The sequence below is a fragment of the Cenococcum geophilum genome (genome assembly GCF_001692895.1).
Source record: "Cenococcum geophilum 1.58 unplaced genomic scaffold K441scaffold_2, whole genome shotgun sequence".
NCBI lineage: Eukaryota > Fungi > Ascomycota > Dothideomycetes > Gloniales > Gloniaceae > Cenococcum > Cenococcum geophilum.
In genome coordinates this window covers 479,748-551,836 of record NW_027137560.1, presented here as the reverse complement: position 1 = coordinate 551,836, position 72,089 = coordinate 479,748, and the positions used below count along the sequence as shown (strand labels likewise).

The 72,089-nt window shown below is 35.5% G+C and overlaps 3 protein-coding genes across 3 annotated transcripts; all 3 read right to left on the bottom strand.

The window, feature by feature from the left end:
- Positions 1–1,804: 1,804 nt before the first annotated feature.
- K441DRAFT_533489 (uncharacterized protein) lies at positions 1,805–2,101 on the bottom strand (the record flags this gene model as incomplete). The annotated part of the gene is made up of 1 exon (XM_067642290.1): positions 1,805–2,101. A coding segment is annotated over one exon (297 nt), but the record flags the coding sequence as incomplete, so codon positions are not given.
- Positions 2,102–16,002: 13,901 nt separating this feature from the next.
- Positions 16,003–16,197, bottom strand: K441DRAFT_534062 (uncharacterized protein; the record flags this gene model as incomplete). The annotated part of the gene is made up of 1 exon (XM_067642314.1): positions 16,003–16,197. A coding segment is annotated over one exon (195 nt), but the record flags the coding sequence as incomplete, so codon positions are not given.
- A 23,194-nt stretch (positions 16,198–39,391) lies between these two features.
- K441DRAFT_692060 (uncharacterized protein) lies at positions 39,392–43,167 on the bottom strand. Its single transcript, XM_067652530.1, has 3 exons — positions 42,854–43,167; positions 41,878–42,807; positions 39,392–41,817 (listed from the first exon to the last, which is right to left on the bottom strand). The coding sequence occupies exons 1-3, from the start codon at positions 43,020–43,022 to the stop codon at positions 39,710–39,712; spliced, it is 3,207 nt and encodes a 1,068-aa protein (XP_067509636.1). The 5' UTR covers positions 43,023–43,167; the 3' UTR covers positions 39,392–39,709.
- Positions 43,168–72,089: the final 28,922 nt, after the last annotated feature.

Here is a 72,089-nt window from a genome sequence, read left to right as displayed (position 1 = left end):
TAAATCCCCTACGCCGATAAATCCCCTGCGCTAATAAATCCCCTACTTTAACAAATCCCCTACCCTAATAAATCCCTTACTCTAATAAATCCCCTCTAGGCGCTAACGCCTATATATTCTACCGCCCTATAGGAACTAATCCCCTACGGCTTATATTCCTATATAGCTTTTACTCCCTTATAGAAACTATTAGCCACCTCTTCTACCCCCCTACAGAAATAAATCCCCTATTAATTCCGTTCCTATATATAGTAACTATATCTTCTACTACCCTATAAGAACCGTACCCTATAGCTTCTATTCCCGTATAGCTTTTACTCCTCTATAGGAATTAGTAGCAATAACTTCCACTTCCTTACAAAAACTAATCTCTTATAGCTTTTAGTTCTCTACGGGAATTAATACCGGCATCCTCCATCCCTTTATAGCTTTTAGTTCCTTACGGGAACCAATACCTATGTCTTTTACTCCTCTACGGGAACCAATACCCTATGGCTCCCGTTCTCCCGTTCCTAAATTCGCCTACATTATAGCCTACCGTATAGGCCTTATTATTATAGGAGTAAGAAAGTATATAGGCTTATGTCCCGTATAGGAATAGGAGCCATTTACGCACTAGCTACCCGCAATTAAGGTTTTAGGAGGGCAGTAGGTACTTTAAGTTATTTAGTTATATTTATTAGAACCTAGGCCCATAACTAGGGATTTAATATATAACTACTCGACTATATCTATATCTAAAATCGCAGCCGCCTAAAAGTCTTAAAAAGTAGGAAATACTTAGTAGTAAGCGTCTAAATTGCTAACTTAGCCTAGACCCTTATAGTTATAGTTAAACTTATTACCTAGTTACAGAACTGTTTCTAGATACTAATAGGACAACAATTTTTTTTCTTTGTGCGCTAAGGTAAGGGCTGCTCCTATAGCATTTTTAATCTATAAAATATAAATAATTTAGCACAAAAATTCTCTGCTAGGACTTTAGTATTCCTACCTATTAGCCGTTAAGCTCCCGTCGTGCTAATTCCTTAAGCTCTTTATAACTAAATCTTGCCCCATTAGTAACTGCCTTTATTAGGAAACTAGCCTAAAGGCCCCGTCTTATATCAGCGCCTAAGGGAGGGTATTTTATAGCTATATATATTTTACTTTATATTACGTTATCAAAGTCTTTTATATAATTAGTAGTAAGGATTATAATTCCTTTATAGTATTTAAGTTTCCGCAGAAAAATTAAAGTTAGGTTATTACCCATATAATCCAATAATCGTTACTTTATAAATACGTCAGCTTTATCTAATAAAAGTATAGTATTCTAATAGCTAGCCAGCCGGAAAGCGCAAGAAAGCTAAATTTTAACCTCCTTTACGTTAGTGGCTAAGTCCCTACTAGATAACTAGAAGAGTTAGGCAAATAGTAATAGTTTAAATAAGTAGGGCATACCGTATAAAGCGGCTTTTATAGCTCTTCTAAAAGTCCTTTTATAATTAAGGTCTTTCCAACTCCAGGAAAACTACTAATACTCTACGTTAGTTTTCTCTAAGTATAAAGCAAAACGGAGCTTGTACTATAGTAGTATAATTAAACCACGTCCTTTGCCTAGCATAAAATTATTAAACTAAGCCCTATTTGCGTAAGAAGCTATAAGAGCCTAAATAAGCTTCTTCCGGTTCTCTAAAATAGCAAGGTTCTAAAAGGAGAGGGCATTCCACTTAATATTACTAATATTGTCAATAGCAAACTCCACTATGGGATAGTAAATTAGCTTTATAGTCTTCTTAGCTTATAAATCTAGGAACTTATACTAGAGCTTATTATTAAGACTAAACCCTAATATAGTCGGGCTGTAAATAAACAAGTCCTTATATTTTAACTCGGTAGGCTCCTTACCATTACTCTTAACTTTATTAAGTTTTTTCTTAGCCGGTTCGTTAAAACAAATCGTCCAAATATCATTAGTTCGGTATTTTCGCTGCTTATTAATACTAGGTTTAGTGTAGTTTAGATTATTCTCTCGGAAAAGTACCGGGTTAACTATAATCCAACTATTAATGGATAATCTGGAGGGCTTTCCTTTCTCTATATAAAAGGCTTTACCTTTATACTATTAGTGGTGCGTCCCTATTAATAAAATAAATTTATAACCACTATTAGCAAGTTCTTGCTTCTCCTCCTCTACGTTAGGGTAATATTTAAGGGGAAAATATACAAGGCTATATATCGGCTTTAATCCCTAAAACTTCTAAATAGTAGCTACAGTTATAGCCTTACTAAATTTTTTACTATTAAAATCTAGATACCGACCTTAAATACGGAAATATTTATCTCCTTTATTGTCCTCTTTTACCTCGCCTAAGTTAAATCTCGTGCATCTATGCTTCTTGGTGCTATAGCATTTCCTATATACCAATTTATTTAATTTAAAAAGAGTCTAGAGCAGATTAAATGTAATTTCTTCGCTATCTTATAGCGATTTAAGGCGCTATTTTGTTAAGGCATATATATCCCTAATATAGTTCACTAAGAGGTTAAGGTAGGTACTATTCTCCGGGGCTCCCTTATAAGCTTCTAGCTTAGGAAAAAAGTGGTATAATATATTTCGCTCTACCTGGTCTTAAGTTAGCAGCCAATTTGGGGCCTAATAGATAGGGTTTTATACCGTAGGTTTATCTTCCTTAAGGAAAATTCTATTTATACCTTATAGAACGGACCTAAGTATATCCCGTAGGCCTTTAGACTTAACATTAATAAGGTATATTATGTATTTAGTCTTCTTATCTGTTGTTTTACCGTTAGTAATATAAATCCGGTAGCTATTTTCGTGCTTACTAATGTGTATACGAATAACAAATATATATTCGTTATATGCGTCCACCTTAAAAGGTACTATAAAGGATTTAACTATTTTATACTTTAAGGTTATATTATCCTAGCTATATACGGCAAATTAGCTAGGGTTATACTTTTAGTTTAGCAGGGATATATATTTTATTAACTGTTTTATACTCTACCTTTAAAGCTTGGGCTCTCGGTTCTTAAGGTTAGGAACTATTTATAGCTTAAGGCTTAGTAGCCTTAGGAGAGTCTATAGCGCTAGGTATTGCTTTTACTACCTTCAATACGTCCTTAAGCAGCTCTATAAGGTAAAGGATAGTAACTAGATTTAAGGGCGGTATAACTAGGCTAGAAAGAGGCGTTTGCGGACTTTTATAGCTAGAAGGGGTATCTAGAAACACCTTATATGGCTTTATAGTCTTAAGCTGGTTTAATATTATTACTTTATAAAGCTTTAATAACGTAGTGCTAAATTAAAGTATAAAATTAGTAATAAGCTAAGTATATAGAGTGAGGAGCTAAGTGTAGAGAAAATTAATAGTATTAATTCTTAAATGAGATCCGCCCTCTTTATATTTAGCAATATAATATACCACGTAAATACTTTCCCTTATTTATCCTAGGAGACGCCATATTATATATATTAATATTAGTGCTAATATAGTAGAGGACCGAGTAAATATTATATAATCTTACCTTAACTATAGAAATAGAGCTAAGCCCTATATTCGAGAGCTTAGCGGAGCTTACGCCGTAGTTATATTCTTACCATCGCTGCGGAGATATCGCGAGGGCTTATATACGGGATTCTTATTCCGACCATTAGAGTCGCGCTAAAACTAATATAACTGCATTGGTTTATATATAGTAGTAAAAGTAGATATTATAGATTAAAGGGAAAGAGATACGTGTATAGTATTAGGTACGCCTTTTAAATAAAAGAAGATTTAAATAAGCCCTTATTAAATATAAGCGACATTACTAAGCCCTATATTGCTCCGCACTTTAAGCTACTAAGTTAGGTTAAGAATTTTAGAGAGATATACGTATAGAATAGAGCAGGTACGCTATTAAGCGATGGGAATTATTACATTGGGATATAGCCGTAATTGGTCTAAACTTGGGTTCCTGCTATACGGTCTAGTCTAGTCCGGTCTAATCCGGTCTAGTTATATTTTTATCTTACCTTAGTATTATTCTTTCCTTATCTTATTCGCTCTACTCCTATTAGCTCCTGTCCCATTTTAGCTTTATCCATTTATTTTTAATTCTATTATATTTTTAAAGTCTATTAAATTAAATAACTAGTTAATCAAACAACTCGAGAAAGAGAGAGTGATATTTAATAATAATATATACCCATTACTCTTATACCAAATTAATGCGTTTAGATCGTATTACGATTTACTATAAAAGGATATAGTATCTCTAGCGAAGCGGTTAAAATAAAGTCGCAGTAAGAGGCTACGAGCACGCACTTTTTTGATAGATATTTTCCTAGGCATAGGACCTAAAGTATTCCTATTATGCATCTTAGCAGCACCTATCTTAAAGTTATATAAAATAATGCTAAAGGGCCTCCTTCTAAAACTTTAAAGTTAGTGGAAGTCTGCCTTGCGCCTATAAGGACTAATAGCGGCTATAACGGAACTTTATAAGGCTAATTTAGTTAACACCTTAATTTCCTTATCTCGGAAACGTTAGTTTTTAGAGATTACTCTTGCCACTAGTAGATAAACTCTTTTATCCTAAATAACTTTATTACTAATTCTTAATAGAGTAAGGCCCATCGCAAAGCACGTATATTCCTTTATTAGAGAGTTATTTACTAGGCCTTAATACGGATTTAGACCTAGGGAGTACTCTACCTACTTAGACTCCGTAAACTATGTATGCCTAGGTTATATACTAAATACTAGGTATATATAACTCTTCTACTCTTAATAACTAGTTACTTATTTATAGTAGAGCAAGACTTAGCATAAAAAGAAAGCGCTCTTATATTAGATACGCGAAAGATAAATAGTTTAGAAACCTTATCCCTAAACTTCAATAATAGCTTATTTAAAGATAGATGCCTTATTAGATTTTCGTTTTAACGCTATATTAGTTTTAAACCTTAAATTTATAGATCTCCTTAGCTTCCTATAGTAATACAAGGCTAGCTACCCAAACTTACAAATAATATATCTGTATATTGGTGTGCTGTTACTATTTATTAATATTAACTTAGAACCAACTCTTAGATTAAGCGTAAAAGTAGAATTCTCTCTTTAATTAAGCGAGGCGTTACTTTAATACATGCTTACTTTAAGAACTATAGCGGCAAAAGTACCGGATAGAAGGACTACTAAATAGCCTATAAGTTTTACCAGGCCCTATAATAACGATAACGAAACTAACACCCTTATTCGGATCTATAACTATATTCCTTATTAGGTTACTAAAGACTCTAACAGCCCTACTAGCGCTATATTTCTTAATAAGGATTATATAAACTAACGAGTCTACTATTTTAAAGTCTGTACTAATTGTCTTGGGGTCTATAACAAGATCTACTCTAGATTAGATAGTATTTAGCAAAAATATATTCCTATAAGCCCTATAATTATCTTACCAATTATATAGCCTTCTCCTTAAGCTTATAATTATCTTACGCGATATTATTAACTAGCGTTATCTAACTCGTCTTAGCTATAATCGGGGCCCTTATATGGTCTAGCATAAGGTAGGACAATATATATTTAGAAAACGGTGCCTTATTATACGAAGGCCGTCTAAGATCGGATTAAGGTCTTCGTTAATAGCGTATAAGATTTAATAAGGGGGTAGGTCTCTTGGCGCGCTTAGTAAAATCCTATAGTAACGTCTTAAGGTAATAATTATAGGGCCTAGTTAAGGGGAAGAAGTGTTTATATATAAGAATGCGTCTTCTACTAAGGGGAGGGCTTAGTTAAGGATATTCTCTAGGAAGGAGAAGGCGAGAACGTATATGTGCTTACTAAAAGTACTGCCTATAGGATAAGTAACTGTATAATTGCTATAAGGATAGAAAGTTGCTTATATATAACTCACCTTAAAGTTTTAGAGGTATTATTAGGCTAATAAGATTTTAGAAAAGAGGGGCTATTTACGTAAAGCTAAAAAAGTTAAGTTAATTAAAATAAAGATGACCTATATGCTATATGGCAAACTATAAAGTGTATACAATATTTAAAAGAATATATAAGTAGAAGTGTATAGCGCGAGAAGGCGAAATAGGCCTTATTTAAAGTAATGCTAGCTATAAACGTTAATACCCAACTTATATAATGGCTACCCCTTTAGCTTTTAGTGAGGCGGATATTATATACCTAATGGCTAAGGGTTAAGCGCCGGACTATTAGATGCGGCTCGCCCTAGCCTATAGCATTAGTGTTAGTTAATATAAGTGGCTTTTGCTTACTGTCTGTAAATAATAGCTTTTACTTAGCCTTCTAACCTTTTTATGGATGTTTATAGCTAATCCTTATTTAATAAGGCGAACTAGTAGGTAATAAGTGCCTATATACGGCTAGTTTAGGACTATCCTAATTACAATTTAGGTATTAAATACACTAAAGATTAGGTTTAAGATTGTCACCACAGACTTAATCCCTAAAGGGAGTCTAGTTAAAGAGAATGGAAACCCAAAAAAATTGATTATAGCTTCGACCCTAAAGACAGATAACTCCCTCAGATAGCTATACTTTAGTTATCTCTTACGCTAAATCTATCCTTACTAGACCCTCTGCGCCTAATCGCCTTAATACTTCTCCTTATCTGTGGTACTTCTAGGCTTATATAAAAACCCTTACACCGATTATAACATAGGCTATAATACACTATCCCTGCTTAGATTAGTGGGATATCTTAAAAAGCTAAAAGAGTTACTTACCAAAAGAAATAAGTATATACTATCCACTAATAGGAGAATTATGCTTACTACCGCTGCGATAATTTTAATAATTGTAGTGTATAAGGCTCCCCATAAGTTTATCCTTTTAAGAAATTGTATTACTTTAATACGGAAGGGCTCTTCCAGCTCTTATAGGCACAGTACCTTATAAATTAGAAAGATTGGAACCGAAATAAAAAGTATATATATTAGGAAACCTCTTAGTGCTATTAAGGCATATCCTAACTAGCGGTGCGATTTTAGCTGGAATAGTAAGGTGCCGCTAGCTTAGGATAGAATAATAATTACACTAGCCGAGGCGGGTATAAGGTAAAAGATCGGCTGGCTAGCCTCTGTAAGCCGTCTATATAGCCACTATAGGGCCGAAATCTAATTCTTCTTAGTGGTTTTCTTTAGTAGGGTGGCAGCACGAACCTAAAAACTTAGTGTAGTTTATAGCGAAAATGCTAATAACTAACCTATCAGCCGGAAGGGGATCTAGGGCAGTTAAAGCTCCTAGTCCGCTAGATAGAACTAAATAAAAATATTAATAGTAACTTGGAACGGAATAAAGCGGAGAAGTATTTAAATAACAAGGTACTTCCAATGGGGGGAACAGTAGTAGTGCTATCTAAGTAGAGAAATATCTATAGAACGTAAGTGAAAAACATTGTAATACTAATAAAGTAGTATATTAAGAAGTATAAGGCAATAAATAAGTTCTATATAGAAGTAGGTAGCGTAAGCGGGTAACTAATTAGGCATCTTTAAGAGAGTAAAGGTAGAAGGTAAAAGCCTTAGCCTTATCTAGTGCACTATTTATTAAATATCTCTAATATTAGGTATATTGGAAATAGGCTTAAATTAAAGGATCTCTTTTAGCTAAAAGGGGGTTAGGCCGGAATAGGCTATATCCTACCCTATTCCTATCTATCCTAGTCTAGTCTAGTCCAGTCCCCTTATTTTACTTCTAAATATCAGTTAAAGCAAGTTTGTAATAAGATTTTTACCTTCTATCCCTACGCGAAGACACGCTTCCTAGACGAATACTATAAATATAATAGCCCGCGTACTATCTCCTTATATCTATTAAGACACGGTTAACTAAAGATAAGTTATACTAGCTCCTACGCATAACTAGGACTGGCACTAGGCCCTAGCATATAGCCCTGTACTTTAAACCTATTACTTAGCTTAGAGTTAGGAGGATATCGGTATAATCTAGCACTCTAGTACTTGCCAGCTTAGCTATCCGAACGCCTCTATACCTATAATATCCCGCTAATAAATTTTTTTATAGGTAATTAGCATTCTATTCTCGTTTTTTAGGTTATTTAAAGCCTCCAATTTTAGACCTACGCATACTTTCGCATAAATCTCTTTGCTTTTCAACATTTTTAGTCTTTTAATTTATCTGAGTTAAGGTTAAGGATACGGTATACGGTTAATTAAAGACAGTTATACGCTTAGCTCTAAGAATACTCCCCTAGTATTTCTAATATTTACGAAATCATGTCCCCAGTAATATGTTCCGTGTATAATATATAGAACGATTGCCAGCCTTTATATATAAGTTTTTATAGCTTTATATATTTGCAGCTAATCTAGCTTCTAACGCTAAAATAGAGTGAAATTAGTAATGACTGGAAGAAGGAATTCGAGAAATAACGCAATATTATTTACTCTTATTTTAAAGATAATAGGTTAATAACGGATAATAAAGAAGATAAGGCTTTCTAAAACCTTATTAATTACTATAGCGCTTATAACGATCTAGAGAAAGTTTAATATTTAAAGGAAATGCTATTTAACCTTATTTAAGTAAGACCTAATAAGAGATATTTACCGAGAAAATATTATAGGAAGGATGGAGACATTAAGACATGGAATTTGGATATACTGCAGGCCTTAAGAAGCTCTTAGATGTGACTTAGTAATAACACAGCGGTGGTTAATAGATTATCTCCCCCCGTTATAGCTGAATGTGCAATATAACTTTTGTTTAATTTATTTAAAGGGGCATTATCACTAGGTATACCGTAATAATAGTAGAGACTTACAACTAATAGAGTAATTATATCCCGCCAGCTTTAAGAGCACTCCCCTAGTACTCTAAGCGTCTAAAAAAATTTATTACTAGTAGGACTGGCGTCTAGCTAAGCCTTGCAGAATTGGTTAATATAGGGTGGCTTTTAGTTTTGCCTTTTAGAGATTCCCGTAATCCTAGTACTTACTACAGCCCTAACAGCTATAGGAAGTTAGTAATGGCCTTATTAGTAGCGCACGGGTAATAAGCTAAGTGTATTTGTAGGAGAATGGTTAATAGGACTATAAAGTGCACTTAGAGCGGCCTGATTTAACGCACTAGCTTATTATACAATTGATAAAATCTAACTATACCCTCCTGCCCTTGTTCGAAAACGCGCTATTGACGTACGTTAACCAGCGGGGTTTTCTAGGTAGCTACTAATATATATAGTAATCGCATCTCTAAAATCTAGCGACCTGCGGACACTTAATGTATGCTATATCCTAGCTAACCAATACGGGCGCTCTGTGTTATTAGCGTTGAGAGCTAGCTAGGGGCATATTGTTATAGCTAATGCTCTTAGGTATAAGATAGCTAACTTAGCTTATCTAACGTCCGTCCCTAAGTATAGAGACGCACCTTAACTTAAGCAAAATGTGTACCTACGTTAACAACCCCTACTTATACTCTAATTATAAGCAGAATTATACCTTCCCTAAATAATTATACGATTACTACTGGGATGGCAGTGCGGCGATTGGCCCTTATAACAATCCTATACTGGCTAAAGGGGTAAACGGATAAATAATTACCTTTGGCAGTTCTAAGAAGCCTAGAAAATGCCCGCTCTATACTTATTATATAGCCCCGTCCTCCTAATTTATTATTACCTTGCTAATCTATAGGTAAGAAATATAAGTAAGCTAAGAACTAAAACTATAATAGTCGTTTTAAGGAGGGAAGGAGCGAAGGGATAGGTTCTACTATAAAAGTTAATAGCTGAACGGCGTTAGTATATGTAAGCTTTGCAGTGCGAAGAATTAAATAAACGACTTAATTGTGAATGTAGCTCTAAAGTCTCTATATATACACGAAGAAGGTAGAGGTAATAAGACATGATGGGGTAATAGGTAACTAAAATGGGAACAGTGATCTGCAAGCAATATTGATCTGCAATTAATATATAGGGTGGCGTTGACGCTGTTTTAGATCCTTCTAAGACGGTAATCTCGTGTCTTAGCATAGTGTTAGTAGTCGGTTACACACCCCCCCCAGATTTAACGATGTAGTTAAAGCTGTAGAACATAAAATGAGGGCAGAAGCTATCCCAAAATAGGAAATTTAGATACAATTTGAGAGTAGCAAAGGGTAGGGTAAGAATGGCATATTGCGAATATTACAAATATTGCGGATATTGCGGATATTGCGGATATTGCGAATGGAGTTAATTGATCTGATGTCGAATATCCACCAAATTCAATTGCTTTATCCATGCTTCGTGCTTTTGACAAGGTAGGATCTTGGTAAGGCCGTCAGCAGGCATCTTATCTGTAGGGACCTATTAGACGTCAATCTTTTTGTCTTAGACTTCCTGTCTTAGCCAGTGCTGATAGATGTCGATATATCGAAGCTTGGTGTCAAGCTTTGGTGTATCCTGTCTTAGGAGTCGTACGGTCTACATATTGTTGCAGAGCACGGTAAAATCGCGTTCTAAATTGAAGCCTATTGCCTTAAAGAATCGTTGCTACTAGATAATTTTAACGGCAGTAGTGGATAGGGAGAGAAGCTCCGCTTCGGTAGTTAAACAAGTAACCGATCGTTGTAAGGTAGCTTTCCAATTGATTGGTCCTCCGAATAGCATAAATAGGTACCCCTAAGAGCTCCGTCTAGTCTCCTTATCGTCCGCAAATGCTGCATCGGATACTCCGTAAAAGGTAACATCTTCTCCTTCTAGGTTTCTGTAATAGATGTATGCTTTAAAGGCTTTGCCAGAGTATTTAATAGCTATTAATTTTGTTCTAAGGCAGTAGGAAATAGCTTGGTTTGCTGCATCAAGGTGTTCTTAATTTGGATTAGTAAGGAATTCAGCCAGCTTAAAATGCGTCTTAGTAATATCAGGTCTTCTAAATACGGCTAGGTGTATAAGAGAACCAACCCGTTGCTAATAGGCTAGTGTTCTTTAAGGGTTCGTCTACTGGTTAGATGGAATCAGTTTAGCAGGTAGTGGAGATTTAGGAAATCTTCCTGGTTGAATATTGAATCGATTGGCTATCTTTTTGATGTAGGAATCTTGGCAGAGCCAGAGCTTTCGATTTGGTCGATCTCGTTCGATTCAAATTCCTAGGAACCACTGTAGGTCTCCTAGTGCACGGATCTTGTATCGGTACAGCAATTTTGCTTTAAATTCTTTAAGTCTTAAAAGGTCCTTCTTGGCAAATAGGACGGCAATATTATCTATATAGAAGAAGACAATAAGTCGTCCGTCGGTAAATAGGTAGTTAGTGCCTAGTACTGATTCTAATCCGAATTTAGCCAGTGTATTAGTAAGCTCTTTATACCAAAGTAGTGGTGAGATTTTCAATCTATATAGCGCCATAAGTAGCTTTAGGACATGTCCGTTTTGATTAAATCCTTCTAGGCAGTAGCAGTAGATTGGTTTACTGAGCTTAGCGTTTGTAAATGCGTTTACAGCGTTATACTGTCGAATTTCCAGCTTAAATGCGGCTGCTATAGCCATAAGAGCACGGAATATTCGAGCAGCTAGGGTTGCTGCATAGGTCTCTTCCTCTGTAATCTACAGGTCTCCGCGGACGCATAGTCTAGCTTTAAGCTTCTATAGGTAGCCGTCGCTATCAAGCTTATATTTAAAGACCCATTTTAGTAGAAGGATCTGCTCGTTGCCTGCTTCTGCTTTTGGTACAGTCTTAAATATCCCTCAGCGTTTTAGGTCATTGTATTCTTTTTCTATGGCCTTTTAAAAGCCAGTAGTCAAAGGGTGCTTTCTTAGATCTTTAAGATTCTTTAGTTTAGGAGGAAGGCTATCCTAATATAGAGATAAGGATCTAGTTCGGTCGATGTTCTTTACTAGTCCTATAGCAAATCCAGTGTAGTAACCAGATAGGGTATATAGATTGGCTAGTGCTACTACATACGCTTAACAACGAATTCGTTTTAATCCTTCTGGTAGGATAAGGTCGGTAGAAGGTTTAGCCGAGACCTCGTTAGCTCGTAGAGCTGTATTTAACGGTTCTGATAAACTGCTTAATTGGGTAGGACCTGTTTCAATTACCTCTAAGATATCGTCTTAAAGTCCTCCTGGTAAGGTGTTTGTTTCTAATAGATTTGGAGATACCGTTCTGCTAGGTGTCGGTAACTGCTTAGTATCCTTTGTACGAGGCTCTGCCGCATTATTCAATTTAGGTGTAGTCGTTTAATCTATATTTGAGGTAGGTCTATATAGGATAGATTTATCCTTAAATTTATCCTTAAGGAGAGGTTCTAGTAGACTAATTGTCTAAAGGGTGTCTTCTAATGCTTCCCTTAGCAGGTAGTCGATATCTTGACCCTTGGGGTCATAGAATGAGGTCTCGTTAAATGTGACGTCTCTGGTTTGAATAACCTTGCGGAGACTCAGAATCTAGATTTAATAGATATTAGTTAAATTATAGCCGACTAGGTGTCTAATTGATGCACGAGGAGCTAGTTTATCTCCCCTTTTTACCCTTTTGTCTAGCGTATAGGTCTTATAGCCATATATATGTATATGGGTAAGAGATGGTAGCTTGCCGTAGGCAACCTCGTAGGGAGTTCTCTACCCTAGTTGCTTATTTGGGGTTCAATTGAGTGTATATCTAGTAGTAAGGAAAGCTTCTGGTCCTAGAGACGGGGGTAAGGAAGCCTCTAGCTGTATAGCCCTTAATCGTTCTATAAGGGTTCGTCCAGATCATTCTGCTCTACTATTTTGTTCTTTAGTATACGGGGCTTAACACTCGAAGGTAATACCTTTGTCTGCGCACTAGATCTATAAGGTGTCTCCTATCTATCTAAAAGCTCGTTTGTTATCGCTCCAGAAAAAGACGACGTCCTAATGGAATTGTATTTTGATTAAACGGTGGGTCTTACGGATAGTAGGTAGGACGGTAGCTTTATCCTTATTCTTGGCGGTAAATACAAAATTAAATTTGGAATACGTGCAATAGAAGTGCATTATATATCTATCGCCGTTATACCCTAGTTCTCCAAGGGTAATGATATCGAATGCTACCCGCTTGAATGGTTAAGTGGCTGGAAATTCGTGTTCTTGTTTTTGAGAGATCTGCTATATATGCTTTAATATTAAGCAGACTTCGCATTTGATTTTAAGCGGTGCTCGTTTGTTGATTAGCTCTTCAAGCTCTGCGCTATTAACGTGCTTAGGAAGCTGTTTAATAGCGTTAGGTCCTGTATAGCTAAGTATTTTATGCCATTTTATAGCTGTGGCTCCGACTAGTTTACGGGCCATTCTGCTTAGTTAATGTCTTCTTGTTAAGAAGGTCGATTAAGTTATTAAATCTAGGGTAGGCTCTTTATATATTAGTGCCTAGTGGCCCCCTAGTCGTTTCGTATAGTATACTATTTCGCCAGTTGCTAGATAGTATAGCAAGTTTCATCCTAAGTCGAAATGGATATCGTTATTAGTAGCTCTTAATAGTGCTATAATATTTGTAAACATAGTAGGTACCAATGCTATATAGGATAGTTTCATTTTTAAGCTCCTAGTAGGTGTATTAATAGTAATCGTTACTGTTCTATAAGCTTGTATCTTTTTAAAATTTTTACTAGTAATTAGGTAGTCGTCTTCTGTAGCTAGGTAGGAGAAGGTAAAGTCTTCTTAGTTATTATAGACGTGGGTATCTGCACTAGGGTTAAGTATCTAGGTATTCTAGAGCTTAAATGGAAATTGACCAGTACTAAACGCGGTAGTATAGCTAGTAGGTGTCTTGAAAGGTGGGGCTTTGGAATTAAAATTAATTGTAGATTCTATATTCTTCTTTACTTCCTATTCTTTTTTTAAGATAAGGTTGACAATGCGTTTAATCCAAGGTGTAGATGAGATCTTTTCTTCTACTTCCTTTTGGACGTCTGGGTTTGGCTTCTATCCTTAAGGGCGCTTTCGCTTAATGACGTAGAAGCAGTTACCAAATCGATACTTGAGGCTGTATATGCATATCTTATTCCATTTAGAATTGGAATTGGAATTGCCATTAGAATTCGCGTCTAAACTAGTATTTGAGTTGCCTTATAGGGTTACAAAGGCAGAGCTATTAGCAGTGGTAGTAGAGGATGCTGCTTGCTACATGCGGTAGTGCTCCTTAAATTCCTTAATTAGGTTAATAATAGATGGGGCTTCTTTATTCTTGCGTTCCTTATAAATAAGGTCTACTTCTAGAGCTCCTACAAAGCTAGAAGAGATGGGCTGAATTGCTCGAACGAAGTTGTAGTGTGGCCTGTAGCCTTACACGTCTAGTAACGTATTCCACCACCGAGCTGCGCACCCTACCGAGCTGCGCACCCCAAAAACCACCAAAAATCGGAAAAACTGCACCTTAATATCTCGACAACGGCTTAATAATAAATTCCGAAATTTTATAATTAGCCTTTTATACCTATATTAAGACTCTTAATAAAATTCTAGCGTAATAAGCCTGGCCGTTATTAAGATATTAGGTTTTAGCCCCTAATTTTAAGCTAAATTGCGATATCTCTAGAGCTACTTAATAGATTACTTTTTAAATCTAATAAGAGGTTTAAAATAAGTATAAAAGGCTAATTATAAAATTTTAGAATTTATTATTAAGCCATTGTTAAGATATTAAGGTGCAGTTTTTCCGATTTTTGGTGGTTTTTGGGGTGCGCAGCTCGGTAGGGTGCGCAGCTCGGTGGTGGAACACGTTAGGTCTAATTGCTTAGTAAGCTTATAGACGTTCCGCCAGTTGTTTAACCATTTCTTAATACTCTGTTTTTTGTTGTAGGCTTTTAGAGCCGTATATTGTATTAGGACGTCGTGCTTTCGTCCTAAGGTAGTAGGGGTAAGCGCTTTCTTAAGTGTTTTGAGCCGTTCGTAGACCGAATCTAGGCCGTCAATAAGGGGAAGGTAGGCTACCGACGTTATTCGCACAATGTAGTTGCTGATATCATTAATAGCCTACTCTTGCTTCTGGTGTATTTAAAGATTATCTTTATACTTAGCGTAGAGCTAGTTATAGATAGCGAATTGGTCTTATTCTAGCTGGGTTATTAATATAGCTATAGGTCGTACGTCTGCTGGTGTGGGCCGTTTCGGTAGTTCTAGCGTTAGAAGCTTATCTTTCCTCTTAGACGGGTCAATATACTGCCATACCTTATTGGTTTTGGCTGTGTCTTGGATAATAAAGAACCACTATGTCCAATTAGATGGCTAGTTAAGGATAAGGTTAACTTTTAATTCGCTTGTGGTCGTCATTTTAGGATTTTAATAGGTCAGGTAGGGTCCAATTGGCGGCTTAGCGAAAACCTTATTTTGACGTTTCAAACTTTTGATTTAATTCGTTAGTTTATTCGTCGGTTAGGTACGTACGGTCGTCGACTGGGGTTAATCGTCCGTTCGTTTGATAGGTAAAGAAGCTCAAGACACTGCAAAGGTAATAGAAGTAGTGACTTCTTAAATGAGGTAGTAGGTTGATTGGTTAGTAGGTGGTGCAATCCGGGCTTATAACTGTAAGCTTTGCAGTGCAAAGAATTGAATGAACGACTTGATTGTGAATGTAGCTCTAAAGTCTCTATATATACACGAAGAAGGTAGAGGTAATAAGACATGATGGGGTAATAGGTAACTGAAATGGGAACAGTGATCTGCAAGCAATATTGATCTGCAATTAATATATAGGGTGGCGTTGACGCTGTCTTAGATCCTTCCAAGACGGTAATCTCATATCTCAGCACAGTGTTGGTAGTCGGTTACAGTATATAACAGTTAAGGGAGATTAATAAGTGGTATACCTTTAAGAATATTATCTGCACTTATAAACCTACCTTACTAGCACCCCGTAATAATATCGCCTATTAGTCCTAGACTTTTTATCTTAGAAAACTTAGATTGTTTAAATAAATTAGTAATTTCTATCTCTTTAAGCCCGAGCTTAAAGTATAGAGGTTTACCTATTTAGATTTTGTATAGGGTAGAGCTAAGGGCAAACAGGTCTACCTAAATTAATTTTAGGTTAGCTCTAGGATATTTATAGCTTGTAGTTACTATAATGGATAGCTTAGAGCTATCTAATAAGGAGCTACTAAAGTTAAGGAGCTTTGCGTGTAGGCTATTGTCTAAGGAAATATTACCGCACGTTAGATCTATATAAATGATATTTATTAAATAAATAAAGGCAAGCGCACTAGTAACTTATTAAGCCTATTAAAGGCGTTGCTTAGTATAAATCTTATAGGTTTAGATATATTAGCGGAGTTTATTCTTACTTATATATTCTAGCCGGATGCCAGATTTAAAGGTACTATAAAACTTTAGCAGACCTTTATGCCCGCTATATTACTAGAACCGCTTATAGATCTATTTTTTAACTTTAATAGCGGGCTCTTCTTCTACTTAGTAAGGATATTTAATAATAGTATTAGAGGAGGAGTCTAGGTATACTATACTCGTAAGTCCGGAGCTAAGGTAGTTTATTATATTAAACCCAGTTAGGAATCTAATAGCAGTTATCTTTTAGTTACGCGGTAGAGGAGTAGGGGTAGTCCTAAGTTAATATAACTTGTACAGCTTATATAAGTAGCTGTTTATTACTAGAGGTATAATTCTTCTATAAAAGGGTTAAGAGAGGGATATTATTACTAAAACCGTATTAGGGAATATAGTTATAGCGGTTAAGTGGCTTAAGGAAAGTAGTAAGGCATGTTAATCCGTGACAGGGAGGCGCGATTATAGAATAGGGTAGATAGTAGCGAGCTTAAAGACAGGACGGACGTGGTTAGGAGACGATGTGGTCTATTAAATACTATAAGCAGTTTGTCGCAGCCAATACAGTCTACTATAAGTTGTGCCTTAAGAAGTCGCAGATCGAACGCGTTATTAGAAATGCTTGGAGGTGGCAATAAAGGTGGCTCTAGGCTTCGGCTTTGTATCTATGCGGTTAAAGGATAGAAGGCTTTACTAAGGCTCTGTTAACGCTGCCTTAAAACTTAGGGTGGCATACTAAACAGCCTACAGCATTCTTTAAGCTTAATAGCGTTAGGCTAGGTATCCTTACCATTCTAAACCGCGTAGGGCTTAGCCTTAAGGTTATAAGAAATACTAGCTATATATACTATAAGCCACAGACGCAAGCTATAGGTTAACCTTAGCTTACTTATATATATTTAGTTACGGTATTAGCTTAGCCTAGGATCCCTAACAGGTCTAATTAAAAGTATTAACTAGGGTGGCAATCTTATATAAATTTGCGTGCGATAACAGATAGTTTTTTAAGCCTAGGCTTTTCTTTAATATTTCTAAAGTAAGAGGGGAACTTTTATTAAGCAGAGCTGGTGTCTAATTAGCATTAAGGCTATTATTTCCAATCTAAATACCTTTAATTGTTTTAACTCCCTATACTCCGTTCTAACTAGCCACGTATAAAAAGAATAGGATAAGTATATTAAGAAGATTATAGGCTAGATCTCTAAATTTTCTATAACGTTACAAAACTTCGCCGCTCTAGATAAAATTAGATAATAAAGAAAAGGAGAGATTTTAGAGACTAACTTCTTTAGGGAAATTAGAATTATTTCTTAATATTGGTATAGTGTATATAATTCTACAGATAAAATAGTAAGGAAATCCAGCAGTAAATAGGATAGAGTACTATAGTTGCAATAAACCTTACTCCGTAAGAACGGTTTAGGAGATCCTAAGAATATCGCAGCGGCCTTAACAAATTACTTCCCTTATAATATATGCTAGTACGCCTATACTACACCTAGCGTCTAATCTAGGAAGCGACCAAATATATCGTCCTACTTTATACCCATCTTATTCTTATATGCGAGTAAGCGCCAATCGTCTAACTCTAGCTACGGCCGACGTGTTCGGACTTATACGCGCCTATACTCTCTATAGAGCTGCCTATCATTGGCGGCGGCGCTAGTATTAGAATTACTACCGCCTAAGCTTTCGCTGCTTAAGCTTTAGCTACTATTCCTAAAATTGTTATCTCTGTTATTGTCGTCCTCGTTATTATCTAGACCAACAGCATTATTATTAGCACCTTTACCGTGCGGACTACGCGTACCAGTTTTGCTAGCGGTATAGTTACTGCTTTACTACGTTAAGCTCGGACTAGCGTATACGTTTACCATATTATTATACTAACAGCCTACTAATAGCTATAAATCCGACGTTAACTGCGTTATATAGATAAGTTGCCCTACGTTACTAAGCAAGTCGCGTATAATTATTAACGGTTTTAAAGATAACTTTGACGTTATCTCATTCTAATAGACAATTGCCGTCACTAATGTTGTGCATTCTAGCACCTAGTAAAGGGTAATATCGATTAGCTAATAGTCCGCATAATCGCTCTGTCTATAGTTAATAGTATAGTTATATACTACCTTCGCTCCTAGAGAGGATATTTAAAGGAAGGTAGACTAAGTTATAATATCTACTTTAGATCCAGAGTGGCGGCGTACTAATGATAACTTTAGATATTACAATATTCTTATAGGCCTCGTGCTCCCGTTAAGCCGTTTAAGACTTATTCCTATTAAACCGCGCCGCTTATCCTAAAATGGACAATTGCTACATTTATATCGCTGTAAAGTTGCTATACTAGCCCTATAGGATACCTCCTAGCCGCCATTAGGGTTGTCCTCACCGCTCTCCCTAACCTTACTATCGCTGCCATTGCTTTTATCTTCACCTATATACATATCCTCACTAACGTATTAATCGCCCTCCATTTATCTATATAGAGAGACTAATTATCTTAAGGGCTCTAGCGGCCCCGTATCTAGCCCATACCCTTAGTATTTACTAAATTAAGGATATTACTTTAAGGTAAGTCCGGGATATTAGCGTTATTATCTTTATTACCACCGTTTAGGTTATTAGTATTTAGATTATTACTAGTTCTAAGAGGCGAAATCGGGCTACTGTGGCCTAGTAGCGGCGTTAACTTTGGTATGTATACAAGACTAGATATAAGGCTCTCTACCCGTAGCTAGGCTAACCTTTACTAGTTTACTAAATAAGAGTCTTCTAGAGCTAGTTCTAAGGTTAAGTCTAGCACTTTTATAGAGGAGATAGCCGTATTAGCGGATAAAGTGCGCTTCCGCTTATATATTATAAATAGCCGACTTATTATACCCAGATCCTTATAGAGAGGTTCGTCCTACTTTAGTAGACTATTTTTAAATATATTAAAATGGGGACTCTATAAGTCTATAGGAAGATTACTTATTATTATACACGCCTCTAGTATTCTCTATGGAGGGGGCGCGTATACTAGCTGCGTTTAGACCGCCATTCTAATATTTTAGCGACCCACTACCGGATTAGATATCCCCTATACTATAACTCGCTTTAACTATATCGTCTTCTAAAAATAAAGGAAATTCTATTATTAATTAGTAAATAAAAGCCGTAACGCTATTAATATACCTACCTAGACTACTTTTATTAAACAACCTATCTATAGCTAGGTTTATCTCCTTAACGCCTATAGCCTAGTTAGCCCCTTCCTAGCCGGGTTAGTAACTTTATAGTATCTATAGAGGAATAGGGCTAAGACCACCTTCGCTGTTTATACGTATATATTAGCCGATATCTATTATCTTATACCGTTTATAACGTAGATAATACCTTAATATGGTAAACCTAAAGGATTAATAGCTCTTACTAGAGCTAGTAGTCCCAGATCTGGAGAACGCAACGCTTTAGAGTCTAGTAGATTAGTTAAGAAGTCGTTAATATCGGCCTACTCTCTATTATATTTGGGGGAGCCAGCTTCGCCAAGGTTAGGTTCTGTTATTTTAGGCTTCGCCTTAGGCTTAGGCTTAGATTTTGTCTTAGGCTTAAGTATTAAAGGAATATAAGGAACATATTTTATAGGAGTAAGTAAAGGAGTAAGTAAAAGAGTGCTAAAAGAGGAGGCTATTTTAGTACTGAGATCTGCTAGTTTCTCCGGTTATAAGGATAGGAGCTAGTCTAAAGGTTAAAATATATGGCTACCTCTCTAAGCTAAGGAGTATTACTTTATATACTGTTGCCGACAACGCCGCCTAAGGTAGGATTGTAAGGAACCTATATAAATGCCGCATCCTAGCGCATAGGCTTAGTTATAAGGGGTAGTATAAGTAAGCTACCTATATTAGGGGGAGTAAGGACTAGCTTAAAGTCCTATTGCCCTTAGCGTCTTTAAGATAATTGTATATTATACTTATAGGCGCCGCGGAGGCTCTATCGTAATAAGAGTATATATAGCTCCCTAAGTAATTGGCTAGCAAATATTGCAAGAAACCCTCTAGACCGTTTTCCGCATCTTAGTATGCCTATCTACGTTATAACTTACCGTCCGCATTTTTTAGCTAATTAAGGATCTATATCACTTTAAACAAAACCGCCAATTATTAGCTAATTCTTCAATTATTGGCTAACCCCTTATATAGGACGAAGCTATATTAGATAATATATTAATAACTAATTCTTGCCAGCATTACCCTATACCGGTTAGACGGTTGGCTTAAAGGGCTCTATTTACATCTTATAGCGCGCCTAACACTATCGCCGAGCTATTATTGGCTAACTTCTAGGCACTAGCTCCTTGCTAGTTACGCTCCCTACTAGTTATATTACAATATTATAACTACGCTAAATACTTTATATAAGGCGGAGCATCCTATAAGGGCTATAATGGTAATATAAAGGTTATAAGAACGAAATTAATACCTTATACTAGTGACTTACCGCGTTATTACTAAGGGATTTAGCCCTAGTGGGATACGGATAACGGAGCGCGGATTAGCCAGCGTATTCCACTAAAAGGCTAAAGTTAGAGAGTGCGATGCAAGGTAATTAGAGCTGAGATAATAGTATAAGCGCTATATATTCTTTAGCTAAAATATATATTAGGTAGTGCGTAGTAAATACTATTAGTAACCCTAAGGTAGAGAATAAGTTCCTAAACGTATAGGCTAGCATTAACTATGCGATTAGTAGGAGGTATTGCTACTTTAACCGCAGCCATAACTCGCCTAAAAGAAGAGAGTAAAAGTTAATAAGAGAAGGATAGGGAGAGTGCGTAAGAGAGAAGGAGAGGTGTTTATAAATTGCTTATAGGGACAAGTCTAGAAGCGGCTTCTCTAGCAGCGGCTTAGGGTACCTAAAAGTAGACGGTACAGTGTATATAGAAATAAAATAATAGGGAGGAGTAAATTAACGGAAGTAGAGTTAGGGACAGTGCATATACTGCGGCAGAGTTTTAAAAAAAAAAGCCTTATAATAGATAATTAGGGCGCAATAAAGGGGGTAGCTAGAAGGGGGGAAATGGATAGAGTAGAGAGAAAAAGGTAAGAAGGATAGAGGATAAAAGATGGCGAAAGGAGGGCCTTTTATAGTGGTTGTTGAGGAAGATTACTAGTTAGGGTGTAGCGCGAAAGTCATAAGCGAGGCGCGGATTACCTAAACGGGGAGCCTCTATTTCCCGATACAGGCTTACTATCTAATTGTTTACTCTTTTATATATAATTTAATAATATATATAGCTAGTTTATATAAATAATATTTAGTATATTCATACCTATTTCCAATACACTTATTACTATAATAATTTACTATTTTTCTTTTATAAAATTAACTAATATACTATCTTTTTTAACTATATTATAATATATTGTTACCTTTTTTATTCTATATTAACACATTTCTTTCTTAATTAATATTTAAAATAATACTCTCCTTCTCCTCTTGTCTTTAAAATTTGTTTATATTATATTGACCATTACTATTCTTACCCTAAATATTTTAATTTAGTCCTTTTTAAAGTATATTCTTTAATACAATTCTTTCTCTTTATTTGGCAGTAATAATAATATTAATAATACTATTTATATTTTTATTATTATTAACTTCCCTAATTATTATATTTACTTTAAAATATATATTTATAGTTTAAAGTAATATAATATTTATTAACTACAATCTCTTCCAACTACTAAGCTACTTTTAATTAATTTAAAAACATTATAAAAACCTTATTAACTGCTAATTCTAGTCTTACTAAAATAATTCTTACTATATTTAGTGGATGTTAACCCTTTTACTCTTTATATCCCTATATAATACTATTAATAATATTACTATTATTAGGTAAAACCTAAGTAGATAGTTATATAGCCGTAAGGTACGGGCGACCCTAGGGTAATCTAGGGGTGACTTGCCTATAAGGTACGTGCTCTATACGTACTTAGGGAAAACCCTTCCTACCTCGCATATAGACTTCTCCTTTTCCCTTAAGGATTCGTCTCTATCTATATAATATACCTATTATTCTATTATTAGACTCCCTATCTATATCCTTACTTTACATTTAAATCCTTACTAATCCCCTTAGGAGGATAGCTGGTTTAATTTTTCTATAATGCCTTTAAAAAGAAAACCGACGCCTATACCTAATGGTAATACGCTAGCGATGCAACCGCAGAACGCCTTAGGATCTAGTGCAGACGAAACCGCTAGAAGTATACTAGTAGCATTTAAGCCATTTTCTAAATCCTAAAACGATTAAATATCTACGAACGCTAAAGACTAGTTTAACTTATATACCTAGGCTTAATAGGAGCTTAGTAAGGTTACTAGCGTCCTACCTAATACTGCTAATATAAAGGAGCTAGATGAGCTAGCTAAGAAAATAGCCAACTTATGGAGTATTATCGATTTAATAAAGCCCTCCTATTGCCTTTTTAGTAAAGAGTATAAGTTATATAGCGAACGTATACGCTAAATAAATCTTAACGCCCTAGTTAAGAAGTCACTACCCAATATTAGCGGTACTACTTAACAGCATTTTAACTGGTGGATCGCCGCAGTTAAGAATTGATTTAAGGTTAATAATACTGACTATAACTATAAGCGACGCACGCGCTAGGCCATTAAAGGTCTTATAAAAGAGAAGATAATCGCCTAACTAGTTTATTGCCGGTTAGGCACTAAGAATAAGGGTCCTTTACTATAGGACAAATTTAAGACTATAGTCTAAGACCAGATTAGGAACCCTATAGTAAGACGCTTTAATAACGCTATAATATACTATACGGCTATTATAAANGAGAACTANAGGTNTAANNTNTTNCTAGCCCGTATATNTANCTTAGAGGACCTNTTNTTATATACCCCTTTTATTAATCCTAAATAATAGGTAGACTTTTAGTTCTTACGTCTCCTAGCCTACTTATAAGTAGAGCTTTTCCGCCAGAACTTCGCCTAACGGGTAAAAACCACTAAAGACCTCTTTAATAAAATCCGCTATATAGAGCAATTGCTTAATACTATAAAGCTTGCGAAAGATCGCGTAAGTAGCAGCGGCAAATTATTGCGTATAAAGCGCGGCCGCAGGATAGGCTCCGTAGAGTTAGGCTTAGGGAACAGAACCTAAAAAGGGCGACGCTTTTCTAAGCAAACTCCTAGGGAGACTACCTAAAAGCCGGATGGCTTAGGGGACCCCCTAGACGCTGGTGTTACGTAGGCGAGTTAAAGGACCGTAGGCGGCCACTATAAGGAACACTAGAAGTAGGCTAATAAAGAGAAGTTAGCTTAGGCTTTAGAAAACCTAAAACCCTAGTAGCGTATCTCTTTTAACTATAACTAGGGCCTAATATAGAGGGAGAGAAGAAACGTATTATGGTATATATCGCGATAGATACGCCCTAGGGCGAAGTCCGCCTACGTACTTTATATAATAATAGGTACCAAATTAACCTTATTAATTAAGATGTCGTCCGTAGGTTTAACCTGCCTATACGCTATACGCTACGTTTACGTAAACCTATTGTACGTTTCCTTAATAGCAACTAGATGATAATCTGGGATACTTATAATCTAACGGTTACCACTAGCGACTCCTAAGGTACCTCTTGTACTATCGGCCCGCAGACCTTTTAGGGCGGCTTATTTAATAGTTATAATATAGTTCTTAAATGGGATTGGCTTACGGAAGTAGATTTATTAATTAGCTTCCGTTCTAGATAGTTTATTTAGGGTACTTTAGACCCTAAACGCCTCTAAATAGTCACCCTTAATGCTTTCCTAGTAGATATCGAGGCTAGTAAAATAGTTTATTCGCTATAGCTAGAAGACTTCTTCTTTATACTAGTTGTAAATATAATAAAGGACCTGTTGTTACTGGTAGTAAGTACCCGTGCAAACCCTCTGGACGTAGAGATACCGGTTATAAATATAGTAAAGGACCTACCGTTACTGGCAGCGAGTACCCGTGGAGACCCTTTAGTGCTAGCGTAGATCACCTATACGTAAGGGGGAGGTAATTAAAACCCCGAAACTATTAAGTATACTATAGCAGAGCTGTATACACTTTTAGTGTAAGTATACCTATAAAACGTATATTAGCCGCACCCTTCTCTTTACTGGCTCCTAGAAGTACACTACTACGTAATAGTCGCTTTAACCTCCGTGGCCCTTGGCCTGCTAAATGTATATAAGGAGGAAATCGATGTCTTCTTTAATAAGCTAGTAAGCATACTACTGTAGAACTCTAAGTACGACCATATAATCGACTTAGAAGAAGGTAGGACGCTACTATAAATACCCCTCTATAACCTCTTATAGAAAGAGTTATAGATCTTACAAGAGTACCTAGATAGTGCTCTTAAAAAGGGCTAGATTAGGCCTAGTAAGTTGCCTACTAGAGCGCCTATCCTCTTTATGCCGAAAGCAGATAGTATAATGCGGCTATGCGTTAACTATAGACGCCTAAATAAGATTATAATCAAAAATCGGTACCCCCTACTATTGGTCGGCGAACTCTTTAATAGGCTTAGCTATACGAGGATATTTATAAAGCTAGATCTTTGTAATACGTACTATAGAATTCACATTAAAAAGGGAGACGAATAGAAGACAGTATTTAAGACACGCTACGGTCACTTTAAGTACCTAGTAATGCCCTTTAGTTTTATTAACGCCCCTATAACTTTCTAGAGCTATATTTATAAAGCTCTAGGAACCCTAGTAGATACTATCTATGTAGTTTACCTAGATAATATTCTTATCTACTTAAATAACGAGGATAAGCACGTTAAGTATGTTAAGTAGGTACTATAACAGCTTCGCGCTTAGGGCCTATACGCTAAACTGTTAAAATGCATCTTTTATACTAAGAACGTTAAGTTCCTAGGCTTTATTATTACCCCTAGGGGTATTGTAATAGACCCTAACCGCGTAAAAGCTATTAAGGAATGGCCTAAGCCTAAGTCCTATATGGATATCTAGGTCTTCCTTAACTTTGCTAACTTTTATAGGCGATTTATCTGGAACTACTCGGATACCGTATACCCCCTATATATATATCTTGTATAGGTACATCGCGACCTAACGTTAGATAGGGAGAAGAAAAAGAAGCGTAAGTTAAAAGGGCCTACTAAATGGTATTAACCCTGGTCCTAGCCTGATAACGCGTAGTAGGCGTTCCGTAAGCTACGCGTTACATTTACGCAGGCTCCTCTACTTTGCCACTTTAACCCTAATCTACCCCTAATAGTAATTACTAACGCTTTTAATTATGCCTATGACGGTATACTTCTACAGCCTTTAGGGTAGGGAGATTAACTCTACTGGTACCCGATCGCCTATTATAGTTAAAAGCTTACTAGCCTAGAAATACGGTATAATATATATAATAAAGAACTACTCGCTATAGTGTAATGCTTTAAGACGTGGCGCTATTACCTTAAATACGCCGCGTATATAACGCGCGTGCTCTGCGATTATAATAATCTTAGGTACTTTATAACTACTAAGAGCTTATCTACTTGCTAGGCCTAGTACGCCAAGAAACTAGCTAAGTTTAATTTTGAGATTAAATATAAGTTAGGTAAGATAAATCCTATTAATATACTATCCCGGCGCCCGGATTATGCTAAAGGCTTTAAAGATAGTAGTAAGAGGATAATCTTTAATGCTATACTGCCTATATTATAGCAAAAGTTGCGGGTTATAGGCCTTGTGGGCGGCCCTAGTGCTACTATACTATACTAGCGAGTAGCATGCGTATAGTATACGAGTAACCCTTATAAACTTAGCGCCGGCGAACTAAAGCGTCCTACTATTCTCTTTAAGACTACTTTAACTAGCCTAATAGCGCTTAACCCTAGGGAAGACCCCTTAGCCTAGGCTATGGTCCCCCGTAATAACCTAGCGAGTTACCTACACATTATACGTTACTTCGCTGGCACTAACTTTATGTAAAGTCTTATGCTACGGCAAGAGGTAGTAGTAGCTGCTTTAGCCGAAACGGTGTTTATAGAATACCCCCTTAAGTTACTAGTTAATTTTATTCGCGGAGTATAAAAAAGGGACGCCTTTATACGCTTTATATATAATTAGTTAACCTAGAAATAAGTTTCTGCTAGTAATAAGGACTACACCCTTAATAATTAAGGACTCCTAAGGTAAAATAATAAGGTCTAGGTGCCGAATTGCACACCACTATAATAGAATATCCTTAAGCGGAATTATAACAATCCTATGGGCGGCTACTATAGTTTTAACTATACCTTTAAGGTAATCGCGTGAAAGTATGCTTGGAACGGCCTTACCTAGGACCTTTACAAATACCTAGATAATTACAATACCTACTAATGCTTTAAATCGCGCCGCTATAAACCCTATAGTAAGCTGCAGCCTCTTTAGGCCCCTACCCGAGCCTAGCGGTATTATTTACTTAACTTTATTACGGATCTCTTAGAGTCTAAGACTCCTAATAGCGTAGAGTATAACTCCGTCCTTATCTTTATAGAATATTTTATAAAGCTAGTGCGTAAGACAATTAATACTACGCAACTTGTAGAACTTTTATTTAGAGTCTTTATATAAATAGGGCCTTTAGATAATATTGTCTTTAATAGGGGTAGTGTATTTATAAGCGAGTACTGGAGCACTATGTGCTACTATCTCCACGTTTAACGTAAACTTAGCACTATATTTTACCCGCAGATAGATAGTTAGATAGAGCGTTAGAACTAGGAGCTTAAGGTATACCTACGTATATTTACAAACTGGGAATAGTTTAATTAGGCCTCCCTACTTAAAAAAGCAGCCTTTACCTATAACTCTAAGGTCTATGCCATAATAAAGCGTTTCCCTATTAAGCTCGCCTATAGCTAGCTACTAAACGTCCTAATAGAGTTCTGGACAGCGTTTAAGACGCCTAGTAAGGTAGAAAGGGGTCTAAGTTAATAAATGTCCAACTTATAGAGACGTACCTATAACGCCTGCGCCTTACATATAAGGTAGCGGCGGCGTCGATAATATACGCCTAAAAGCTTTAGGTAAAATACTATAATCGTTACCATCTAGCCAAGCATTTCGCCGTTGGTGAACGAGTCCTGCTCTCCTCTAAGAATATCTACATAAAACGTCCTTATAAAAAGCTTAACTATAAGTTTATAGGACCGTTTTAGATCCTAAAGCGCGTAGGGTAGCAAGTATATAAGCTAGAGCTCTTACCTACTATAGCACGGCTCTACCTAATCTTCTATATCTCCCTACTAGAGCCTTATAGGTCACGCCCTAGGTTTTAACCCCTAGTAGTAGAAGAGCTTAAGGAAGGTAGCTGGGAAGTAAAAGCAATTGTCGCCTACTAGAATTGTACTAGATAACTATAGTACCTTATTAAATAGCTAGGATGGCTAAATAAGTATAGTAAATAGAAATACGAGATAGAACTTAAGAATTATTAATAACTGCTAAATAAGTACCGTAAGCGGGATACCCTAGCCTTATAGCTAAAGCGTAGGCGAAAAGTAAGCGCCGCTATTAAAATATAACCTATATTAAAGCGGAGTAGAGGACGTCCTAAGGAATTAAAGAATAAGTAATGATTGCTATAAGAACTATAGCCTTAATTTAGAAAGCACCCTTCCTAAACCTAGTCCGTTACTCTATGCTAGCTAAGTAGATTATTTATATATTAGAGAATAGGCCCGTTTATAACCGGGGTCTATTTAACTAAGGTCCATAACCTACTAGTAACCCGCTAGTAGTAACCTATACCAATAACTTATACTATTTTACGTATATACTATATAGATAACGCGTAAGGTAAAAGCATAGGTTAGTAGCGGATTTAATAGGCATATAGCCTTACCGTCCTAAACCTAGCTGTATATAAGTAACCTATAATCTACCCACGAAGTATATACGGCGCTATATTAGTATAGCGTAAGGCCAAAGTAGGGTTAGTAGCGGATTTAATAGGTATATAGCCTTACCGTTTATAAATTTAGCTGTATGCGAATAACCTATAACCGACCCGCGAGGTATTAGCGACCTACCTATATAAGCGAGCTTTTGGAATATTTCTAGTCTACTAAATTTAGGTAACGGTATTAAGCTTTACTAGCTCTACCTATTAAACGGACTAATTAGGATTTTCTATACTAGGTATATAAAATCGCTACTAGCTTGGTTAAATATGGGGGAGTCTTGGCAAAATTAATCTAACTAATTAGATAACTTTAACAGCTAGTTAAAGTTCCTTAATATCTTCGCGCCGCGTATATGTACTACCCGTCTCTCTATACGCAAAATTAAGACGCTCTTTCCCCTCTAAATTTTTTCCTTACTAAGGTTTTTTATAGGGTTTTATTAAGGCTTAAGTATATAAAAAATCGGGGACGACCCTTTTTAAAGGGGGGGGCATTGTTAGGTAAAACCTAAATAGATAGTTATATAGCTGTAAGGTATGGGCGACCCTGGGGCAATCTAGGGGTAACTTGCCTATAAGGTACGTACTCTATACGTGCCTAGGGAAAACCCTTCCTACCTCGCATACAGACTCCTCCTTTTCCCTTAAGGATTTGTCTCTGTCTATATAATATACCTATTATTCTATTATTAGACTCCCTATCTACATTCTTACCTTACAACTATAATTAGGCTTTTTTCTATTATAATTACTTTAATTGCCTCTTTTTAAATACCTTTATTTTAAATGGTTTCTACTTTTACTTTTTTAATCCTACTTATTTCTCGACTATTAACCAAAAATATAAAAACTAATACTAATTTATACCTAACGCTTTAAACTATTATCTCTTACCTATTGCTGTTTTAATTTATTTTATAATTCTTTATATATAAATTAAACCTATAATATATTATATAGAAAATAGATTATACGGTTTTTTTAAATCGAGTATTCTCTTTATATATATATATAAGAAGTAGTCTATATAGGTCTAAAAGGGATCCAAATTAGACGTAAAGTAATAAATAGTGATAATAATATATTATATATATATCCCGCTTACCTATCATGTTTTAATTAAGTTTTATAAAAACTAAAACGCTATAAGTATTTATTTGCAATTACTTCTACAAAAAAAATCTTGCTTTTATTTATATAAAATACTATTAATCTATATATAAAACTTCCTATTTATACTAATTGCAATATATAATATAACTAAATTATTAATTTCTGTCCTAAACCCGCTTTATTTTTATGCTTTAATATATTATATATCTACTTTAATATCCATTTCTTCCCATTTAGATCTGCTAGCTATATATATAATATAATTACATCTTTTTTTTATACTATTGCCTCGATATATTGTTAAATAGTAATATTAACTATAAATACTATATATTTACATTAGTAAGGCCCTTTAATATTTGTTATCGCGATAATATTACTAGGCTTATTAAAGTATTAAAAGGGGTAATTATCTTTAAAGTCCTTCTAAATTATTACCACTTTTCTACCTTCTAAACTAATAAGCTTATTAATAGGGTTAAATCTAAATTGCCGTATTTTATGATTATTAATTAATATTATAGTTAATACTTACTTATTTAAAAGTGTTAGTAACGTAGGTAATGGGGTTTTAACTATACCTTAGTTATAACCGCGCTAGTAGACCGCTTTCCTCTTATGGCTAGCTTATTGCCTAAAGAAGTATACTGCCGCTTTAGGAGTAAACACTAACTTTCTTAGTTACTTTTCTATACCTTAACTCTATAAAATATACCACTAATCTACACCTATGCCTTGCTGGCCTTAAGTATTAGATGTAGAAGATTATATATAAGCTGCTTTTACTACCTAGTAAGTAGGCGGCTTATATTGCGACTACTAAGCTTACGCGAATACCTATTAAGTTCCTCCTCCTACTTTTTAAAAACGACTCCGTGGTAAATACTAATTTTATTAAGTTGCCCATATAAACCAATACCGTATATCTCCCGCTAGGGAGGCGGCGATTATTTAATACTATATATATCTTACTAAAGCTAGGTTTCTATATCGATTCTATATAATTTAGATAATTGCCTCTGTTGGTTACACAAGGGGATATCACGTAGCTACGGTTCGTAGATAGTATGATGATCGTTCTATATTGTTCATCAGGGGGGGGGGCGAGGAGCTTAAGGCTCCTCGCCACACTAGCGCCGCGGCGACACGTGACGGCAACTTGCCGCACGTAACGGCAACTTGCCTATATTCCCAACAGCCTCCCTTATCCTTTAGCGGGAAAACTCTAACCTCCCTTACTATTACGAAGTCGCGCTATTAGGTAAAAATTAGATATAATCTTTTCTAAAACACTAGGAAGAGCTTTGGACTTACTATATATAATTAGTATATCTAAGAGTTAGCGTCGCTAACAGCGTCGCTGCTAAGAGGCTGATAATGTAAGCAGTCAGCGAGCTTATAGAGTTGTAGCAGTTAGTTAGCTATAAGACTGCAGCTAGCTAACAGCTCACTGCCTTAGTAGTAAGGTTTAGTAGTAAGTTATAGCTTTTGGTAGAAGTTAAGGATATATAGATCTTCGGCTAAGATCTAGTTAGTTAATTATACGCTAAGCAATAAGAAACCTATAGGAATTTCTTGCTTAGCTATAGTATTCTCGCTTATATAAGTATTTATATACTAAGAAATATCCTAATACATATATTACTAAAATTAATTTAATTAGGTATTAATTACCCTTAACTATATTATAACTATATATAATTAAAGCTCTATATTTCTAATATAGTTTCTTTCCTATACTATCTATATTATTTATAAGTAGCTAGTTATATAATAGCTTTATAGTAGTATAGTAAAGGGTAGCTATTAAGCTGTTTTATTTTACCTATATAGTCGCAAAAATATATATATATAAATCGTAGATATATGGACATGTCTATATAGCTAAGCGAGCACTACAGCAGCACCCCTGCATCTTAGCAACACTAATATCCTCAACATTTACAAAATTAAGCCTTGCTTGCTTGCTTTCCATATTAGTCTCATTTAAAAGCCAATGCCTTATTTACTCAATTTCTAATAATTAATTGTTGCTATTAATGACTTAACGACCTATACGCTCGTCTAAACCTTCGCAAATCGTCCGTAAAAACCTTAAAAACTTAACTAATGACGATATACTCGACGAGCTAAACTCCTTAGAGGTTACCTACCAGTCTCCCTTACCTTCTCCTACACCTTTAGGCGATACGCCAGCGTTACAGTCTCTATCCTCTATAATGGTGCCTCTCTCCACAGCTTAACGCGAGACTTTAGCCGCTAAAAAAGCCGAAGAATGGCTCTAGTAATTACATAAGGAGGACCTAAGGATTAGAAGAGCTTAGGCAAAGGAGGTTAAGGACTAGGCAACTAACCGGAAAATAAGACTCCTTTAGGAATAGGAGGACCGTACCAAAATACTACGCGTTTAAAAAGAACAGGAAGATTGGGCGACTAAACTCTATATATTAAGCCTCGCTATAGTAATAGTAAGATCAGCTACGGCAGTATTATCCTTAACCCCAATTAATAAACTGGGTAAGTTGCTCCCATCTATAGCCAATATCCTAAATACCCTCCTCCCTAGCGTCCTAAATAAAGAGATACTTAAGGTATTTTAGGGTACTTTCTTGCCTAATAACCTCTCGCCTCCGGATACACCAGCTCTGGTCTAAGCCTTAGAATAATATCCTTATTATTAACAGCGTCCTTTCTATAAGACCGAAAGAAGGAATAATAAAGGACTACCCATCCGTTAAAGTGTGGGTAGAGGGCTTCCTTAACTATATAATGATTTTAATCGTTATATATAAGAATCTTTCGGTAGATCTTATTCCCTAAATACTTGCCTTTTACAATTAAGTTATCTAGCTATCTACCACCTACTAAATTACTCCCTTAATAACTATGGCCTTAGAGTACTACTCTATAGTTATTTAAAAGAACCAGTTAGAGCTAGCCAACTAGAAAATCTCCAGTAACTTCCTGGATATCTATTATAATCCTAGTACTTATAAATCCATATCTATCTCGAAACGCGCGTAAGTAAGCACTAATATCTTAAGGACCTGTTATAGCTTTAATAGAGGGAAGTATAACCTAGGTAAGGATTGCAAGTTCCTGCATACCTATAGCAAGTGCAGTGGCCTATATACTGCGAGGAATTACAAGTAGTAATTACTAGAGGAAAGTATTAATAAGGAAAAGGAAGAGGAGGAAGAGGATTTTATTAAGCTATACCTACACTCTGCTGAAACCGTGCTCTACCCTTATAGTACGGGTAAGCTAAATATTATACTATTATTTCCAGTCTTCCTGCCCTCCTCTCCTCTATAGAACTCTCCCTTCCCCTTAATTATTTAAGCGTGGGGGCGTTATCTATCCCTATACCCTAGCAACCTCCAACGTAACATTATTGGTATCTTAAAGTTTGGATGCTAAATTAGGGTAGACCTAGAAATTAAGCTCCTCTCCTAGAAGAACTAAGCCTTAATAGCCGCAAATATAGTCCTAATCTTAGAGAAGATTAGCGCCGATCTAGATATAGGCAGGATTATAATAGCAATATCTCCCGTTATATCCTTACTATTAGGTTTAGTACCTAAAGCGGATAGGGAATAGCACCGTATTTACAACTTATCCTCACTATTTAGCCGATCTGTTAACGACTTAATCCCTATAGCATTTACCACACTATAATATTTAATAGTTAATTAGGTTCTCCAATATGTTATATATACAGGCCGTAGTTGCATAATTGTTAAGAGGGATATTAAGGACGCCTTTTGGAATATCCCACTTTCTATTAAAGATTAACGCCTTATAGGGTTCTCCTAGAAGGGTATAGTGTATTTTAAACATTACCTCTCATTTAGCCTTTAAACTGCACCCTTTTTATTTAATCTTTTTATAGAGGGATTCTACTAGATACTTATCCAATATATCCTAAACGCCGCCTTAGAGCACTATTTAGATAACTTTATCTTTATACTCTTTAACGCTTCTATCCTCCCTTAATTACTTAGTATATATAACCAATTAAGTAATAAATTAGGCATCCTATAAAACGAATTAAAGAATATTAAAGGCACTACGGCTAAAGTCCTAGGTTATATTATAGATACTCTAAAGTCTAAGCTACGTCTTTCTCCTTTAAAATAGGCCACTATAATTAAGGAGATTAATAAAGCGTTAAGTGGTAGATCCCTAACGCTAGTTTAGAGTTAAAAACTAGCTAGTAGACTTACTTAGAGCGCCCAGGTAATTAGGCTTAGGCGTTTATATAACCACTCTATCTAGGAGTTTATCTCCACTTTTATAAAGGTAGGTAGTTATCCTCGCCGATAGCTAATAGCTAAACTTCGCCAAGACTTATTATGGTAGAGAGATACTCTTACCCTTTTAAATGGTATCCTCTTCTTTAATAATACGGATTAAAAATAATTCTATCTCTTCTTAGACGTATCTAGGATTCTTAGTTATAGGGCCTTCTTCTTCCTTAAGGATTCTTAAGGGACAATATGGCCGCCCTATTTGGTATCTCTACCCTAAGACAATTTTTTAAGCTGCTACCCTAATATAGAACACCGCCTTGCCCTAATTAATAAGCGGAAGGTTTAAGCGATTACGACCTTGTTCTAGCTCTGGGTAACGTAGTAGGAGCATAGCTTAGTCTATATCCATATAGATAACATAATAGTACTTTTAGGATTCTAAAATATAGTGGTAAAAGGACCGGGTAATTACCCGCTTTATAAGATCCTCTAACTAACCGCAGCCTATAATATTACGCTCTATACAGAGTAAGTTTCCTCTATAAAAAACGGGCTAGCTAATGCTTTATCTCGTTTTAATCGCAATAGGGTGTTATTACTATACCCATATTAGGATACTTCTGATTTACCATTATTATACGCTTCTTTATTACATTTAATCTAATGCCAAAATAGGAGACCTGGTCCCTCTTAAAGACCCCCTACTTAATTTCTGGATTAAGGTAAAAGCCCCCTTAGAATGCTTTGGCTAACTATTATAGTATAGCCTCTCCGATAAAATGAGAGATTTATACTATCCCGCAATTAAGAGTTAAGAGGGCTACTGCAACCTTTACGGAGCGGTAAAGTACCTAGCGCCCCTCTACTACCTAGGAGAATGGATTACCTAATAAATCTTTAGCAATACTAGTCTAGGAATAAGCCGTATTAAGCCTACTATAGTTAAAGCCTACGTCTCCGCAATTCAATCCTACTATATTAACGCTAATTATAACACCTCCGTCTTTAATAATCCTATTATTAAGAGGATCCTAGACAGTGCAACATCTATAAATCCCTCTACTACGGCTAAAAGATTGCTAATTACTAAAGACATCCTCGCCTAATTAGTTACCCTAAATGCCCAATCCGTTAAGGATCTTAACTTTAACGCCGCTATTACTACGGCCTTTATGGGATTCCTTTATCTAGGCAAGATTACCTACACCAAGGCTTAGAAAGATAGCCACGCCTTCTCTACTATAAAATGTACTAAAAATAATATAACGCTAGTAGAGGACTATATAATATTACGTCTAAAGCATAGTAAAACGGACGTTAATTACTAAGGAGTTTTAATCACAATTGCCGCTTTAGGGCAACCTAAATACGCAGTTTAAGCTATAAAACACCTATTTAAAAATAACCCCTAACCCGGAAACGCCCCTCTCTTTCGCTTTAAGAGATTAGCCTTTATAAGCTACGTAGTTAGGAATAAGCTAAAGTATAGAGTTGCCGCTCTTGGCTTTTACTCTAAGCTTTATAACGGACACTTATTTTGGAAAGGTGCTGCTTAATACGCTTAAGATAACGGTTTTATAGACGGCTAAATACAGTAACTAGGCTAGTAGTCCTTATAAGCGTTCTAGCTTTACTATTTATTATCCCTAAAAGACCTATTCCGGCTAAGTATAAACTTTTAACGTGGAACGCTAATACCGTTTTTATTGTTACTCGCCCTAGATATAATAGGCAAAGGTATTTAGGCATAATGGCGTGCAGAAGTGCCTATTTTAGCACTTTAATATATTAACTTAAATCTCTCCTTTCCCCCCCTTTTTTATTTTTTATTTTTTCTTCCCCCTACTTTACCTTATATGGTATAGGCGCTGCGCTTCTAGGTCTATAGGCATTACGTTTAGTTAAGGCAAGGCAATCCCCTATAAATAGCCTTGCAAATATACCCATTCTTAATTAATGCCTTTAAGCCTATACCCACCAATTAGATTAATTAATCCTCTTCTCCGTAAGCGTATAAATAATAAATAGATATGTCTATATGGCTAAGCGAATACTGCAGTAGCACCCCTATATCTTAGTAATACTAATATTATTAACATTTACAAAATTAAGCCTTGCTTGCTTGCTTTCCCTCCCACCTATACCTTTTTCTTTAGTTGTATATTTTAGGCTTTGTAAATAGATACTATAGTGATATGCTTGCGCACGGGTCTATGGGCATCACGTTTAGTTAAGGCAGGGCAATCCCCTATAAATGGCCTTGCGAATATACCCATTCTCAATTGATGCCTTTGAGCCCGTACCCACCAATTAGATTAATTAATCCTCTTCTTCGCAAGCGTGTGAATAATAGACTTATATATTATAACAACACAAAAACAAAGGTTTATATATTTAATATAACTTCTATATATTACTATTTATAATTTATATAAATGGCTAGTAGTTTAAGTACGTTATAATAGAGTAGTAGAAGGCTACCTAGGCTTTAGAGTTTAAGGAAAATCCTTATAGGTTTTATTATAGAGCCTTATCTAATACCTAAGCTAAGGTATAACTTACTTTATAGTAGTAAGTAATTAAGACTTCTTAAGTTAGGAATATCCTATTTATAGTAACTACTACCTCTTTAAGGAATATCTAGTTAAAATATAAGTAGTAATGCTTATTAATTTTAGTAAGGGCGCGTACTATAACATTTCCTAGTATATAAATACTTATATAAGCGAGAATAAATAAAGCATTTCCCTTAATATCTTTATTACGCGCTATAAACCCATTCTCCTCTACTAGAATTTACTATTTTATTACCTATATAAAAAATATTATATTATATTTTATACGTTAGCTAAGTAGTAAAGCTTTTTCCTCTACTTCTTTTTTATTAAATTTATAATCTATATATTACTTAACCCCTTTAGTACCGCGTAGGGCTTATAGATTAATTACTTTCTCCTCTCTTCTAATTAATAATAATACTAGAACTAGTAAATAGATATTAGTGAGCAAAGGGATAGAATTAAACTAAAATAGGATAGAGATAGGCGTTAAGGTTTTTCTTCTTTTATTAAGTCTTTTTTATTATTTCCTTTTATTACCTAATAGTTGTAGCAATTTAGTATTTTATTAGAGAGCTGTAAACCCTAGAGGTTTATAAACTATTAGGATATAGCTACTAGTACATATTAAGCTACTTAGAGAGGATTAATATATATAGAACTATAGCGCTATAGCTTAGAGACTGCATGCGCAGTATTGTACGTAGTATAATATAATGGATTAAAAAAAATCCTAGATTAGACAATTAAGATAATTATATATTATAAGAGCCTCTAGCTAATTAGAACTATAGTTATATATTTCCTATTAATTAGGATAATTTAGCAATATAATTAACTATATTAACTTTAGTAGAGCTTAAACTATACCCTAGTTAATAAGCTTATATATTAATTTTACTAGTTATAAGCTAACTATAAAGGCAGAAAAGCTAGCTTAGTAAGATATATTTAATAGAGCTTTGTATTTAATTAAATCTAATATAGAAATAGAGCCTCCTAAGCCTTTACTACCGACTATTCTACCTACCTTTTTAAGCCTCTATAGGTATATAGAACAAATTTAGCTATATTTAAATACTATATTAGGTAAATTGGCGCTAAATTCTAATTGGGTAATATTAATATTTATATATAGGGAGGTCCTACTAAAAATCTGCAATAAAACATCATAAAGTTTTCATTAATTTCCTAATTGGGACAGCTAGCTGACAGCGTGACAGTCAGCGTACGTCATCCAACAGTTAGCGGACAGCGAGCGATCCAATTGACGCAGTCAGTCAGCTATTTTGCTCAAACTCGCAGCTAAGCTAACTGTTAGACACACTGTATATAATTAATCGGCTTAGAACGTGCTGTTGCTAGTAATAATCCTGCTCTAGTTAAGAGGTTTTTTGCTAACTACTTTAGGGCAAAAACCTAATATAATATTAATAACGCCGATGTGTGGAATATAGATGAGACTAGCTATACTATAGGCTTCGCTTATAGTGCTAAAGTAGTTATATTAAGAGGTAATATTATAAATTTTAAGACAATCGACGGCTTAAGGGAATAGGTTTTGTAGATTAATTCGATTAGTATATATAGGCAGATAATTCCACCGTTTATTATTTTTAAAGGACGCTAATATATAGAATCGCTATAGCAAAAAGTAGAGGATGCTATAAGCGAGTGTATAATTATATTAAGCGAAAATAGATAGTTAAATTAAGAGCTTAAAGTATAATAGCTAAAGCACTTTAAGCGCTATACCTAACAAACTAAGGTATAGGCAGCTAAAGATAGATCTAATAGTAAATATAACGGCTATTAACTCCTAATTATAGACGGCTATAGTAGCCACATTAATATTAAGTTCGTTAAGTTCTACTAGTTAAAGAAGATTATACTAATCTACCTCCCCCTACATTTAACCCACCTTCTATAGCTACTAGATTTAGTTATATTTATAGTTCTTAAGCGCCTATATTTATCTAAAGTTAATAAATTCTTAGCTTATAGTATTACTAGTATTAATAAAGACTACTTTCTACGTATACTTAGTGAAATTTAGCCGCAGGTATATACTTTAGAGTTAATTAGAAGTGCCTTTAAGGCTATAGGCCTCCTTCCTTTTAACCTAAATTAAGCCCTTACGCGCTACTCTAAATAGCCTATATTTATTAGGTTATTTACGCCTCTACCTTACTATATAGAGGCGACGATCCTATTATCCCCTATATATCCTCCCCTACTAAATAATAAGCACGCTTAACCTCGGTATATGTATATAATCCTTTATCTAGAAACTACGCTGGAGGCAATAAAAGTAGTTATCTTAAAGTTAATACAATACCTATAGTCCTTAGAGGAAGGCCTTAAGCTTATATAAGTTGAAAATAACAATCTTTAGCAATATACTAAGGAGAGGAAGGCTAAAAAGAATTATAAACAGAACCTACTTTCTACTAAATTAGTTCTTACTTTAGAAGTAATAAAAAAGCTTACTGCTACTAAAGAGGCTGCTTAAAAGGCTAAAGAGTAAGCTAAGCTTACTAAGAAACAGCTTAGAAAGGATTATTAGGTAGTAGTAAAGCTTACTAAGGAGTAAGTTAAGGCTAGAAAGGTAGCCTAAAAGAAGGTTATAGATATAAAGAAACTAGTTAAGGTTTATTATAGAGAAGTAGGAGAAGTAGGAAAGGTAGCTAAGAAGGCGTAAAAGGACTTACTTACTGCCGCTAATATAGCTCGTAGAAAATATACTAAAGAGGCTTAATTAGCGGCTAATATAGTAGCCTATTATATATTATTAAAACAATAAACTATAGATAAGCTCTAGAAGTGGGCGAAAGAGTCCTTTACTACCGCCGCTATAGCTACGGCTCTTATTAAGTAACTTTAGGAGGCCGCTAAGAAGGTAGTAGAGGAAGCTGCTCTACTAGAGGACCTATAAAAAGGGTAGGAGGACGATAATATAAGCAATTTAAGCGATAAAGAGTCCTTAGATAAGGATACTTAGGGGCCAATTAAATTATAAAACACTAAAAATAGACTTTATATAGACTCTATTGTATATATTTATAGCTTTAATACTTCTACCAACGATGCGATGACTTATAATGGCTTTTACTAGTTATTTACTACTAAATCTGCATTTTGGCGAATTTTGGTGTTTAAAACGGTTATAACTAGGGTGCGGTCAAAACCCCGTTACCTACGTTATTCCTTATTTGAGTTTTAATGTTTCTCAGCTAAGTCCCCACTGTTTTTAATAGATTCCTAACCCTTTAACCCTTATAAGCCCGCTATGCAGGTACGTGACAGTACTAACTGATATTAGATATTAGTAAAACCACTAAATTACAGCGCTACAGTTACTATTGGATTATAAACTTTGCATTAATTGCCCTCTGTAGGGATTTAAGGTGGCATCGGTAAAAGTTTAGTATGTTAACATGCCAAAACCAAGTCGCGAGTCGTGAACAAAACCGTTGAGTTTTCCACAACATAAAACTTTTCGCTAACCTTCCTCTGAGTCGTTTTCAGACTCGGCCTCTTGCTCAGCAACATTCCTTTTATTTTTTACGTGGACGCAAAGTTCGACTCGAAGCCTCTTCAATCCTCTTTCTTTTACCTAGACCGGAAGCTGGATCCAAACCCAGGCTCGAATATCTTAAATCCCAGTCCAATTCAGAGAATATCTCGTTTCTATGACATATTGTGTTGTGGATACTATCTTGTGGCTTGATAGAAGCGAAGAATATTGGGCTGCTCAGCGCACAATTCATACGCTCCAAACAGCCAAATATTGCGCCATCGTTCCCGCGTGAATGGATAGACCAGATGGGCCCCGTTCCGTTATTACACGCCACTTGGACAGAGCCCCCAGGGGCTATGCCTAGATCGAAGAGCAAAAACAGCACAGGACCTTTCAGCTTCTCCAAGCCCGTGGCCTTTTCATCGGCCTCTTTATAGTTAGAATCCGTCTTCTCATCGGCCTCTTTGTGGTTAGAATCCGTCTCTTCATGGCCAGAATTGGTCTCTTTATTGTTGGAATTGGCCGTTTTCTGTACTTGCTTACGCTTAGGGCGGGGCATGGGGTTGGGTGTAACCTCTGAGAAGGTTCCCCCCAGGACCCCCTGCGGTGTCGTGACCTTAACCTGATTCTTGACTTGTATCAAGATGACTCCGCATTCTGACTCATCGAATGCCTTGGCTGAATCGCCAAAGTAGATAGGAATCATAATGTCGTATAATGGTTGGTTGGAAGCCAGTTGCATCCCGGCGCTGCGTCGTAACAGGTCATGCAGCAGTGTGGGAAGAACGTCTGGTGTAAGGGATTTGCTAGTAGGTATGATGTGGTTGAAATTCATCTTAGCGTCAAGTAATTTGTCCGGGATGCGCTGGGTTCGTGTGTGATGGTGCTTGGCGTACAAGTTCTTCAAGAATTCACCGACCGTGAACGTTGGTGTTTCTCCCTGAACTTTATATATAGAGTCACGAGCCAAGATCAACAAAAAACGCGCGTAGAGTTCTCCTTTAAGACCCTTCTCAATTAACGCCTTCTCAAGAAGCTCCGTTGCAAGCGTCCAGATACTGTCAGACCAGTTCTTGTTATTTTCACATAGGAACCCCATTGCGGCTTTGGCTACGACAGGCTCTGACGGTGTTATCGTGTGCATAACGCCTATCTCGTGATTCATAGAAATAACAACCCTCATGAAAGAATTGACAGCGGTCCTTACGAGTGGGAGGGCTGCTGCGGTCTCCAGGCAAGGATCCAAAGAGAGGCGAAAGGACAGGGCCGCAAATACGTGATTGACGTCCTTGGGATCGTATGGTGCTCTCCTACGCTGGCCATCAGTGCTCCGATTGCCGCCAACGAGCTTCGTTTTCGCCAATTTTTTCATCTCGGTCGGTTTATATTCGTGCCACAGCGGTCTACCGAACTTCGCCATATGCTCTGGTGCCGCAAACTCATCCAAACACATCGCAAGTTCGACTTTCCGGCTATCTGCATCCCACATCTTTCTTCTGTTTTCGACGTCAAGTTGAAAAGCCAGAAAGGGAGGAAAGCGCTCTAAAATACTGTCGGCCTCTTCGCCGACACGGCTAGACGGATCGGATGCGAAATCGTCTGTTCGTTCTATGCTATTCGCGGGCAAGAGCATTCGTAATTGAGATTCTGTAGATAGGAAGAAGAACCATATAGGCAAGTGCTTGAGACAGCTGATGATTCGATGGAGGGCATGGTACAGTCCAGTGTCCAACTTGCCAGGGCCACATAATTTCAAGAGGCCGGAAGCTTCATCGAATACGATGACCAAAAGTGGGTCGTGTTCGTCGCTTTTGTTGCGCGGAAATTTTCTAAAGTTGTCTGTAAGCTTCTTGGCTTCCTCCTTGAGCCCGGTTAAACCACTGTTGGTTTCGAGTGCGCGACGAACTTGAGAGTCTCCATCGTCATAGAATACATGTCTCCACTCCGGGCTCTCAATTAAACGTTTGGCAATCTCCTCTGCTTGATAGGCTATCCTCTTACAGAAGTGAGTGCGATCGTCCGACCGACGACTCCACCTATCCATCCCCTTTGAGCCGTGATCGTATGGAGCCATGCTCTCATGTCTTATTTTTGCCAGGGTCTCCAAGGTAGTCTCGGTATTTTGATACTCAACCCAATTATTGGCTAGCACGGAAGTTTGAATCAGCATGTGACCTAAAATGATAAATAATTGATGTAACTTACAAACTTCAAAACAGGCCTGAAGGAACGCGGCTGCACGAGTGTGGTTCCAAAGCGTGGTCGCTAGGTTCTCGTGATATTGTTTGGTTCTTCTCTCAGAGTTCCGCGCACGTTTTTCTTCTTCCGGGAATGAGAAGGATATATCTCTGCTTAGGCTTGGTCGTTCAGTAGGCATCTTTTCTGGCTTCGGCAACTTTAGAGTGGAAATATTGCTCTCGGACTGTCCTGGGAAGCGCTTGGAGGATAGCTTGTTTTTCCTTGGCGTATCGAGAACCTTCGTCTTGACTTCTTCGGGCATATCCTCGCACAAGAATGAGCGCACCTCCTCATCAACGGGAGGATAGCATTTAGAGTCCTCTCGACCAAGGGTGAAATTGATCATAGGACATGTTTCGCCAAACTTATCTGCCAATCTCGATTTACCCATGCCAGTACTCTGGACGAGTAGCAGCGTCTTTGCGTAAATCTTCAATCCATCAGCTATTCTCTCTCCGTTGCGCCGAATCTCGTCTCGTAAAGCGCTAAGGGATTCCGGAAGGTAGTCTCCAGTCCATTTATCATGTAATGTGTTGAGGACAGACTGGTCGGCGGTATTGTCATATTCTTCGGGGGGTATAGCCGATGTGGAAGTTGTGGAAGTCGGAGTTTGAGGAGCCGTTGGGGAGTTGAAGTCTATGAGGAGACCAGCGGCAGCGGTCCAGATACCAATATTGGAAGACTTAGATTCCACCAGGGAATCGAAGTAAGGCTTTAGTGTCGTTAGGAATTCATCCATCGAGTATCCATTCGGGCGTTCGATCCGTCCAGCACACACATCGGCAAGGTAGCGAAGCCTCTCAGCCAAGGTCTTTGGCGAGTCCGCAAGCTTGACCTTTTGCGCTGGCTGCGAGCGAGCGAAGGTATCAAGAACGCAACTGTAACCGGATAAGATATCTACTAAATTAGAAGACAGTAAGGTATGCCGGCCTGAACTTCATACCTTGAGCGTTTGCTTTGGAGGTGATCACCGTGAACATGCCATCTAAAAACGGAGACTCGACGGGATGTTCATCGATAATTTTTTTATCATCTTCCGTGAACTGGACTGATGCCATAGCGAGCGAGGGTCGAAGTAAAAGTGGACTGTTCCTGATTAAGTGGAATCCCATTCACCCACCAACGCCAGGGGACAAGAATCAAGGCCGATGACAGCAGGTGGAGTTATTTGAGGCGTAAATGATAGAGTAAAGGAGGTGTTGGAAGGCGGATGTTGTGGTGGTGTGGAAGATGCGACTGAGCTGGGTGGAAAAGATTGTCTCAGTCACGTCGCGTGTTATGGCCCTTACGTCATCGCGTTTTCATCACGTACTAGCGCCACTCTTAAGCGAGATATCGCACTGTCATGTGAGTTGAATGAACTGTGAAGAAGAGGAACAAATTTATGGTGACTTACTGTGATTGTGTATGCGTGCAATAGTATAGGTATCTAATTCTTTTAAGATGAAAAATATTAAAAGAGCCGCTTGCTTTTATATGCCTTCTGGTATTAATTATGTGAACCATGTGAGTGCCTAATAAGCGAGCCAATAGGAAACCAGCAAGTTAACCTCCTGGTCTTGGCCTGCGATATCAATCCCTTCGTGTGGCAAGAATTCATGCACTTTTCGTATATGCACGCCTTTTAAGCCAATCTAGAGGCTCTATACCGTAAATAGCTTGGTGTTAAAGCCTCTGGTCAGTGCGATTGCTTGGCGGTAGGGGTGTAGGCGCCTTATCTAACGCTCAAATATTGCGGTGAGCAGCAGCGATGTGGCTAGGAAGCCTATACATAGAATATATGGTGGTATAGTTAATTAAAAAGCTTTAATATTATTGCCGTCTATTTGATTATTAAGTTCTCAGCAAAATATCGTCTTTATGCCGCCTAAAAAACGTTGTGCGTCTTTAGCTACGAAGCCTCTAAAGGCCCTAAAAGCTTTAAAAACCCTAAGGGCTCTAAAGCCTAGGAGTCTTATTCGCAATTGTTTTAAGCGATACAGTATACGCACGATAGCTTAGCGGTGGAAGTTATACAGCCTCCGGAGGCTTCGGTAGTGACACTAAGTAAGAATATTAAGGAGGACAAATTTGGAGCCGTTTTTGAGGCCCATAGTAAGACTGCTGAGGATAAGGCAGATAAGGTAGATAAGACTAAATTACCAGAGCTATTAGCTAAGGAAGTTGCAAGAATAGGCCTTCTTACCGTTCCTACTATATAGGAGCCTATCCCTTAACCCGTTGATTCGGGTCCTACGGTTATCGATAAGGGCCAGCCAATCAAATCAATAGAATTAAGACCCGTGCTCAGGAATACGAAGTTGGTAATATTACTTAATTCTCATACAAAATTGATATATAAGTTTATTCTTTAGAGTTAAGTCGCTCGATATGAGGCCTCCAGCAGTTATCGTTCCTGCAGAACGGTATTTTACAGATACTGCAGCCAAAAAGCGTCCTTGGAAGACGCCTGCGCCTATCTTATTCCTTACTATCGCGAGGCTTCCTTATAGTATTTGGTAAAAGCTCTGATAAAGCTTTTCGACGTCCTATATGCTCTACCTAAGTATATCTGCTAGCCGTTACGCAAGCCAAGCAGTAAATAGGTTTGTGAGATATCTTAATTAGCTCGTGCAGCTGCGTAGGAACCTATATAATATCGTCTATAGAGCGTTAAGGAAGGTGTTCGTGTTTGTATATAGGAGCCTTTCGCTTCCGAATCGAGCGTTTAAATAAGGCGTTGCGTAGATTAATTTAAAACTACTTGTAGCCGTTATAACGGCCTTCGCGACAATCGGTAGGACGGTAGGAAGATAGTAGGAAGCAATTTCTAATTACTGTATTAAGCAGGAAGTGTAATAAAGGCTTCTAAGTCTGCCTATGGATCCTCTGCGTTGTAAAATACTGTCGTAATTAATCTGTAATATCTACACCGTATGTGACGGCTCGAACCATCGAACAAATGTCTCGACAGAGACTTGAACGAATGCTTGCAAGATCAAGCGAACGAATGCTGTATTACGAAGATATTAAGCTAAGGAGCAAGAGAAGGTGGTGAGGCCACGTCTATATACACACGCCAAGTCTTAAGCGAACCCCTGACTAGGTGACGCGCTCCAGCGCCGTCACACCGTATATATAGTGATTATAGTAGAAAATAAAGGTAGGAATAAGTAACTACTTTTGTACCTTATTACTAAAGACCTTCCGAGTCTATTTAGCGCCGCTGGAGGTAAGGGTAGGTTGTTTTTATAAGTCCTTAATCTTCTGTTGACCTAGCGATATATAACGTTATTAGCTTTTAAGCCTTATTATAGAGGCGTTCAGCTTACCGTCGTTAATAGTACTCATAAAAAGCACTATATTGGCGTCTTTCTAAGCAAACTCTATTACCTAGCCGTCTTTAGAAAGCTCGCCATATAATTCTCCCCATGGAATTTGTGCTGCATAGGTTAATTTAAGCTCTGCAAGCGTCCAGCTAATTTGCTTAGTAGGCACCTTCTTTTTCTTTTTTTCTTTTATAGTTGTAACTATCTCAATATCGCCTTTAAGGTCCCCCTGCTCCTTACGTTATGTTTTAGTTATTTAAACGGTTCCTGCGCCTCTAATACTAAGGCCTTGTAGTCGTCTAAGAAGCTTAACGCTTATAAATAGATTATTAAGCTAAACAACATGCTTTCGGGGTGGGTAGAGGCGTTTGTCTATTTTAGTGTCTTTTTATAGGAGCAAATTAAGAACTACCGCCTGCGTCTTTGAAAAGCCTTTATTAATAAAAGACTCATCTAAATCAACTGGGCCCTTCTTATTACCTTTAGCGTGCCACATAAAGTCCAATATATAGCCCTCATTTGCCAAAATCTATATCTTAAAGCCTTCTGGTATAAGTTTAGATAAAATATTAATAATCTCAGGTGCACGGCCTATAAAGCGTTAAATCGTCTCGTTAACGGCAAGGTGTGTTCTAGGCGTGTAAAGCTTCCTACAGGTCAGCCGAATATGTTTAGTAAGCTCGTTAACTCAATTAAATATAGATTTAGGTGCTGTATTATCCTTTGGCTATAGTGGTAAGGCTTAAAAGTAACGGTTAAGCTACTAAAATCGGACGATTAAAATGTACTTTTTAACAATATGCTCCGTGCCATAGGTGTCTAAATCCTTCCAGTAATCCTTAATGCACGATTTTATAGTAATACCTATATAAATAAGCACACCAAAGTACGCGTACAGTTCCTCCTTATATATTAGCTGCTATGGGCGCGCATACTCCATTTCCTTATGCGACGGATAAAGCTCCGCGTGCTTATTTGTCCACTCTATAAGCTTATTTATAATATCCTCTGTAAAGAATAAGCTAAATAGCTTATAAGGATTATGCTAATCAACGTCTAAGGGGAGGTTTGGTGAGCCATGGTCGTCCTAATTGTTAATATAGAGAGGTTCGAAATGGGGCAGCGGCCAGGGCTTTAGGGGGGGTGTTTTTGCCATCTTATTTAGTGGAACGTTATACTAAGTCTTCTGAACAAGGTCTGCATCAATTCTAGCGCGATTGCGAGGCATAGTGGTGGTGTAATTAATGGTTGAATTCTATATAGAGCACGCGTAGTCTTGAGTCTGGTGTTCGCGCACAGACCACCTACTCGTAGGACCCCGACGGGTTAAGGGATAGCCGCTATTCCTAAGCTAGATCTTAAAGTTATTAACCTTCTAAATAACTTAATATTCGCCGCTTGGCGTACTAGTAAGCCTATTAGCGGCTTTAACGCGGATATTATATCTAATCTTTCTACTTAAAATAAGGATACTAAGCGCTCTGCTTACTATATACTGGTAGATTAAATTAGTATAGTATTTAGTAGGTATAGATCTAGATAGGACCTACCAATGTAAGTATTTCTACTATTCTTTAGTATTAATATATTTAAGAATCTTGTAATTAACACAAACCTCTATATAGCCTCTTAAAACGCTAGCGGATATTACTAATTAGGATAATATACTAGTAAACAATTACGGGTATAGAAGGAGACCTCTACTAGTGAGTTAATAATATAGGTAGGACTTATTATCTATATAGGCGTCTTTAAAGCTCCTTAAGTACGAGATCTTTGGGCCGTAGATTCTAAGTATCCTAAATACTTAATTAGCTTATTTAGGCCAAAGAAGATAGGAGCAACTTATGCGCTTCTTTTACGTATCACCACCTCCACTAAAAGGCGTTAAATGTTAGATTTTTAAGAAGATCGAGCCGTTAACAACTTCTTTAGGTAAGGCGTTTAGAAAATACGTCATGCCTAGATCTATAGTTAGCTTTAATAAGATAATAGTAAGGTTTGCTAGACAATCTATAGCTATAATTAAATTACCTAGTAAGCTAATACCTAAGGGCTTTAAAATAATAAGCCTTTATTAGTATGGATATTGCTATAGCTTTATATTTACCTTACTTAGCTGCTTTTTTAGGCTTCCTTCTTAAATAGATTATTAAGATATTATCCTCTTAAAAACCTCTAAATACGTCCTCTACCTTACCCGTCAGCTTCTTCTTTAGGGCCGTTAATTTTGCCTATTTTTAGATAACTACTTTATAAATATTCCATTGCTCTAGATACTTTAACAACTTAAAATTACTACAGCTAGTACGGCCTAATTAAACTTAAAAGCCTATCTAAAGGTGTATAAAAGGGCTAATAAAAGAAAGGCAAGGCTACCGTTTAACTTTATTACAAAAATAGTCGTTAATTTGGTGCTTTTAATCGTATAGTAGGATAAGAATTTAGTACGATTTTTAATAATAGCTTACTTATATAGCAATAAGGAAGTTAATAAAGTTAATTAGCGTCGGCCGTAAGTATATAATCTCTTCCTTAAGAAGCTAGTAGCTAACGTTTAGGGCAATAATATAATTAAGAAGTTGACACTTCCTAGGCTCTCTATTAACTATAACAACTAAATAGGCGGCGTTAATATCCATAATTAGCTTTAAAGCTACTGCACTACCTAAATTACTACTATTTATACCTAGATGCCCTTATTCTTCTAGGCGCTTAATATATCTATAATTAACGCCTATATTATTAGTAAGAAGATCTTCCGGATATTAAGTAAGCCCTTCCTTTAAACCTATCACCGCTTCCGTATATAATTAGCATGGAATCTTATTATTATAGGCAGTTAGCAGATAGGCATAAATAAGTAAGATACTAAGCGTCTTCTTTATTCGGGCTTACTAAAGTATAGGCAATATTAGCCTAGTATTGGGCCTAGTTATAGAAATATTAAAATAAATTAAAAAACCTACGTTACTACTAAAACCTCACTACCTATAATTCGACGGTGTAAAACATAAACTCACCGCTATATTAAAGGCTTTTCGAAAACGTAGGGCTATAAGGGCTTACTAACTTACTAGATATATAGATGGAAGCAGGTAAAAAAGCTTATATTAAAGATAAGATAAATAGTATATAAATATAAGGGTTATAGGCTTCCTCTATATCTACGGTGCTTTACCAACTTTTATTTAGTAGGTAACAATTAGGTAACAATTTTTAATCCTTTACTTCCTTAGGCCTCTAATATTAAAGCTCTAAAGCTAACTAAGCTTTTACCACAGCGTCTATCTTAGTCTTCTTTAAGCCCTCTTCTACTACCTTTAACTAAGCCTCTACACCAAATAATCGTTAATTAAAACGTTTAATTACCTGCAGCACCTAATACACCTTATTTAACGTATACAATACGTCCTCCCTTATAACTTTAAGCTGGTCCTCTACTAGCTTATCCTTATTAACGTTAGGAACGCGTATAAAGTATATGGGTAGTAAAGATTTAGGGGACTCTAATAGAGGATTTTCCTATATAATAAGCAGCTGGTTAATAGAGGAAGGGTAGGAATATATAACCATAACGTTATATATTACAGCTTTCTGCTTAACTTCCTTAAAAATATATATTTAATAATCTTTTTATAGTGGCCTTTCAATGCATTCTTCTATTAGGTTAATTTTTGTGTTTTTAGTAGTAGGGTCCACCAAAACCCCACCAGCTGGCCTAATTAAGGTGTGCTAGCTAAAGCAGGACGCTAAATACGCCCTGATTAAAAATTGCATTTTGCTACACAAAGGGATAGTATATCTACGGTTACCTCAGCGAGCTTAGACGCGATTTTTTAGCTGGCATCGGAATAACCTATGCCGTCTTCCAAATTGCAAAATCACGTCTAAGAGGGTTTGGCGAGATTTGTTAAAATCCTAAGTAAAATCCGCAAAATAGAGATTGCAGATATCTAATTTATTTATTTATATAACGCGTTATTATTACCAAAAGTTTATACATTATTTTTAAGACTTAGGGCTTCTAAATGGTATGAATTTTATAATACGGCTATTGCTCAGTCCTAATATTAATTTCGTTAAAGTTAAAAAAACGCGTTATTAAAAGCCTAAGCACGTATTATATCTTATTAAATAGTCTGCTAATATTAATAAAACTATATAAATATATAGACATCTACTATATAAAGCTATTATAACACCTAGAAGGTGCTATAGTTAAGTCCTTCCTTAAAAGTATCCTCCCTTAGCCTAGAGTACCTTTACTACTACTTAGCGTTATATCCGCATAAAAAACCCACTATAGCTCTAAAGAAAACCACTAAATATTAAAGTTGGAAGCCTATAGTTAAATAGGAACGCTAGTAGGTCTTATAGAGCTTATAAGAGCTAGATAATCATATATAGGAGGATCTTATATCCCTAGTAAAGAGGTAGTTATAGGATATATAAGATAAGCTTCTGGCCTTACGGGAGGCAAGTAAGGATAAATAGTTAAGCGCAATAGATAGAGCTATTAAGCTTCTATATCCGTATAGCGGACGACTAAGTTAAATTAAGGTATTAAGATAGGTAATATATAGGCGGAGGGACTTATTCCTAGCAGCGAAGACATTATAAGGTAAGAGTATAATAATGCAGGCAATTCCATTACTGGTTTAAGCTTCTATTACTATTATTATATTACCTCTAAATGCAATTAAAGAAGAGCAGCTATTAAAGATACGGGCTATTCTAGGAGTAAATCCCGTATTTATATATACGGAGGTAATAAAAGTATATACGGATGTCCTAAAATATATTAAGGTGGGTTAGTTTATATATATTCTAGTATCGCTAGAGTTGCTATTAAGTAAACGGTTCCACTATATCCTTACTTAGCCGGCTTTTCGCTCGCATATTTCCTTAGTTATAATTAATAAGTGTTATCTAGTTGCTAACTAGGGTAAGAGCTTCCGGCCCTATTATATATAGCTCTTTAAAATTTAATTACTGCTAAGTTTAACAGTACTATAGTTTATATATACTATAATACTTAATAAGGAGATATATATAAAGGTAATAAAGCTAGCGGGGTTTTATTAGAGTATAATAGATCTTAAATAAACGGATATTAATTAGCCTAACCTATCTATTATTAGGGGCTATATTAAGAAGAGGGATAAGAATAATTATAAGGCATTTAAGGAGGCGGTAGTAGAAGAGGATTATATATCCGCGACCCTTAGCTCAATATCCGTAGGGTCTAGTAAAATATCTATATTATTTAGCCAAACACCTAAAGCGCCTAGTAGGATATTTACTACCTTTATTTATTAATTAGTCGGGTAGATCTAAAATCTAGTAGAAGGTACTATATAGCTAAAGGAAAGAAAGGTTTTAAGTCCCAAATTAATTCCTAAGACGATTATCTTTCTTTATACTAAAAATTATATCCATAGGTATATAAACACTATCCGTTTATAGCTTATAACTAAGGGCTATACTATAAAGTAGGCTAAAATAGCAGTGTAGAGTTATTATACGATATTATCTAAATATAATAAGAGTAGAGAGTATTAAAATTTCTATACAGAAGACTTACCTACCTGCATTCTTATTATATTAGACGCCCTAGCCTATAGTGCGGATATTTTAGATATTATCTGTTCTATTATATATGGTTATTATCCTAATAAAAGCCTAAATATAATACTGCAGCGATTTAGATAGGCCGCCTAATATAATAGTATTACCGGATATATAATTATCCTTATTAAAGACTAGTATAAGGGTGCTTTTATAGATATTATACCGCTAAAGTGAAAGTCTTAAAAACCTATAGCCCCTCTATTTACTTAACTCGGTTATAACTTTATTACTACTAGAATAACGATATAGGAGGATAGGGTAGTAGATTTTACTAGCAATCTGGCTTTATTTATTATAATTAATAGTAATATTATCTTGCAGGTATCTACTTAGGAGGAGAAGGATTAAATACTTAATAAGAATATAATATTATTAGCCCTACTAATTAAGTATATAGAAAAATAGAAGAGGGTAAAGACTAATATAGAGAAACGGGTAGTACTTTTAGATATATTATACGAGCTTATAAATAAAGCTACTGGATATCTACGTAATATTCTACTTAAGCCGTATAAGAAGATAAGTCCGTTATCTAAAGGTCTACGCTATTGCTCTAATTATAATAATTTGTTATAGGCTTATAAGGAGTATAATATTATCGCACTATATACTAAGAATATTGCGAAGAGTAAGTACTTAAAGGATCTATTTATAAGTATTAAGAAGTGGATTAAAGGATAGCTTAATATAATATACTAGGATATAGTTTAAAGTCCAATTTCCAGTTATATTATATCCAATAATTAAATCCGCGTGCTCTATATCTAACCTCCGCTAACTTATAAGGGCCTTAAGTAGATATTACCTAAATAGGATTATAGCTTCCTAGGAAATAAAGTAGATACGCTTATCCGCTTTATTTATAAGGAAGAAACGTAATACTTTAATACTAGTGTTTTATAGGCTGCGTCGCAATCTAGTAAACGTATTATTATATCTAGAAGCTCGTTATAGACACCTCTGCTATTAGTAGGTTAATAGGGACCTATTAGTATATTAACTATAAAGAGTGCTAGTTTTAATTAACCATTATAAACCGAAGTATTACCGCCCTTATAGCTATTATTAGTATCTAGCTTACAAACTAATATAATTAAGTCTTAAATATCTTAGCTTATATTAACCTAAGACTTATAGGTAAACTGGTCCCGGACTATATATGCTACTCTATTACAGTTATCTTAACGGCTAAATATTTAATATCCGTATACTCTAAATACACGGCTACCTGCTTAAAAATCGTCTGGTATATATCTACAGAACCCTTAACTTAACCTTTGGCATTCTAATAACTCCCTATAGCGCCTCTATTGTTCTTAATAGCTTCTTAATATAGCTCTATACTATCCTTACGATTCTCTACTGCTTTAGTTTATATCTTAGAACCTAGGTATTAGTCTATAGTATAGCCTTTAAGCTCCATAGCAGAAGTCTAATAGTATTATTAGCTTAAATATAGGTGGCGCTAGTTTATAGCGTGGTGTTTAATCTCCGTAGCAATCTCTATATACGGTTATTGCGAATTAATATAGCCTTGTTAATAATCCTGCTGGCAATAATCTGTTATTAGTAGCAATCTACAGTAATCTAGTGTTAATAGTAACGGCAAACTACCGCATTATAGCACCCTCTATAGTAACTCAGCAGTAGGATACTAGAAGGAATTAGCCTATATAGTAGGTGTAGACGGATATCTATAGGGTTGGTATAGTGGTTCGGCAGCTTATCTATTAACCTAAACTTATCGCTTATAGCGGCTTTTAAATAGTTTATCTGATTAATTATATATTAGTGCTTAATAACCGTATACTTTGCCTAGTGGCTCGCTAGTACGGTTAGGAAGCTTATTTTAACGCGTAGACTTATAGGCTAATATATTAGCCACTATAGAGTTAGCTTCCTTTTAGCCAGTAGAATTAACTAGAGGTAAATCTGGCACTTCCCGCCGCTCTTCTTAAGTAAGAAGTACTACCTCTGCTTATATAGCTAGTGTCAATACAACTCTAAACCAGTCTCTTTAGCCAATTCTCCCCTTTAGTACTGCACTAGCTAGTAGTATGACCTTAAAAAAGACGCTAAGACGTCTATTTGCTAATATTAGTGGCAATATAAGTATAAATGGGCCGTAGCTAAAGCGCCGGATATCAGAGCTTATAACGCAGCATTAGGTCTTAGCCCTTAGAGCAATCCGGATATTAAAGCTTATAGCGTAATATTAAATCCGAATCCTTAGGGTAGCCTAAATATTAGAGCTTATAGTGTAGTACTAAGTCTTAACTTTCGGACGGGCCTAAGGTTTAATATCTATAATATAGCACGAGATCTCTAATTACGAAAAATTCCAAAGTTTAATATCCGCGGCGTAGCACCAGTTCCCAGGTAGTAGGAAATCCGAAAATTTAGAATTCGTAACATAGTATTAGATCTCCGCTCCTAGAAAATCCTAAGGCTTAAAATTTAAGTTGTAATACTGGATCTCCGCTCTTAGGAAACTCTAAGGCTTAGGGTTTGTAGGCTAATACTTAATCTCCGCCCTTTAAACTAGGCGTAGCTTAGAATAAGTATATATAAAGTAGTTAATGTTTACTAAGGTAAGTTACTATAGTAGCGATTACTTATTAGTAAGCTAATTTAATAAAATCTACAGCGCGGATATTTACCTTTAATTAACCTCCGCACCTTCCACCTCATAGTATCGCGCCGTAAACTTTATCATTGTTATTTTATCTACTATCCATTAGCATACCACTATCTATAATGCCTTTTTTTACACCTCTAAATACGTCTCTAACAGCTATTTAGTTAAGGAACTTAATATACGCGACGTTAATAATAAAATAATTAAGGACGCTTTTAAGGACGCCCTTTTATTTACTAATCCTTTAGGGTTTCTGCTTAGAGAGTAAGCTTTCTAATACTAAATTATGCCTGTAGCTAATATAATTTTAGGAAATACGTACTAAAGCACTCTTTATTAGATCTAGTAAAGCACTATAATAAGGTTATTACGAAATCCGCTAGAAATCCGCTTACCTCTTTACTGCCTACCTCTTTACCGCCTACTTTTTTTACCGCTTACCTCTTCGCTGCCTACCTTTAAGCCGCTTATTTCTTCATCGCCTGCTATTTTTAAGAAGTTTAATCCTTATCGTGCTTCTACTTCTCTTAAGAGGTAGGCTAATAAAATTATTACGCAAAATGTTTAGTATAAGATAGCCTTTAAATCGTATATGTTAGCTATACTCTTTTAGTGTCTTATCTACTAATTTACCTCTTATAGTAACCTAATAGAAATGTTAGAGATTTTAGATAATAATAAAGAGAATAATCTTAATAACACCAACTCTCCTAAAAGCCCTTCTCTATCCTCTTATAATCTCCGCAGCCCTTATAAGCTCCGCAGTACACAAATGGCCTAAGCTATAATATTAGATATTAACATAAACAAGCGCCTTTCTATTTAAGTGCCGTTAGTAAATAAATAGTATACCCTAAAAGCTGGTGCTTAGGAGAATATAAAGGAAGCTCGCTAGCGGATATATACCCACGTTTAGAATATTAAAGGTAGCTTTAGTATACTACGCGATCTACTATATACTTTATGCATTAAGCAAGACTATAAATATCGCGTTTATAAGTAGAACTTTAGGCTACATTTTAGAGGTATATGCTTAAGATATTACTTAAGTAGTAGGTTGTGCGAAAAGGTATATGCTAATAGTATACTATTATTCTATTAGCTAACACGCATATAGGATAGTTTTCTAAGACTAACGCCGGTTACACCTTAGTATAAAAAATGTGCGTAATTAGTTTCTGCTAGTAGTCCAGCTAGAACGCCTACTAAGAAGGTATAATATCTGTATCTTAATAATACAAATATTGCTAATATCCGCATAGCTTTATACCTATACTATCCCCCCTCTAAAGACCTCCCCTAAAACTCTTACTTATAGTAATATACGCGGCCGTAGGGGCACCCATTCTGCTGTTGCTCGTTTTACTCTTTTACTAATTTTTAGCACGCCTAGTGCTGCTTCTAGTATTACTACCGCTCCTACTAGTACAGAAAATATTGGGGTGTATTTAGCAATTGCTATTTCTGCATGCGTTAATATAGTTTATAAATAGGTAACTAAGATAGTAAAAGATATTTAGGCTATAGATCGCCGGTTAGATAAGCTTAAAGATTCTCTAAGTAAGATAAAGAATGGGCTTGCGTTTATAAGGTATAGTATTATAGCACTTATATATAATGCCGGGTTACTAAATATAGAATTTAAGTAGATATTAGTTAGCTGTTACTACGGGTTAGCTATTACTATAGGTTAACTATTATTACGGGTTTAGAGTATTAAAATAGTAGCTCTTACCTCTTTGCTATTATGTATATAAAAATTAAGTCTCTACCTTATATTTAATAGATATATTTAATATTATAATATCCGTATAAACTAAAATAAAGATATCCGTATAAGCTAAGATAAAAAATTTTATTTTTTTATTTTTTTATTTTTATATCCGTTGTATTATACTACGTACAATACTACGCATGCAGCCTCTAGGCTATGGCGCTATAGTTCTATATACATAAATCCTTTCTAGGCAGCTTAATATATACTAGTAGCTATGTCCTAGTAGTTTATAAACCCCTAAATTAGGAGTTTATAGTTTCCTAGTAAAATACTAAGATACTATAACTACTAGGGAATTAGAAAATGGTAAGAAAAACTATAAGAAATCCTAACCCCTGTCCCTGTCCTTTTGCAATTTATTTTTATCCTTTTGCTCTCTACTATCTTTTTACCCAGAAGCCTAGTAGGAGTTACCTCCTTCTAGACTTCTATTAATTTTATTCTTCTATAGAATCTTCTATACTAGTACTATGTACTAGTTTAGCTGCTCTAAGATTCTTACAGTCTTTACTATTAGCAAAGTATTTTTCTTTACAATTAATGCAAAGAGGGGTGGTGTGCTTACAAGGCCTGCCGCTTATTAAGCAGGTAGGACAGCAGTGGTCTTTAGATAGATGTGCAGCCGCATAATATCTACAGGCCCTAGTAGAGCATCTGTCTCCTATATGGCCAAATTTTTGGCAGCTATTACACTGCGTAGTAGGAGAGACTTTGAGGTATTTTACTACCTTAGTAGCTGTACCTGCAATTAATATCTCTTTTTGCTTAAGGATTTCTTGTCTTTTTTCTTCGTTCTTTATAGTAAAAACTATAGAGCCAAATCTAGTCTATAAATCGTGTCTTTTTACACTAAATAAGATCCATTTAGGTAGTCCTTGTATCCTTATAGGATTAAAAGTCTNNATTTCTTCTTTTANAAGCTTAGAGCCTCCTTCTCCTAAGAAAGGTAGGGTAGGAACCCCATNGGCTATAATTTAAACCCATAGTTCTAGTTTTTGTTCTCTTTAAAAGGTAAAGCAATTATGCTAGATTTCCTTATATTTGACTAGGAAATCTGCATTATACTCTTCCGTAGTCGTAAGGAGAATATTTTGTTTTCCTTTAGTTCTAGTTATAGATGCTAAAACCGGTTTTTCTACTTGCAGTTTTAATGCAAATAGTTGATTGACTTTATTTCGTATAGAGAAGGTATCTAAAGGTTAGTCCTTTTGGTCTGTAATTAGGACTAGCTTTCTTTCTTATAGCTGCTTTTTCTTACTTCTAGTAGAAGTAGAAGGAGTAGGAAATGGTAGTGATGAAGAGGGTAAAGAGGACGAAGTAGGGAGGTCCTTTTTTAGCCTCTCTGCGTAGGTTTCTTTAGTAGGGGCTACCTCCTTATAGAGAGCTCTTACTTCTTTAACTAGTCCTTTTAGGACTTCTTTTGTCTTTTCTTTTCCTTTTATAAAGAGATTTTCTCCTACTAGGATACTACGTGTATAGTCCTCTAGCTATTTAACTTGTTCCTTTTTATCTTCTTCTTCTTTTTCTTCTAGCCCTTTATAGGCCTGGGTTAGGCTATCTAGGGCCTTTTATAGGTGTTGTTCTGGAGAAAGGGGAGAGAAAGATATACTAGGTATACCAGCCGTAAAAGTTATTAGTTTGGTTATCTTTTTTATAGGTTTTTGGTTTTCTTTTTTAGTAGAAAACTAAGGATGTCCTCTTTTTTCTCCTGTCCCAAATAGGCTAGGAGAAGGAGAAGGGCTAGAAAAAGTAAATGTAGATATAGACTTATTATCACTTATTTCTATAGGAAGTTTCTTTTTAGGCCTACCGGGCCTTGGCATTGTGTCTCTTATAGGGGGGTTTTCCTAGTTTTTACTATCCTTATACCCTTTCTCCTTACTAATCCTACTAGAAGATTTCTGGGGAGATTAGGCTAAGAGGTAGTAGGGAAACTAGCCCCTATTTTGTAGTTTTGGTATTAGTGGTATTGGTGGTAGTAGTAGTAGTTTTGGTGTTCCTGTCCGTGCCTTACTTATAAGCTAGGGCCACCCTTAGAGAAATTTTTCTGTTGGGAGAAAGGGGGTAAAACGACAAATAAATCCACCTTTAGCTTGCTAGGCAGTAGGAATTAGGTCTTAAAAGTTAGAAAATCGATTGTTTTTGATAGTAAGATGGGTATGCGTAAGTTTTGGAGTGTGGCGCTACCTTTTGGTAAGGTTGCATGTGTGGTGAAGGCTTTTCCCTATTAAGATAAAGATATCCATATAAGCTAAGATAAAGATATTTATATATCCGCACTGTTAATAATTACTAAGGTAAGTCACTATAGTAGCAATTATTTGTTAGTAAGCTAATTTAATAAAATTAGTAGCGTAAATATTTACCTTTAATTAACCTCCGTACCTTTTCTTCCTCTACTAACCTTCTACCTTACAGCACCGCACCGCAAACTTTATCATTATTATTTTATCTACTATCCCTTAGCATTCTACTATCTATAATGCCTTTATTTACACCTGTAAATAATATTAATGCGAATAATAGCAGCTAGGTAGTTAAGAAACTTAATATACGCGAAATGAATAAGGATAATATTAAGCGCGCTATAGCTGCTCTTACTAAGCCTTTAGACTCTATTTCTAAAGAGTAAGCTTTCTAATACTAAATTGTGCCTATAGCTAATATGATTTTAGAAAATATATACTAAAGCGCTCTTTATAGGATTTAGTAGATAATAAAAATATAAATAGGACGAAATCCGCTAAAAATCTGTGCACCTTTTCGCTGCCTGCCTTTCCGTTACCTATATCTTTGCTATAAACCACTTTGCCGTCCGCTTGTTCGCTGTTTACCTCTCTATTACCGCTACCTAATGCTTTTAAAAGAAGACTAGATAAGGCTTGTTTATCTTTTTTTTTTTTAAAAAGTAGGCTAAAAAGGCTAAGATAGCTATTAAATTATATATATTAGTTATACCGTTTTAATATCTTATCTACTAATTTACCTCTTATAGTAACCTAAATATTTATAAGGTTTTTTTAGATAGCGAACCTTTAGACAGCGGCAAAGATAAAGATCTTAATAACGCCAACTCTTATAATCTCCGCAGCCCTCGCAATCTCCGCAGCCCTTATAATCTTTATAGTACTATAAATATAAAAAAGCGCCTTTTTATCTAAGTGCCGCTAGAGAATAAATAGTACACTCTAAAAATTAGTGTTTAGGAGAATATAAAGGAAAGTCGCTAGTGGATATTAACACACATCTAGAATATTAAGGGTAGCTTTAGTAAGCTACGTAACCCACTATATGCTCTATACAATAGGTATAGCTATAAATATTACATTTATAAGAAGAACTTTAGGCCTCATTTTAGGGGTACGTGCTTAAGATATTGTGTAGGTAGTAGGTTATGCGGAAAGGTACATACTAATAGTATACTGTTATTCTATCAGCTAACACGTATATAGGAAGGTTTATCAAATCTAGAGCCGGTTATACCTTAGGGTAAAAAACGTATAAAGTTAGCTTCTGCTAATAGTCTAGCTAAAACGCCTACTAAAAAGGTATAATATCCGCGTATTAATAATATAGATATTACTAATATCCGCATAGCTTCGTTCTCGCACTATCCCCGCCTATACTACTACGCCTCCCCCTACTAAGACCTCCCCCGCCATTAAAACTCCTACTTATAGTAGTACGCACAGCCGTAGAGGTACCTACTCTACTACTGCTCCTCTAACTCTTTTGCCAATTACTAGTACGCCAGGTACTACTATTACTATTACTACTTCCGCTAGTACTGGGTCTATTAGGGTATATTTAATAATTACTGTTTCTACGCGTATTAATATAGTTTATAAACGGGTAACTAATATAGCGAAAGATGTTTGGGGTATAGATCGCCGGTTTAATAGGTTTAAAGATTCTCTTAGCGAGATAAAGGATAAGTGTTACGGACCTTATATCGGCAGTAATGCGACTACTAAAAAAAGACATAAATGGGTTGGTTAAGATAGTATGGGAGGCGCTGGAACCGATTAAGCTATAGGATAAGGGGTAGCCGAGTTATATAACTAGTTACGTTATAAGTTCGGAACGTAGGAACGTGGGAACGTAGAAACGCGATATACCGACGTACTAACGTACCGATGTACTAAACCCTTTACTATGGGGAGGAGTTATATATTTAAGGACGTAGGGTCTCTATAGATAGTTCTCTTCCTTTATAGTAAATCTTAGAATATAATTGGAGTTAATCTATTAGGTAACTACTCCACTAGTTATATTTACGTTGTTAACTATTCTATACCTATATACCTAGCCCATTAATAAGTCTACCGTAATATTTCCTATAAGGCTTTATTATATATTCACTACTAAGGTTATAGTAAAAGAAGTTAAATAATATACTACTAAAAGTAGCAGCTACGACGGCGTCTATAGCGGCGACTACCTTAGGATTAAGTAATGACACTAGTATAGCAGATACTAACTCGCAACTAGTTACTGTTAGATAGCTATAGGAAATAGTTAATTAATTAACAGACAATAATAGGATATTTAAAGAAAGGATTAATGGTATCGGAGTAGCTAAGGTTAAGTTACCCTTAATTAAGTGATTCTTAAGGGAGAAGTTAAAGCTTAAGGGATTCCTTATATAAATATACTTTAAGGTTACGTAAGAAGGAGTTAAACTCGGAATGCCTATGGATTAAGTCGCTTACGTAGGATTATTCTTAACAGGAAGGGCACTTAAGTAGTTTAAGCCTTACCTTATGGAGGTATAGAAGTATGGTATAATAACCACTAAAAAGCCGCAACAGCAGCGAAACCAGCCCAAAAACCACTTAATAAAGCAACCCGATATCGGAATCCTATTCCCTACACCGAGAAACCCTATAAAACCACGCCGCCCCCCATCTAGAGCATGGGGGACGACGGAGGGGCGCAGGCTCCAGGCTTGTTACTCAATCAATTCAATTTAATTGAGGCCTTGAATTGATTGAATTGAAAGCTTTGTAAGCAGAAGGTTCGGTTAATTGAATTGATTGATTCAATATTGAAACGATTGCAATTAATTGCAACTACGTAGTAGTTAGTAATTATCACGAGTCTCGGCATAGTGTTGATGCAGGGGGGCCTACCTGGCGGCGCCCGAATCGCTTTCTACCGTCGTTTCCGTCGCTCCTGCCGTTAATATAGGTCTATCGCGAGTCTTGGCATAGTGTTGAGTTACTATCCTGTTGTGTACCCCCTGTTCATAGTGGTAATAGAATTGATATTGTTGGTGGGCAAATCTAGTTATAAAACTTTTCTTACCTGTCAAGATCCCGGCGATAATGTGATAGTGTAAACAACGGGTGGTGCTCGGGTAACCCTTTTTTGGTAAGGGGGTCTAAGAACAATAAGGTTTAAAGCATTATTATATGTTATGTTCAGCATATTTCTATATAATATTAAAAGATTCAATATTTATCAATCAATTCAATTCAACTAGAACCTCTATATTAATTGAGTTGCCAAGCCAGCGAGCTCTCAGTTGATTGAATTGATTGAGACTTGGCATTCAATTCAATTCAATATTGAAACCTGGGTGATTGAATAACAAGCCTGGCAGGCTCCCCGCCGGAGTCGTAAGAGTCGCGACACGCGGGAGCCAAACCACGAACTAGGTGGGCAATAACGCGATAAGGACAGCTGTCAGCAATAGTAAAAACTAAAGGAAACACTTAAATAAATTAAAGACGATCTTATAAAAGAGGAGGAAGAAACTCTATAGTACTAGATACTTGCCTCGGTCTAAGAGGCAATATAGCACATTAAAGCCCTCTTAACGCGTCCAGTCCCCTAAACAACCTAAGAATAAAAAACTAAGGCCTAGCTTAACCGAATTAAAGCTGGTATTAAGAAAATCCAAAAAGAAACGCGTAAAGGAGGACCCCTAGGCCTAGGAGTTCCCCCAGTACAGGTCTAAACCTAGGCAGCCGTCGCTGCGCAGGCGGCCCGCATGGTAAACGTAGTTGCGGCACTATAGAGAGCGAGTGTACGCGTCTGGCTTAAGGAGCCCCAGGGCCACAAACTAGGGGAGCTTCTTAAGACTATTTAGAGAATAATACTAAGCGTATACGCCGTACGTACCCTTAATAGTAGGGACGTAGACGTCTATATCCCCTCCTAAATAATAAAGGACTAAATCCTAAACGGGCCAGACGCGCCAGGACTTAGGATACTAAGGAAAGATTATCTCCTAGAAGTACCGGGAGTCCCGCTTAAGACTTTAATTAATAGCAAAAGGAACGCAAACAATTTAGAATTAATTTAATCTATTTATAAAGCCATAAAGTATCTTATGCCTGGGATAGCTATTAGCTAGATTTAATGGCTATACGACCCTAAAGCGTAGGCGAAACGCTAGGCAAACTCTAGTAGCGCCTAGAGAGAACCTAAGAAGACTAGGGGAATAATTATAATTAGCGTCCTAACCTAAGCAATTTAGCAAAAGATTATAAAAAGTAGGATAGTTATTAAATCCTAGCTTTTTAAGACTAGGCTATTTAAGAATAGCGTAATTATAAAGTAATACTACCGCTGTAATTAATGGGGGTATATATAAAGCGTATGCGGAAAGCAAATAAAATATAGGTAATGTGCGGGACTATATAACACCACAGATTGCCTTAAGGAAAGGGTATTCTGTACTAACTACGGTAAAGCCTATAAAGCATAGTAAAGAAAAGAGTATAGGACCTTTTAAAGCTACCTTAAAGGTATCTAAATAAAGAGAATAGCCCTCTTAACGCAGTCGCTCCGCATATAAGAAGCCGCAGAAATAATATACCAACCCTTAATACTAGAAAACCTTATAATTAGCACTAATAAGAAAAAAGGATAAGAAATGTTTTACTTAGGGATCTAAAAATAACTACTTAAATGGGGACCAGGTAAACTATCTTTTATTAAAATAGTAAGCAGAGACAGATTATAATTAAGGCTCCGGCTTTACGCCAATAGAGTAATAATAGTTAATAGTAAAAATGAAGAGGAATAGGATATAGATATAGATGAGCCCATACCTACTTTAAATAAGTAAGTGTATAATTATTTAGTATAACTGCGGAAATGCAAACCAAGGGGCGTGTCGCCCTTTCTTTAACAGCGTCACACCGGCGGACTACTAGGTCCTTATAATTTAGGAGCCGGTATATAATAGATATACCAAATCGACATACTGCCCTAGGGGATTTATACTTATATATAACGCTCTCCCTATAATAAAGGTCTGCTTTATAATCAGCCAGAATATTAACGCCGCGCATTAGAAGCGTAGATAGTACGGCCCCTTTACCGTAGCCCTCTAGGTACGCCTAAAGGGGCTAGAGGCCACAATTATTAATATCTATAACCCGCGCGAAGATGGCCCTTAAATTAGGGCATGGCCTAAGGTTAAAATAGCTATTAAGGAAGCTAAGGGAGAAATTATACTCTTAGGTGACTTTAACGCCTACTACCCAATATAGGGCGGAAAGTATATAGCCAGCGAAGAGCAGGCGGAATGCCTTTTGGCCAAAACTAATGCTAGAGGCCTAGTACTCGCCATACTAAAAGGAGAGCCTATATAGAAAAGAGGGCAATAGGAGAGTGTAATAGACCTTATATTTATATTACCAGATCTATATAAAAAAGTTAACTTCTATAGTATAGTTAAGGAATAGGCCCTTATAAGAGACCATATACCGATCCGTATCCAAATTAATAACGCTAGCTATCCGCTAGCGGAACGCCAGCGCCTCGCCCTTAAGAAGCTAAACTTATAGGGCTTTCTCCAAAGCATCTAGGAGCTTAACTGGACTATATCTAAAGACCCCTTTTAAGCCCTTTAGGAAGGGATTAAGTAAGCACTTAAAGAATACTGCCTATAAGCACAGCCTAGCTGGCAGGCCCGTTAAGAATAGTTGCCATAGGCCATATAGCTCCACGCCGGCGCCCAATAGGCGCGACGATAGCTCTAAGCTTATAACAACCCCAAGGACCACTAAAGATATTTAGCATTAAACAACTAACTGTAAAAAGAGACTAGGAGAGTTAGTTGTAATAACTAAAGACGCTTTATTTATAAACTTACTAAAGACTAGTTAAAACTATATAATAAGGGACTTTGGACTCTATTAAAATAGAGCAGAAAAGTAAGCGTAGTAAAGGCGGACCCCTATCTACTAGACCTTAGGAGGTCTACTAAGGATCCCTTAATAGACAATAATATTATAAAGGCTGATATCCTTGTAGCTAAGTTCTTTCCTAAAACTGGAATAGTAGACCTTAGCGATATGGAGACAATAAGGGAACAAAATGTGCTTAATATTAGCCCCACCATCTTAATAGAAGAAATTAGTAAGCTTATTAGGAGTCTTCTAAATGGAAAAGCCCTAGGGCTAGATAGCATACTAAACGAGGTCCTTAAAGTAGTTACCCTAGTTATTATAAAAGATTTAGCAGAAGTAGCTAGTTATTACTTTACCAGCGGAATAATACCAGAAAGCCTTAAAGAATCTATAACTATAGTGTTACGTAAAAAAGGAAAGAAAGACTACTCTCTCCTAGGCAGCTATAGACTAATTACCCTTAAAAACACGCTAATAAAAGTCCTAGAAAAGCACGTAGCTAATATTATATCTAAGGCTGCGGAGGAGCATAGGCTACTCCCTTAGAACTAGTTGGGAGCAAGGCGTAAACAATCCACACTATTAGCGGTAGGACTGCTTAGCTCTTATATACAGATAGCGTGGCAAACGCGCCGCGGGTATGTGGTATTAATGCTAAGCCTAGACTTAGTAGGGGTATTCAACAACGTCTCCTATAAAAGGCTCCTCTATATTTTAAAAAAAAAGGCTTTCTAAAGTGGCTTATAGACTTTATATATAGCTTCCTAACAGCACGTAAAACCTATATTAAGTTTATAGAATATAAGAGCAACTAGATCTAAACACAGACAGGCATCCCCTAGGGGTCACCCTTATTACCAATCTTATTTCTCTTTTTTATATTAGAGCTATTAGAGGAATTCTAGCGCCCCAACAGCGGCACGCTAGGGTTTAACTTTATAGATAATATAAACCTTATTACCTAGGGGGACTCCGCGGCAGAGAACTGTTGACAATTAGAGGCCGCCCACAACTACTGCGCTATATAGGCAAATTAACACGGGGCGGCGTTCGCCCCTAAGAAGTACTAGCTTATGCACTTTATAAGGCAACGGCGCCACGCTACCGCAGACCTTGCGTCTACCGTGCGTATTACTGGCTACAAGACAGCCCCCTAGAAAACCAGCATGCGAGTCCTAGGGATTTAGGTAGACCCTAAGCTCTAATAGAAAGAATAGGTTAAAAAGGCCGCGAGTAAGGGCTTAGTAGCCTTTAAAGCGATGTTAAGGATTACCGCGTCTATATAGGGCCCATTAATGCGCCGCTTACGCCTCCTATATACAGCCACCGTCCGACTAGCAATGCTATATAGCGCCCAAGTGTGGGGAGTACGGGACGACGGCGGAACGCTAGCGAAAAGCTTGCTTAAACTACTATAGAAAGTCCAGAACTAGTATCTCCGTAGGGTTATAGGGGCATACCGGCAAATACTAATAGCTATAATAGAGAAGGAAGCGGCTATTCCCCTAATCTAACTCTATATTAAAACAATAGCCCTTTAAAGAGCCGCTAAGACGGCCTCTAATAGGGTAGAAAAGGAATTAGTAGAGGTACTTAACGGTATCTAGAATATATTAGTAAAGCGCCAGCAAAAAATAAAACGGCTACTAGTACTATTAGAAGCGCTTAGGGAATATGTAAAGGACTGTAAAAATAAGATATAAGGCTTCCTTGCGCACTAGAAGGACTATATAGAGCGGGAAGCTGTAATAAACCCCCATAAGCGTGGCCAGCGGAACACCGGCAGAGCGTAGGTAGAGCGCCGCTACTGTATAGGAGGTTACTAGCACCAAAGGCAGGTAACCACCTTTATCGCGAAATAGGCAGATTTAGAATGGCAATAACGGTGGTAGGTAAAGGCCAAAAACCATACAGAAACTACGTGGAAGACCCTATGGGGGAAACCTATAATCCTATTATATAAAGGCCTAACAAAAGCAGAGGCTATAGCACTATTTCTCCTTCGCATAGAGGTAATAGGGCTTAATGTATGGCTTACATCCGTTAGTGTACCGGCAGTTCTCCCATGATGCGAATATGGCTAGATAAGGCAGACAGTCCACTATATACTACTCCAGTGTCCACACTACTAAAGGGCGGACTTTATAGCAAAATGCGCCTCTAAACGCCTTTAGGATGTTTTAAATAATAAAGAAAGCGCCTAAGCAGCAGCAAAATGGCTGGTATAGTTAGGTGTTTTACCCTAGTTTTAGGCAGTAAAGGTAATGGATGTAAAGGATATAAGTAGATACCAGCCCTTTTAAAGCCTAGAGGACTGGTAAAAGAATAAGGGTAAAAGGATAAGGAAAGAAGGGGTGGAGTAAGATTGTCCGTAAAGCGCGGCTAGTTGGCTTAATATGTAGACTTAAAGGCAGGTAGAAGGCGAGTCGCCGGCGCTCTAATGTTGGAACGCTGCTATCTCTCTAGCGCGGCCCAAGGTAGGGTTTTCTCTAAGTTAGAGTTTTTCCTATAGAAGGTATTAGCCTACGTGGACCCACTAGGGGGACCGGGACGGGCGGTAAATTGAATTTATTAATTAATAACCACTAACTAGGAGATATAGTATATATTTTTAAGTTAGAACGGGTTTATAAAATAATTAACGTAAATATTTAGAGACCTAGAAGCAACTACTATAGTAGAGAGAAAGCTTTAAAACCTAGTATAAAGAACTTTAGTAATTAAGTATATAATATAATTTTAAATATTAGTAATATAAGTTAAATAGAATGATAAAGCGCTTATAGTATAGTATAAGTAAGGACTTAAAGTAAAAGTCTAGGACATAATTATCCTATAGAAGATGCGGATACTCTTAGGGATTTAATTAATTAAGTAATTAAGATTAATAATAGGATTTACTAAAGAGAGCAGATTAAGAAGGCTTAGAATAGAGTTCTATAGTTATATAAGGCGTAGAATACGTATTAATAAAGTTAAAGTTAAAAACTATAATATAGCGCAGAGCTAATAGACCTAAGTGGTACTAAAGAATTTAAGAAATAAAATAAGAAATTATAAAAACCTAGAGGATAAGAATTAAGTAATTAAAGGTTAGAGGAGCAGAGGCCGAATTAGGGATTTTAGCAGTAGAAGACGTTTAGGCAGACTCTATAATAAGAAAAATGGTTTAAAAAAGGGGCTTATATAAATTGCGGAAAATAGGGTTACTATATTAGAGACTATAAGAGTAGTTAGGGCTACTAATTATATGGTAAAAGGAATAAGACTAGTAGAAGATATATACGTATAGAGGGACAATAGTGTACTATAAGGAATAAAAGAATGTTTAATTAACAGTTTTACGTTTTGTTATAATAACATATACTAAATTTATAAGGACGCTAAGTATAGCGTAAGCTATTAGCTATAGGAGCTAAAATTATTAAAGTTTAGAGGAACTAATAAACCAGTTTATAGATCGGATATTAAGGATAATAAATTAAATATAGGTAAAACATTTAGTAACGATAAGGTAATAAAGGCAGCTTACTAAATATATATAGACCTTAGAAATGTTATATAAGAGGTAAAAGATAATTCCACTATAGAATAGGGAATATTAGTAGGGATTAAGACCCTACTAAACACGATATCTATCGCTTTATAAGACGTAAGAGAAATAAGATAGTAAACTACTTTGGCACTTAATAAAGGCAAAAGGCTAAAGGATTAAGACTTTTAAGATAAGATATAAGACGACTAAGATTCTTAAGATAAGATAAGGTAAGCTTAAGGACCTATAATAGACGATAACTAATAGAGTAAAGTAACGGCTTAGTTTAATAATATATAAATAAGCTTAGGACGAAGTTTCCTAAAAATATAAGACTCTTAAGATAAGACGAGTGAGATTTAAGACTTTTAAGACGAGATAAGAACACTAAAGAAGCCTAGTTAAACTAAGGTAGGAGTAAAGCTTAAGACAGAAGCAAGCTTAGGATTAAGAATTCTATAGGACTAAGATTTTTAGATATAAATAAGGACCATTAAATAGACTAAGATTAAGAAATAAGAAGACTTTAAGGATTTATCTATAAGACGCAAACTAAAAGAAACTATAGAAGAATTTAGGTAAAGAATTATCGCATAGTAAGAACAGAAACTAGATAAGAGATTTAGTACACTAGGTTGTATAAGGAATAGAGCACCTATATAAAGAATTACTAATAGGCTTAGAGTAGGTATACTAAGAGCTAAGTAGCTTACTAAACTAGAAAATAAAGAGGATTTAGGGATCCCTATTAGGTTTAAGGAATAATATATAAAGGGCTGTTATAATATAGTAATAAGAAGATACTTCCTTATGGATAAGCTATATATACTCTAGTAGCTGTACTAAAAGTAGTATAGGCAACGACATAATAATAAGTGGGAAGATTTCTATATATGGTTAGATAAACGAGTTATTTAAGACTACCCAATTATAGAGAAGGCTATAACTTATATTAAAGGAGCCTTAATTATAATATTAAAGGATTTAGAGGAATAATTAGAGGACTAGAGAAGTAAGAGACGCATTTTAGTACCTATAAATAAAGTTACAACGTTTAGATTAATATAGTAAAGGTTTAAACTTAAAAATAAAAACGAATTAAGAGTTAACCTAAAGTACTTAGTATACTATACGCTATTATAGATTGTATATATAAACAATATATATAAAATACATAAAAACCTAAAAGAGAAGAATTAGAAATACCCTATAAGGATATATTAGGTACTAGATAAGCAATAGTATAAAAATACTAAGTATATACACAGCTAGTATCTAGTAAAAGTTTAAGAGTTAGAAGACTTAATACTTTAACTAAAAAGATTCCTTATAGAAGAATATTTAGATAAATAATAGTAGTAGAAATGCCTAGAGAATATATATCTATAGTATATTAAAGATAAAAAAGCGAACTAGGTATTAGCTAAAGAGTAAGCTAAGTATATAAGAATTAAGTAGCTAATAGTTAGGAAAAGTAAAGGCCTATAGGACTAGAGGGAGCTAGTAGTAGAGCCTTAAACCCTTAACGGAATTTAAAAACAATACTTAAATTTATAAGTTAATTAGTAAGATTAGTAGTTTAAAGCATAAATAGATAGTAGGGCGATAGAAAACTATATCTTACTAGTAGTAGTTAAAAGAATAGGATTACCTTATAGACAGAAGGAATAATTTTACCTATTAGTTATAATTTTAGGAGATCTAATAACCTATAGAGGAGGGATGATTAATCTTAAAATAGGACCTTTTTAAATAACCATTAAAAGAAGATAAATTAAGATATCTTTTAATATTCTACTATTAGGATAGAATAATGTAGTATTAGGTATGCCTTAGTTATAGGAATATAATTTAAGGATTAATTAGATTATAGGTTAAGTTAATATTAGAGATACCCAATAATATAAAATATAATAGCAAACTAAGTTAGTATAGTACTAAGTTAGAGTAATATATAAAAAGACTAAGTGAGGCTTAAATTATATACCTAAGAAATACTATAAATATAGTAAGAAACTATAGAGCCTAAAAAGTAAAAAGCTAGTAGATTATATAATATAGAACTATAAAATAGAGTTAGAACTAAAAATAAGTCTAAGGTTTTTTCGAACCTATAAGCTTACTAAAGAAGAGTTTAGAGCACTTAAAGAGTTTATCTAAAAAAACTTATAAAAGCGATATATTAAACTATTATAATTATTAGTAGGTTATCTAGTACTGTTTATACTAAAGAAAATCGGAAAACTTAGGTTATGTATTAACTATAAATAGTTAAATAGCATTACTTAGAAGGATAGGTATCCTTTACCCGTAATTAGTAAAATCTAAGATTAAATAGGCAATGTATAAATCTTTATAAAAATAGATCTAAGATAGGCGTACTATTAAATTAGAATTAAGGAAGGTAATAAATAAAAGGCAGCCTTTAGATCGAGAGAAGGACTATATAAGCTATTAGTTATATAATTTAGATTAATAAATATACTAGTAATATTTTAAAAAAGAATTAATAGTGTATTAGGAGAACACCTTAATAAGTTTGTTATAGTATACTTTAATAATAATATTATTTACTTAATAACTAAGGAAGAATACGAGGAATATATTAAATGGGTCTTAAAGAGACTATAAAAAGAATAGATATTAGTAGTAATTAAGAAATACGAGTTCTTTATAAGAAAGACCAATTTTATTAAATTTATTATTAAATTAGGTTATATTAGTACAGATCTAAAGAAAATTAAAGCTATAGTAAGTTAGTAAGAACTAGAGAACATAATATAGTTAAGGTTATTTTTAGGGGTTTGTAACTACTATAAAAGGTTTATAGTATAATAGTTAAAGAATATTAAACCGTTTACTAGGCTTATAAAGAAAGAGGAACTATAGGTATAGGGAGATAAATAAAAGAAGTTATTTAAAGAACTTAAGGAGCTATTTACCTAGGAGCTAATCCTTAAAATCTACTAACTAGGACTAGATACGGTTATAGAAATAAATACATTAAACTATATACTAGGAGTATACTTGCTATAGAAATATAAGAATGCATAATATTTAGTATTATATTATAGTCGGAAGATAATACTACTAGAGTTAAACTATAACGTCTATAATAAGGAGTTATTAGGTATAGTTATAGTATTAAAAAAATAAAGAGTATTTTTATAAGGCGTAAAAAAACTATTTATAGTTAAAATAGATTATAAGAACCTAATGGGGTTTCTAATAATAAAAGAACTTAATTAAAGATAAGTTAGATAGGTAGAAATGCTTATAGAATACTATTTTAAGATTTAGTATATTAAAGGAACTAAAAATATAAGAGCAGATATACTTAGTAAAAAGGCTAAACTATAGAACGATAAGAAGCTATTAGGAGTAATATTATACAAAGATAAGGATAAATGGATTAGATATAATTACCCTAAGCTAGTAGTAACTTAAGAGAATAACGAACTAAAAAGAGTTTATAAAATACTAAAAAGCTTTTAGGTATAAAGAATTCTAAAAGCATAGCTAGAGGATCTATAGATAGATATATATAAGAATTAAGAAGTAAAGTATATCCTAAAGAGTATAGTAGAGCATTTTATAGAAGATTTCTATAAGGGAATAACTTAAGGACATAACGGAGTAATAGGCTTAGTGTTAAGACTATAAGAAGACTACATTATTAACGGAATCTGGAATATTATAAGAAAAGTAATAAAGGAGTGTCTAAATTACTAAAGGAATAAACTAATAAGGTATAAGCTATATAGAGGGCTATAACCTATTAAAATACTAAAGAGACTATAGGAGGTTATATTATAGGACTTTATTATTAAGTTACTAAAGTTAAGAGATCCTATTACTGGATAAGAATATAATATAATCTTAGTAATAGTAGACAAGTTAACTAAATAGGGCTACTTTATAATATGTATAGAAGAAATCTCAGCAGAAGATATCGCTAGAATTTATATTAAGGAAGTGTTTATAAAATATAAAGTACTAAGTAAAATTATATTAGATAGAGATCTAAGATTTATAGTAATATTTTAGGAGGTATTCTTAGCGAAGTAAGGAGTTTAAGTAGTAACTTCTATTATATATTATCCGCAAACGGACGGTTAAATAGAAAGATTAAATTAGACATTAAAACAGTATCTAAGATATTATATTAATTACGCATAAAATAATTAGGTATTGCTATTACTAGTTATATAGTTTATATATAATATAATACTATAAGAAGAAATAGGCATATTACTATTTAAGGCGAATTATAGATAAAAGCTAAAAATATTGTTGTTACTATAATAAGTGAAGAAAATAAGTAGTATAGCTAAAGAAAGGATAAAGATATTAATAAATCTCTATATAGACCTTATAGAATTAGCAAAAAAGGTATAAGAAAGAATAAAAAGGTACTATAATGCTAAGAGATCTAAAGGATTAGATCTTAAGGAGGGAGATAAAGTATAGCTACTATATAAAAATTTTAAGAGTCAATAACTAAGCAAGAAGTTGGACTATATTAGATTAGGACCCCTTAAAATTATATAAAGGATTTTACCAGTTATGTTTAAGTTAAACTTACTAGCTAAGATAAAGATCTACCCTATATAATATATTGTAATACTAGAGCTAGTATATAGAAATACTAAGCTACTAATTTATAAAGAAGATATATATAGAGGACAAGAAGAAGACAAGTGGTAAGTTTTAAAGATTATTAGTTATAAGGACATTAACAATAAAATATAGTATAAGGTTAAGTGGATAGGCTATAATAAGACTACCTAGGAACAATTATAGAACCTAAAGAACGCTATAGGAAAGGTATGGGAGTATTAAAAGAAAATAGGTTAGGTAATATAGAGAAGGAGCTAAAGATAAAGGAATTAGTTAAAGGTAATAAACGAGCCAGATTATTAAGGGATCTACTACCGGCGTATTAGTTGTTTCTGCCTCTCCTTAATTAGAACCCTTTTTAGCCTCCTCCGCCTTAAGTTTAAACAGACCTTACTCTACTAAGTAAAGCTCTTTTAAGTGTACCTTTTTATAAACCTTTACTAGACGGCTTAGGCGAGTATAAGTATCTAGTTAAGCTTTTAGAGCCTAAAACGCCTTATTAAAACGGCGCTATACTTTA

Excerpts from the sequence above, each read along its gene's own strand:
- K441DRAFT_692060 (XM_067652530.1), bottom strand. The coding sequence starts at position 43,022 with ATGGGATTCCACTTAATCAGGAACAGTCCACTTTTACTTCGACCCTCG. Across the intron at positions 42,808-42,853 it reads CTCCAAAGCAAACGCTCAAG|ATATCTTATCCGGTTACAGT; the intron begins GTATGAAGTTCA and ends CTAATTTAGTAG. Across the intron at positions 41,818-41,877 it reads TCAGGCCTGTTTTGAAGTTT|CCAATAATTGGGTTGAGTAT; the intron begins GTAAGTTACATC and ends CTTCCGTGCTAG.